Below are 72,089 nucleotides of genomic sequence, written 5' to 3' on the forward strand. Positions count from 1 at the left end.
AACAAGAATGATAAAATAATTGATAGTTTTACTATAAATTAAAACTGTTAATCAATTTAACCCTCTAAAAATTATATATTATAAATAAACTATTTTAGAGAGAAAATAATGAATATAACACTTTAAATGAATAATGAATATAGACCTTTAATAAAATATATGAAACGTTGAAATAAATTACTTAATTTAGTCAAAAAAAATTAATATATAACTAAACACTCATATATTTTGCTTTTATCACTGCGATAAGTGTTCAGTCCTCTTCTAATATTTAGAAATTAAAATATTTTTTTCCAGTATATTAAATTGGCATGAAGTTATGACTGCCTTGGATTAGTGATATTTCGAGTATACTAAAGCTCAAGATGTTTTATCTTTTATTTCAAAAGGAAACTGTTTCTGCTGTAGATGCGGAATCTCTTGTTACATGTGAAAGCGAATTGCAGATGTACACTTTTTTTTTCTTAGGATCAAAGTTAAGATTTTTCAGGGGGGGGGGAGTATTTTATTATTTTCAGAGCGCTCGCAAAATTTCAATGCTCTTTAAATAAATCATTTCAAAATAAATATTATAAAATATGAAATACTGTGATCTGTTAAATTCTGACGACAAATTTTGATTTCATTAAATAAGAATGTAAACAACATCATCTTGATAAGTCCTATTTAAATCTTTACAACTTTACAGTCTTCAGTCAGAATATGATTGTTATTTGAATAATATATTCAAATTTTTTCATGCCCTTGGTTAATTTCAGATCCATTCTTAAAAGTTCATTCGATTAAAATCAGAACATTGTAGTTACCGCTACTATCTATAAGTGTGACAAAGATGTATTAGTGTTCAAATGTATATTCAGATATTAAATAAAAGAGAGAAAAAAAGATTTTTCTTTTGTGAAACCATATAGTTGTGGTCCTGAGGTTGATTGTGTCCATCCATTAACTGTAAAACCTCTGAATTGGGCCTGCCTGAAGTAAATAACTTCTATTCATGCAGCCTTTTTCATACGTTCTAATTTTAAATTATTCTTTATATGTATACCAAAGAATAAGACGTTCGTGTTGTGTGGGACACAAGGAAAATATTATAATTAACAATGCTCTTATTAAAAATTTTAAAATTAGTGCATCATATCATTTTCAGAAACCCAGCAAGTGTCTTCTTTCATGTGAAGTTGCTGTATATGTTAGTTTAAGTTTCATTCAAATAATTATATATTGACATTTTTTAGATTTAAAAAAAAAATTAATCAAACACTTAAATATTTAAAATTTAATATTAATTTGATTTTAGCGTTAAAAATAATGTGTTATAACAAGAACATGATATTCGATGTCTAAATAATGCGATCCGTAGATATCTGGCCTTAAACATTTTATTATTCGGAAAATTTGATTTTCAAATCATAAAATGTAAAAGAATTTCGTTTATAACAGAAGAAAATCGAGGTTTTTAAGTCTTTTTATAAAGTTTAATTCAGTTTCAGTTTAATTAAATATTCTTTTGTATTTTTAGGCATTTTACAATCTCTTTTTTGAAATTTTGTTTTCCTCTTATGTTAAATCATTAATATACTCATGTCTTAAATCATTAATATACTCAAATAGTTATGCCTCCGAGATGTATCCTGATTATTTAATCATGGAGAATAAAACAATAATTGTAGCTGTGCCCGCTTTTGGCAGTAACAACTTCGGAAGCATCTGTTAACAGTCATTTCGTCAGTCTCTCCATTTTATAAGTAATATCTTCAACAAAAGTTATCAATTTTTCAGTCATAATTTGTTTACTGAATATTACAATACGTAATAACTTAGTAATTCAATGATAAATGACTACTTTTGTCCTCATTCATTCAAACACTAATACCATGTTGATAAAAACCAATTTTTAAAATGAATATTTACGCATCTTCTTAGAACGATTGTTTTATTCAGAACTTAAAAAAATATCTTAGACAGTTTTATAGACTTTTTTATATTGTTTTATAGACTATAGAATAAACTTTTTTTAGATCACTAAAGATAAATCTTTTATATCTAAAAAATATATATTTTCAAGATAGTAATCTTGAAAATATTCCAACTATATGCAGATAAAAAAAATAAAATTATACTTGATATAAATAAGTTTGATTCGAGAAATGTCTCAATTTATTATCAAGAAAATTTCTTGCTTTCATTAATAAAGTTGAAGCAGTTTCTCTTGTGGGACTAATGGTCTGACCATGGCCTTTGAAAAAGAGACGAATTGTAACCAATATAGAAATTGCAAATAATTAGGAAGTTTCTTTAATCCAAACTTTAATAAATACAAAATTAAGGCCCAGATGCCCATATACTCAATTAGTCTACCTTTTTAAATAACTGCAAATTCAACAAATCAAATTGATGGAATAAATTATTTTAAACCTTTATTGAATTTCCATTTTAAATCAATACAATCATGAAAAACATTTTCAATAAAATTTTTAAAAAATAAATCTGAAATTACTATGGCATCTTATACGTGTAGTTTCATTTCCCCATCTTGTACACATTATGGTTTTTTTTTTTTTGTATGTAGTGAATTAAAAAGTCTGTTCCAATTTCTTACGTTTTACTTGAACTTCATGGAAAAAAAATCAAAAGATAATTCCAATTTTATTCTCTGCATCTGTTTTAAATTTAACTATGACTTCATTTCTTCAGAATATTTTATTTATATAATTAGGTCTCTATGGCCTTGCTCAGCATTTACCTTGGGAATGATAATCATCCAGAATAGGGAAAAGGCAGCCCTATAAGAAATGAAAAAGGAAACATTTAAAAAGAATCACCATTCTTAAAAATATATCTCTTTCTCGTTTGTCGCTATTTAAATTTAATTTATTAAACAAATCTTAGATATTGAAATATTGTATTCTTTGGCAATGTAGCGCATGCAATGGAAAAATAGATTTTAATTGATAAAAAAGTAGCTGATCAATTAATCCTTTCAAAGCCTTCACTAAAACCCTTCGCTTACTTCATAGTATTTTTTTAACAAATATGCAAGAAAATATATATATCAGTTGATATTTCTGAAATCAACAAAAAAAATCTAAATGCTTTGTTTTTATTTATATAAATAAAAATAATTACCAATGCGTTTGAAACTCTTGTGCATTGCTCTTGTTTATTCGACATACCGCAAATTGACTGAAAAAAAGACATTTATTTTTTAGAGGATCATGGTTACTCACTACAGTTAATATATTTTTGATACTTATTAACAGTTTTACTTATTACTTATAGTAGTATTTAAAATACAATATAATAATAATTTTTTATTATTTCTCAAGAAATTTTATTCAGAAAATTGCTTCTAATAAACATTATTAATTGCATTGTCCACTGAAAAAAAGCTATTTTGAGCCATTCTTACATTTATATTTTACATATTTCTAATGGATTAGTAGTTGAATTTTCCATTCATGTTCATTCTAAAGATAGCTGGTGGATCAAAATATGCACGAATTCATCGTGATTAATATCCTTTCTGAATTCTTCTTACTATAAATATTGCCATTAAATTTATTTTAAAAACTAATTTCACTTCTTTCTCATTGTTAAACGAAACATATGTTATCAATATCAAACAGAAAAACTCATTAATTAAATCTTCTAATACAGATTAAACCTTTAAATTGTTTATTTCATAGATATTTTTTTTTTAAACTAACGGCATGTGCATTTAGAAATTAATTATTTCACGTTCATTTTTCGTCCTTAATATGCTTTAAATTCTGAAAATCACAGTTGTTAAAGGAACTGAAGATACCGTGCTTAATTGCTATTTAATAATTTGCTTGGTATAATCCTAATTATTGATACAAAAAAGTAGGATATAAGAAATCACATTCTACTTACGTTTTTGAAGGCCAAAATTCCTTTCAACGTTTGACAGAAGGCTTTTTTCTAAATATATCAAAATATATCTTATTAAAAAGTTTATAATTACTCGGGAATTCACAGAATTAAAATATTCAATAAATATGCCAATTGGTATTAAACAAATTGGGATAAAAGTTATTGAAATAATACTTTTCACATGTGCAGTAAAATTATGAAAGCAATGAATGGAAATATTGCTTTTAACCAATTATGTATATTAATTGAAAACGCTCTTTTAAAAGTTTTATGAATCTCGAAGAAAAAATAATTCCAGGAATGGGATTGATAATTGAAATTGTTGAACGATAAATTAGATTAAATCAGAATTATTAAATTAGAATTATTTTCCCCAAGCTTTTTCGCATATTCTCTAATACATTTATTAAACTCAATCCCGGCATATAAAAACATGGGCTTCGAGCAAGGCTTTGACTATCAGAGCTGATATCATTTTCTTAGAGATAAGCATTGCGTGCATCAAAGTATGGTAAAGAAATTGTATCGTGGAAGATCTTTTAGTGAAATAATCTTATAATAATATAAATAATCTTATAGTGCAAAAATTACACTGAATTGGGATAAATAAAGAAAGAAATATTCGGTAAAGAAAAAAACAGATCCATGTTGATCCTACAGTTGCACAAGTGTTTTAAATTGAAATATTGCAACTTTAATTTGATGTAAATCGAGTTTAAAGTGAAAGTGAATTAAATGAAGAATGCTAAAACTATTAATCATGAGCTCTGAGAAAAACATCAATTAAATATTTGTTACAGAATACTTACTTTTTTGTGACCTTCGTAAGTACAGTATTCTTTCACTGCCTTTGGTTCTGTTTCACTCTTGTACTCAAAGTATCCATTATCCTCAACGTATTCAAAGATATCTTGCAAGTCCTAAATGAAACAGTTGTGGACATCAAATTAGGATTTAAAAATCAGATTGATATCTTATGAAGTCTTTCCACTTTCTTAAAATTCTTAATAAACAAATCAAAATTATTTATTATATTTTTATCCCTTGGCATGCATTTCATACCCAAAAAATGACATCTATTTAAAGAATAAAGATTTTAAAATAATGCATTTTTAAATCTTTATGGATATTCAGAACACATATTTTAAGCTCACATTCCTTAATGTCTTGTGCTCATAGTTTTTGGTTGGCTAATTCTCTAATCAGAAAGTGAAAATTTTTAATCACTCTATTACTTCAATGAATATCTGATAATTTTAACTTAGGTTTCTAAAACTATAATATTTTGTTCTTTTTAATCTTTTTTTTTTAGAATTCGAAAACAGACACTTTATGATACATTACATCTTTCTGAGGACCACTAATATAATAAAAATGTAAGTCATTCTGTAAGTTTGCTCTCTTAATAACTGAAGTAACTGCTGTAGCATAAATAAATGCAAGTATATTGATGAAAAATTTAATTTTATTATAAAACAAAGAGTAATTTTCAGTGACCGCTGACATATTTCAAAGTAAATCATATAAAACAAAATTATGTGACAACGTTAGTTATATAGTATAGGCAGCTTCGAAATAATGTTTATGCGATAATAAGAAGAATCTCTTAATTTCGAATCATTATCTGATGAGAAAACCCGAAAACTAAATTTTTATTAAATTTGAACACATTTTTATACAATCCGAAAAACATTGAATTTTTATGATCTTGACCTTAACCGCCTCAAACCTCTTTATACAGAAATCATATCTGAAATGCAGCCGTCCACTAAATCTTAAAAACGAAACAAACATGGCCTGAAAAATATATTCTCCGCTATTTTATTTTAAATATAATATTATTTTTTTAAAACTGCAGCCTTCAACGATGAAAATAAATACCTGTAATGTTGCGTTCTGGAAGATGCAGTTGTGTTGTCTCTGATGATCTGGTCCATCTGAAATGAGGATAATAGATAAGATATAAATGAAATATTTACAGATGTACATGATTTAGTTACCAATCAGATTCTTCGACGGCGCTACATTATTTATTTCAAAAATAATTCAAAGCTTTAATAAGGAAAAAAAATACAAAAACCACAGCTGAGCAATAATAAAAAAAGTAATCTCTTAGTGTTAGGTATGCATTCATTATGTGAAACCTAGAACATTTCTTCAAACGTTTGTTAAAATATATTTTAACTCGTAGCAGACAAATCAAATTATATCATGTGAAAGTTGAAAATCAGAATATATCTATAACTAACATACTCTTATTTGAGTAAAATATTCAGTCACAAAATAAATTATTTGAATGTATATTATTTTATTTCATCCTTTTTCGGAAGAATAATAAAATATGTGGATTTCTTTTCAGCAACATAATGGATAAATACATAGTGGATAAAATCCTTTAGTTAAGAGAGAAATGGTTTTGCAGTCCTTATCCTGATATTATTATACCTTCTTATGGTGATTAGTAACATGAGATTTACATAATGGTGTGTATTTTGAAAAACCCTCACAAGGATTTGGAGCTAATATTTTTAGGTTTTATTCTGTTTTGTTACATTTGGAATGCATTAGAAGCTCTCATAGTGCTTGCATGAATTTATTTTTAAAATATAATGTTTAACTTCAAGGAAAATTTTATTTAATCACGAATCCTGAGATATTTTGTCATAAAGCCCATTATTTACCAATAACTAAAAATTCATGTTAAGCTAAGACTATGAATATTTTAAAATTTTTATTTCCGAATTTGGTTTTTTTATTGATTTCTCAAAATTTCGTAAAAATTCTCATTAGCTTCTTATTCTATGGTGTTGAGAATCAGAATAAATTTTTTAAAAGTAAATTTGTCATAATTCTATTTAAGCTTTACATGTATAAAAATTTCATGTTTAAAAACTAATTTTAATCTACTATTACTAATATCAATTTATTATTTTTTAGATTAATGTGAAATTTTTAATCCAATTTATTGCTTTATTATTTAACCCTTAACTGGGGAGGTGAAATTTTAGGACTTAACTGGGGAGGTGCGGTCTACGAGACCGCATTTCATTTAGACTCAAATTAAATTTTCTAATGAATGTATTAGTATGAAAAACTGCCAATATATTTTGCAGATATTTTTCTTGATATATAGATATGTTTTAGAAATTTTTCAAAATATATTGTCATTGAAAAAAGTAAATGGTTTGGAACATACATTTTCTTCTCAAATTACATGTTACAATAAATAATATTCTTGAAAAAGCATATTACTTTTTACTTTTTAAATCATATTTATTTTTACAGTATATGAAGGTATAGAGAAGACAATATAATGCAAAATGCAATAATTAGATGAAAAATAAAAAAAAATGACAATGGGTAAAATTGGCCCTTTTTATCGGCTTGTGTGACTTTCATAGCACTGTTTTCTAGGGCATTTTAAACATGCAGGTTAAGAACTAGTTTAAAAATCAACTTATAAATTCTGTATATATATCTCTTGGTATATTAATATATTTTGTAAATTTTTCAAAATACATTATCACTAGAAAAATTAATTATGTATGAACATACATATCAGAATCAGTTGAATGGGAACTTGAATCGAAAAGCTCTTCTGTACAATTATCCTTATCACTAAAATCACTTTCTGCTTCATTTAAAAGTGTCTGGAGCACTGCTTCATAATAGGATCAGTAAACTGGATGATATTTCGAGGCCCAAAATGTAGCGCCATCTGCTAAGCCTTGTTTATCACTGGGACACTAACAGGGAGATGCGGTCTTAAAGACCGCGCTCGAAGAAATAACTGAATTATTTTAAAAAGCATCCGCTGAAATCGGTTGAAAAAAGAGCACGTGTATTGAAGGTCACAAAATAGAAAGCTACAGGGCCAATCCATTCAATTGAGCTAAAAACAGAATAGGGGTGACAGAAAATCCATCGCTAGAGGTCTCACAGACCGCACGTCCCCAGTTAAGGGTTAAATTCAGTATTTTCTTGCTTTAAATATCTCTGGTGCAAGTAAAAATCCCTTTTTCCCGAAACTATAGACGATATTTCATTAAATAAAAACTGTTAATCCAGATAATCAAATTTTGCAAGCATTCTTTTTACAAGCATCATTCATACCACTATAATATAGAACGCTGAATCACATGATAAAATTACCTGTCTCGCAAGTGGCATAGTTGTAGCATTTGTAATATTTCTCAAAAGTAGCATGATCTATTGAGAGACCCTGTATTATCACTAATAAAGTGAAAACGCAAAAAATGAAAGGATAAGCTTTGGCTAGCATTTTCTATGATGGATTTACGCACAAGAAGTTAACTTTAATTCCTTTTATATTAAAGAGGATTTCGATTATGTGTTTACAAATCATAAAATGTTACAGAAATACTACCTTATTTCTAAATAAAAAATAACTTCAGAAAAAAATTCGTATTTGTACATTTTTATTGATTGTACATGTTGTTCTTTTCAGGTCTATTTAACAGGATACGTTTTTGAGATACTTATAGAAACTGACTGCGAAGTTATTTTATTAATAATTCATGACATGTTGATAAAGATGTTAAATTATTTCTCTGGAATTCATTTACCTTTAGTTATATACATTCTAAAAATATGAGAACTTATTTTTCATATTATATTAAAATATCGTTTTGTCATTATAATCCGATATCCCCCCCTCAACTGTTTTTAAAATTTTGTACTGTATAATGCTAATCCAACTATAAAGGATAAAAAAATTCCTATCAAACATTCGTTTTGATAATAAATGAATTCAACAGGAAGAAAATTGTATTGATTAATCTTTATCCTGAACTGGAAATTCAGAAAAAATGGCTAGGAACTCGGCCAAAACTCTTTTCCTCTCTTCGAAAAAGTACAATGTGCGTATAATTGAATTCTGTAAATGTGGAATTAAAATGTCTTGTTTATATGATAGTAAAATTATATTTTTTCTAAAATTACATATTTTTGTTGAAAAGGAATTCGGGTTAAAACCAGAAAAATATCAAGGGACATCAGCTGTTAACAATACCTAATCTTAGACGCACAATTGAAAATCTGAGAACGTCAAATCTTGCAAAACTGGACAAATTATTGCAAAAGGAAATATTACTATAATCTGTACTATTAGAAAAATTCAATCAACTTTCTTTATTCAATGAAAAAAAAAACATACATAGCTCAAGAATTTACTTTAAAAATGATAAAATTGCTGTCAGTTGAATCCCAAAAACTAGAAGAGCATCACTTTTATGAACGCAATTCAATCATGATAAATAAAAACAGCCTATGGGAAAACTCGTATATAATATTAAGTTGCAATGCCAGTAAAAAGAACTCTGAATAGTCTCGTTCAACTTTTGCATGCATATATTTGTAAAAGAAAAAAAAAACGCTGATCTAAGATTATATTTAAAATAGTCATTTTTCTACTTTTTTTCAAAACTCATCTATTCTCTGAGCATCAGCAAATGTAAAATGGATGGAAAACAAATTGAATAAAAGACAGATGTTCTTAGAGAACTAGGCGAATAAAAAAGATTCAAGGAGAGCAGCATGATCTCAGAATTGGAGAACCGAAAATATGTATTTTAAAGTTTACAGGATAAGAAAAAATATATATTTTCCAACTTCCACTACATTCAATTTTTTTTTTCTTGACATAGAAAAATCCAAAACTTCTCAAAAGAGTTCTGAATAGCGTTTTATTTTTGCAATGAAATGATCAAACTTACGATCAAAACAGTGTATCAAATATGTTACGATGAAACACAAACATATTTAAAATTTTACGATACCATTTCAAAAGCGGACTAAGTTTATATGCGGATAAAAAAGCTTCGAAAAATAGACTTCCATTTTTTGAATTCATTTGAGGTATCCGACTACGTCGGAACCTTATTTTATTCCCTACTAGCCGCCTTTGGCGACCAGCCGGTTCGCCAATCTAGATTTAATGCTAGTAAAAATTTTAATAATTAAATATTTTATGTAATTCCTACTTTAATAGCTTCTTCATCAAATATTTTAAAGCTTCAAATTTTGATAGTCATGTAATTCACTCATAATAATATAAAGTCCTTCAGCCATAGCATAATATGTATCTCTCTAATTTTCTGTTAGTTCCGGTAGAATTTATGCTTAAAATTAAAATGGAAATGACTAAACTGCAATTAATATAATAATATTTTTTACTGAAACAAAGCATTTTTTTTAATAATATGATTACTGATAATAGAGTCAATGAGCGTTTAAACTTTATGGGCACTAAAGAATATCTTTCCTAATTTATGTAATATCTCAAGAATTTGTCAACAAAATTTTCTCAGATTCATCATGTCAAGATCGATTCATTAACAATGTTTAATTTTAAATGCATCAAACTTTAAGAAAATAAAATGAATCGTTTAAAATAATCGGTCGAAAACAGGTTTAAAAAACTACTTAAAAAACGATGTACTTAAAAGTATAAGCATATACAAAAAATATATAACTAACATAAATACAATTTAATTACAAAAGCATGCAACTAACTTAAAAATAATTTAAATCATTGAAAACAGGTTAAAAAAATCTACTTAAAAAACGATGTACTTAAAACTATAAGCATATACAAAAAATATATAACTAACATAAATACAATTTACTTACAAAAGCATGCAACTAACCTAAAAATAATTTAAATCATTCGTTGATAACGGTTGTCATGGCAACAATCAGAATGCGCATGCGTGAATTTTCTTCTCCAGCTCCGGTAACGCAAATGCGTGAATTTTTCTACGCCAGTTGGGGCAACGCTATGCAGATTATACATCTTTAATTTCCTTTATTCTGTGTTATTTTAATTCAAAAGTACTTCCGAATGAATCTGAAACATGGATTAATTAACAATGTTTAATTTTAAATACATAAAACATTAAGAAAATAAACAGAATCGTTTGAAATAATCAGCCGAAAAATCTTAATCCTAGCCTCATTACTGTTGGGAGAAAAAAAAAATTGAAATCTTACTCATTTGGCGGTGGGGAAAATGGAAGATTTTTTTGGCGGGAAAGTTAGTTTTTAATTAATAATTAAAATTCTAATTAAAATTTCAAAAAAAGGGACCCCAGGTGCACATTCCCGACCTCTAATGTATATATGTAAAAAATTTGATAGCTGTATGTCAAATGACCTGGCCTGTAGAGCGCCAACACACACACACACACACACACACACACACATTGAGCTTTATTATAAGTACTAGCCGCCTTTGGCGACCAGCCGGTTCGCCAATCTTAATGTTTGTTAAAATTTTAATAATTAAATATTTTATGCAATTTCTACTTTAATAGCTTCTTCATCAAAATATTTTAAAACTTCAAATTTTGATTATCATATAATTTATTCATAATATTATAAAGGCCTTCAGTCATAACGTAATATGTATCTCTCTCATTTTCTGTTAGCACCCGTAGAATTTATGCTTTAAATTAAAGTGGAAAGAATTTATCTTCAATTAATATAATAATATTTTTTACTGAAACAAAGCATTTTTTTATAATCTGATTACTGAAAATAGAGTCACTCAGCGTTTAAACTTTATGGGCACTAAAGAATATCTTTTTAAATTTATGTAATATCTCAAGAGTTAGTCAACAAAATTTTCTTAGATTCATTATGAGCAGATCGATTAATTAACAATGTTTAAATTTAAATGCATCAAAACACTAAGAAAATAAAACGAATCGTTTAAAATAAACGGTTGAAAACGGTAGAATTTATGCTTTAAATTAAAGTGGAAAGAATTTATCTTCAATTAATATAATAATATTTATTACTGAAACAAAGCATTTTTTTATAATCTGATTACTGAAAATAGAGTCACTCAGCGTTTAAACTTTATGGGCACTAAAGAATATCTTTTTAAATTTATGTAATATCTCAAGAGTTGGTCAATAAAATTTTCTTAGATTCATTATGAGCAGATCGATTCATTAACAATGTTTAAATTTAAATGCATCAAACACTAAGAAAATAAAACGAATCGTTTAAAATAAACGGTTGAAAACAGGTTTTAAAAAAACTACTTAAAAAACAATGTACTTAAAACTATAAGCATATACAAAAAATATATAACTAACATAAATACAATTTACTTACAAAAGCATGCAACTAACCCAAAAATAATTTAAATCATCCATTGATAACGTTGTCATGGCAACAATCAGAACAGAATGCGCATGCGTGAATTTTCTTCGCCGGTTACGTAACGCAAATACGTGATTTTTTCTACGCCAGCTGGGGTAACGCTATGAGGATTAGACATTTTTAATTTCCTTTATTCTGTTTTATTTTAATTCAAAAGTACTTCAGAATGAATCTGAAAGATTGATTCATTAACAATGTTTAATTTTAAATGCATCAAACATTAAGAAAATAAACAGAACCGATTGAAATAATCCGCCGAAAAATCTTAACCCTAGCCTCATTACTGTTGGGAGAAAAAAAAACTGAAGCCTTTCTCGTTTGGCGCTGGGGATAATGGAAGATTTTTTTGGCGGAAAAGTTGGCGGTGGGGAAAATGGAAGATTTTTTTGGCGGGAAAGTTAGTTTTTAATTAATAATTAAAATTCTAATTAAAAATTCGAAAAAAGAAACCCCAGGTTCACATTCCCAACCTCCAAGGTATACATGTACCAAATTTGGTAGTTGTATGTCAAACGGTCTGGCCTGTAGAGCACCAACACACACACACACACACACACATTGAGCTTTATTATAAGTATAGATAGATAAAGAAACATGAAATTCGTTGAAATGTTGATATAAAAGTGGAGTCAGAAGATACCAATTTCACATCATCACAAAATAATTTCGAGCTAAACTTTTCTGATTGCTATAATTTTCCTCATATATACTATTATTATATATAAAAGCCTTTAACTTAAGAAAATGATAAGTAGTATATTAAAGAATACTTTGTAAATTGGTTTATGGAATTTTTTAAAATCAATCACTCTCTTTTAAAATAATATAGAAATATGTAATCATATATATCTTGTTCCCTATCTCACTGAGGTTAATGGCTAATTCGTCTAAAGTTTTAAAATAGTAATCAGAATTTTTTTTCAGCATATGGGATTAAATTTAAACTGTGGGGATGAAACTGCACTGTCTTGAATATTTTGAGTGGAAATTTTAAGCTTATTAGAACGCAAATTGCTTTAACCAATTATATCAAAAAAGCATCGAAAAAAATATTTTATTTATTTATTTATTTATTTTTTGCATGGTAACAGATGAAATTTAATAAATTTTTTGCTCTAACTGAACAACCAATTTTTTATATAAAATGTAAGCAATTCTTATTAAATTATTTTTATAATAAAGTTATTTAATCTGATACCGCATATTGGTTATTTAATATTGTTTAAATACTGCTTGCATTGTTAAAGAAAAAAGCTTTGATATTTTAATTTCACTTGTAAGCAAGATGTATACTGATTTCAAACAAAAGTGGTGTCAAAATACCAAAATGATTTGCACAACTTTGGAATAAATTTTAAAAAATAAATTATTAATTGCATTTTGTAATTTATTATCTTGTTATATAATGATTTGCGTTATTTTGAACTTATCACTTAACACAAAAGGATTTAATATAGATTAAAAGAAACTTCAAAATGATAATATAATTCAATTTTGTTTACAAAAATTTAATATTTTACCATCATAAAAATTATTAGAAATCAAAATAATTTCTTCATTAATCTGCAAAATACAAACTGCACAGAAACATATAAAAAGAAAAATGCTAACAATATGTTATTTTTGTTTCATTTTCATAGCAAATTCTTTTATATTATCGTCATTTAGTCTTATATAATTCCGATGCATACTTATTATAGAACTTAAGTAATTTCTTTTCATTATTTTCATTCTTTAAAAAACGAGATTTTACAACAGATAGGAGTGCAGAAATTGTGATATAAATGTAGGAATCGCTTTTCGGTTCAGAAAGAAATATTTATTAAATTTTATGTAAACAAACAAAAACAGTTGTTATAGCAGCTAAGCATTTGTATTAATTCAGGTAACAAACGTTATTAGTATTTCTTCTATGTCCAAGTTTATGTGCCGTCGTCCTTGCATAGGAGTTGCGCCCCGTGATCTGGGCATTCGGATCCCGGTTCAGGTATAGTTGTTCTTCATCTGTGTTCTATCTCTGATGTGTGTATGTGCCCCCCTGTAAAAAGGGGTTGTGCAAGCGAATGTGTGAGTTTCATCTTAATATGAGCTGGATGTCAGACTTCTGCCCTCGCGCGGTCAGGGGTCTTTACCCTCAGAAGCTACTGCACCCCCTTTCCGTGGTAACGCGGACACGCCATCATCCAAATTTTTGCAGGCTTGGGAATACAGGAAATAAAGTTGGCGCAGTTTTTATACTCTTGTTCTTATTTTTGATCTACCCATATTGTAACTCTTGAAAGATGTCACCAGACTCCTGGCATTCATATGAGACAAACTCTGTTTTGTCTTGGAAACAAACCTTATCTTAGACATGCTTTCATCAAGAATGCCGAAGTTGTAGCATCTCCAATAAAGAAAACTAAATACTTCCTTTTTTTTTGTCGTTTAATGTTGTTTTTTTTACCAAAGTATTCTTTTAGGTTTTTTTAAGTATTTTTTACTCTATTTTTTCTATCATTTTACTTTTCCAAAATTATTTTAATATTAAATAGAACTTTAATTTTAATTGGGTAGAGAGAATGAGATACAAATGAAATTTTCGTTCTAAAGCAATATGTTTTTTAATATTAAAGTATCTTATTTATTTATAGTTTAATTATAAAGCTACACTCTCTAGATTAGCTTGAATTAAATAGTGTCACAAGCTTAAAAAAAGTTTTTTTTTCTTTTATGAATAATATTGACGCATATTTTTTAATGTGACTAATTTGATCATTGTATTTGAAGAAAGATATATATGGAATGTTGTCAATAATCAGAAAACTTCTTTCATCCATACGTTGAAAAGTAAAAAATAGATGCCCAGACATTCTGTGCAATCAGTTACCCGATCTGATGTGTACAACATCAATAATTGAGACTGATGAAATGAACATCTTTAAAATTTGGTCGAAGTTTTATCCTTAAAACAATTTAATCGTACATAAACATATTCGGTAACATTAAAAATCATTAATATTTTTTGACATTGAATAAGCGAAAGTTTCATTTTACCATTCTGTACATCTTGTGGTTTTATTTTTGTATGTACGGACGACAAAGAAAAAAAAGTTTTCAGCATCAAATTTATTCAATTCTTTTGCATGTTTAACAAGAATACAAAAGACAGTTGATATGCTTCCTGACATTTTTTTCTTAAATTCTAGGAGAAATTACAACTGCACTCGAACAGAAAACTTATTAATAATTTACAATAATAATGTAAATGTATGTCATTAGTTTAATACATGAATAAAAATCAAATCCGTATCATTATTAGTTCGAAAAATAATCGTATGATGTTGCTCAGCATTTGCCTTTGGCATGAAGATCCTTCAAAATAGGGAAGAAGCAGTTCTATAAGAATAAAGTAGAACATTTTAGCAATCAAATAAACAAAAAATATAAAAGTATTTATTAAAGACTGAAAGCAAAATCATATAAAAAATTTGAAGCATTGATTTTATTAATTTAAAGCCACATAACTAAAGAAACTGTCAAAATCCTTTATTTTAGTTCAAAAAATGAAATGATATTTGATATATGATTTAAAAAAAAGCCAATTAGTGAAAAAGGGATTTAATAAAAAATCTGTTTTCAAAGCAGCAAAACCGAAATGCTGGAAAGTTTATTAATACGATAATGTATGCTAACTAGACACTTTCTGAAATTAGAGTGATATATCCATCGACATGTAATATGATGAAATCAGACAAAATAATCAACTACACCTTTCACGAATTAGTAGAATTATCTACAGTTGTTATTCTAGAATCATCAGTTGTTATTCTAAAATCTTCACTGATTAACAAGAAACCATTACTGATACCTGCAATGCTATGATTCAACTTTATAAAGAAGTGATGAAATTTTCAAAAAGGCATGGTTTCAGACCAAAACTTATAGATATAGTTATCTACAATATGAACTTGTTATTTTTTATATATCAGAAGGAGTAATGCTAAATTATCTCTCCAAAATATTTATATCTGTAAAATTCAATATTATTAATATAATTCGATTTTATACGTTTTTAAAAACATGCATAATATTGCTCATCCAAAATTTTACATGAAAATATTATATGTTTTAAAAGAGCTCATTCATTTGCGTATGCGTTAGTTTTCCATGGTGTAAAATTATTTCACATATTTTTATATCTTTCTGTCAAACTACATTTATATCACACGCTCAATCACAGCTGAATTAACGTGATATCAATAGCTTACGTCATTTTATAAGTGTATGAAATTCTGCGAATTAATGTGATAATGATAAGAAATGTAAGTGAATATTTAGGGAAAATTATATACAAATTCATGCAATAAATCAAATACTTAGTTAATGTTTTATTAAGATAAGGCATAAAAAATATTTTCATCCAGATAAACATCAGATGTATCAGATAGTCAATATAAAAAAAGCATAAATAAGTTAATAATTATCGAATCTATTCCTAATCTTTAAATTTATATATATATATATATATATATATATATATGTGTGTGTGTGTGTGTACATTACATAAAAGAATTCGAACAAAGGCCAATTTTACAATGGGTGATATATCATAATAAATAATAATAAATAAAAAATTGAACAGAAAGGATAAGAAATTTATCAACTGATGACAGGTTTTAAAATGTTAAAAAATTATCCATATAGTTGTTATACCTTAAAAAAAGATTAAATTTTTTTTTCTGATGGCAATATTTTTTTGTTTTATTATTGTGATAATTTCAATTGGCTCAGATAATATCAACAAAAATCTAAAACTTTTGAGGGAAGGAATAAAAGAATAATTGTCAACATCCCAGAGAATGTTCTAAGACATAATTAGGATCATTAACTAAATCAAATCGAAATAAACACGAAGATATTCTTTTATCACTTATCGGAATAATAAATGTTTGCTAGTTATTAATTGTTGATTTAGGTAAGCAAATTCACAGTTTTTCAAAAGATATTCACATTAAGCATGTTTATCTAAAAATGGAATATTTTTAATTGAGTTAGAAATTAAAAAAGTGTACATTTTTGAATTAGATAATTCCAGAGTGCTATCAGAAATTTAAAAAATAAATGCTTTTAAAATTAATGCAACATTGGAAAAGCCCAGAATTGTATGTATTTCCATTCAGGAGAAGTTGAAAAAAAATTTAACAAAGAGATTTCAGGAAAATTTATTCTAAGTTCCAGAATATTTTTTTCTTATAAAAAGAATTATATTTTAGCATATCAAATGGGCTTGAGTATTATTCATAATTAATTGATGATATCAATAAGTAATTGAATCAGCACTGTTCGAGATGAATGCATTTAAATAACTGTAACCTAAACTTCAATAAAACCACTTTTATTCTTAGGTATAAAATATTTAAAGTGCTTATGACAATATTTTGAAGATTTCATAACAAAAAAAGGTATTTATAGCAAAGTGTTAAGTTCTCTCATATCAGATCTGCATATTAAATATATATTAAGATATTTGTAAAGTAAAATATTTGTTTTAAATAAATTATTATAAAAATAAAATAATTTCTTCATTCGTAAAACGTTTTGTATTAAAAATACAAAATTCTATTACATAAAAAAAATTAATAACTACAAGCTTCTTGAAAAATTAACTTCCCCCAAAAATAAAAGCCAAGAGAGTTTTTTTTTCATAAATAAATAATAATTTTTAAATAAAAATACATAGAATAATTATGTTTTGAAAATGCTATACAAAAATATATTTACAGCTTGGAATATGAACATACTCATTTTTTTTTAATTTAAATTTTCATCATCTTAAAAATTAAGATTATAGTTTAGAATTAATTTTTAAGTAACGGGGAATTTTTAAAACATTTATGGTTTAAAGAGACATTTATAGTGCCATTAAGGTAACAGAGATCATTTATTAAATCTCAGTGTCTTTCTTTCTCGTATTTTCACTATTTTGAATTCAATTTACTAAACAAAGCTCTGACATCGCTGTGTTGCTTGTTTTCCCAATGCTATGCATGCGGACTTAATTTTAATTCCATTAAAACTATCCGTAAGTTTCATAGTATTTTTCACTAAATATTGATGAAAATCTGTTTTGTAGCTTGGATTTCTAAAGTGTGCAAAATTCCAGACATATATTATAATTATTTTATATTATATATTATAACATATTCAACATATAACATGTATATTATAACATATACAACATGTATTTTTATTTTTTATTTATAAAAGTAAAAACAATTACCAATGCTTTATGGAGTCTGTTGCACTCATCTTGCTTATTCAACATACCGCAAATTGACTGAAAAATTTAAAAAATAACATTATCAAGAAAGTCATGAGGAATTCACTTCTATTAACGTTATTATCATACTTAATATTACTGTTACATACTACTTGTGTTGTTATTTAAAATATAATATGAATTCTTTTATCTGTTCTTAAAGAATCATATCCAAAACGATTTTTCGATTCAACTTTGCTAATTGCATCTTCCACTGAAAAAGAACTATTTTGAGTCTGTCTGACATTTATTTCTTTAGTATTTTTTAAATATTTCTAAGGATTTAGAAACTGTCTAATAATTGAATCATTGCATTTTTCCATTTCTGCAGATTTTGAAAATAGATAACATATCAGTATACGCACTGATTCCTTGTAATTAATATTCGTTCAGAGTTCAAGGCTATTATAATTTTAATGACTATTATTTTACTATTATAATTTTGATTAATTAAGAAATTTATATAAATTAAGAAAAGGTCTAATTTCATTATCATCTGTTCTCTTTGCATTGTTAGATGAGACCGTTCTGTTCAGTGCCCATCGAAAAAAAGTCATTGCTTAAGTTTTTCATATGGCTTCCATTATTTCACAACAACAACAAAGAGAAACTATCTCTTTTACATAGCTATTAGTTCCTAAAACTAATGGCATGAGCATTTAAAAATTAATATTTTTTTTATGTTTTAGTATGTTTTTTACTTTAATATGTTTTAAATTTTGAAGATGATAATAATTAAAAAAAGTTGAAGGCACCATGTTATGGTTGACTAAGAACTTACGAAGGACGAATGCATTGCGATCGAATATTCGCGTACTCTATATCTTGGTGCTTAAACCGAATATTTTTATTTCAAACGTTGTAGTACTACTCTATATCTTGGGACTTTAACCGAATATTTTTTTTACTTCAAACGTTGTAGTACTACGTAGTAGTACTCTATGTCTTGTTGCTTTAACCGAATATTTTTATTTCTAACGTTGTAGTACTACGTAGTGCTACTCTATATCTTGGGGCTTTAACCGAATATTTTTTTATTTTAATCGTTGTAGTACTAAGTAGTACTACTCTATATCTTGGTGCTTAAACCGAATATTTTTATTTCAAACATTGTAGTACTATATAGTACTACTCTCTGTTGGTTATAGGGCTTCAGGATTCAAGGTTACAACGAGCAACCCCAAGGATAATGGTGAGTAAACTCAGTATGGTCTCTGTGCATAAGCGATTCGAAGCATCATTCAAGTCTAAAAGATTGATGAAGAATGTTCATTGATTATTTCTCTAGTTCCATACCAAATTTCATTTCAGCATGTTTGTTCCTCTATTAAGTAGATAATGTAACCATAAATCATTACCGTACACATGATCATAAAAAAGTTAGTATTCTGATATCAGTATCTATTTTTTTAAGCAGGATCATCCTTTTGTTTACAGTTTACAGAATCTTTTGACATAATATTTATATGTAATACTTATTCACATTAATCATTTAATTAATTTCTCAGTTATTTTCGATGCATTGTTTGATATAATCTGAATCACTGATCAAAAAATAATATATAAAAAATAGCTTTCTACTTACGTTAGTGCCATCCATAATTCCTTTCAAGGTTTGGTCGAAGGCTTTTCTCTGTCAAATAAAATATATCTTATGAAAAAACTATCTGCCAGCTCGAGAATTTAAAGCTTTAGTATATTCATAAATCTATTTATTGATACTGAAAAAGGTAAGATAAAATTCATTTAAATGCAATTTTTATTTGACTAACAAACTTATAAAAGCAATTGTTGGAAATGTTAATTTCAAAAGAATTGGATACATTTCTTGAAAAAGAATTTTTAAACATTTTATAAAAACCGAAGCAAAAAAAATTCAGTGTAGATGAGGAAGTACATGCAAATATTTTTTTTTCATTTAATAGTTTTTTTTAATATGTATTTGAAATAGAATTTAGTAGCTAGAGATTCCTGAAGCTGTCGTTAGAAACTCTCAATTAGAAAAAAAGAAATCTTAATTAGTAACATGTTAGAGGAAAAGTTAATTTTGAATAATTTATAAACACTTTCGATCGCATACATTTAAAATTAATTTTTCATTACAGCTTATAAGTTACCTTGATTGAATGTATGTCAGAAAATCAAGTGTAATGTCGTCACATGCTCTATTTTACTCTATTCTCCAATAGTTGCTTCAATTATACTCAAAGAAAAGTTTTCATTTTTTGTCAATAAAGTAAGCATATATATATATTATTTTTATATAAAAAGTATAAACATTGCTACACAAAAAAATAGAAGCATAGTACAATTCTGCTATAATTTAATGAATTAATTGCTATGAGTGTGATGAGAAAAGCACAAGAATGCTGATATTACAATAGACTATTAATTACACATTTCTTTCCAACTTATTTTGTAAGTAATTTATTACAAAGAGTTAATTATTACAATTAATAGGTTAGATAGATTAATTATCAATTTGATTATCTAATTTAGTCTGTCTATCTCTCTATTAATTATAATTAATAGATAGATAGACTAATTGCAATTGAATTATAAAAAGAATTGTAAGTAATTTAAATATTCATAAATTCTTATAGCGATTTAAATAGTATTAGTTTAGATACAACCGTTTGTTGTTTGTTATAGCATAATAAAAATACAAACCATTTTAGATAAAAAAAAATTCATACGAGATTCTCATTTAAGTATATTAAGAGGCTCATTTGAACAATTCAATAAATTTACTAAAAGAAATATTTAAAATTAATTGATTAAGTCCCTTTCGCTTGGCTATTATTTTTTTTATTCAATAAATTGTGCAATGTATATGAAGTAAGCTAATACATAAAATCTACCTCATAGTAACCGTTTTATTCCATGAAAATATACCTCACAGCAATCCGTTTTATTCCATGAATTGCAGACCGTATATGAGGTAAGCTAATACATAAAATCTACCTCGTAGTAATCCGTTTTATTCCATGAATTATACAATGTATATAAAGTAAGCTAATACATAAAATCTACTTCATAGCAATCCGGAATCTAGAAATAGGTTGTATTCGAAGAAAAAGGTAATTAGTTTGTATATGTGGACTGCGCTCATAACCATCATTATTCAAATCTGATAGACCGATATGCGATTAAACAATGAATAATTGCTATAACCAGCCCAATCTGGAAGTTGAGAATTTCCATGCTTTTACTTAATTCGATATAAAAATACAAGCCAGGTGCTGTTAAAGAATACAGAAAGTCATAATCCTTAGAATTGCTACATCGCTTTGACCAACACAAAAGTCACATTTTTCTATTGCTGGAATCTTTGAATGAGAAATGGATTAGGTATTCTTATATATATGATATTAAAATCGCCACAGAAATATTGAGTTAATAAAAAACATTAGTTCTTATGATTAAAATGGTGTAGTTGTCTTCTTATGAGTATGATAGATTTTTTAATGGACTCAAATTCTATCAATTTTTATTGACAATGGAGACGAAGATTAATTCATTGCAAAAATATTCATAGATCGGAAGAGTCCATGTGGACGAGGGAAGTCACCCATGAAAATGAAATCAGAATCAGTTGTATATCCTGAAAAAGTAAAGTATGCAATCCAAGATCGCATCCCTGTTCCTGGTAGCTATATCAGAACTTTTATCGCAGACGCAACACTCTCTAACAGAATGAGTACTCAGACCACGATGATCAAGTTGTGGTCATCTTTTGGTTTCTCTAGGGATTTCTATATTAAATGCTAAATTTGTGAGTCACTGACTCTCTCCACATAAGTCCGCTTGCAGATTATGTTCATAGAGAATAAAAGTAGTAATGCTAAACTGCGATGTACTGATAAGTATAAGGGTTCAACATAGATCCACACACTAATTGAAATCTTCGAAATTCTAATTTCATGTAAATCGGGTTTAAGAGAAACGGGGAAATTTCACAGTCTCAAAGTTAAACTTTAATGGTCAGGAACTTCATTCGTATGATGTTAAAAGTTGCAGTATTTGAAAAAGAACAGTTTTGTGAAGATAAATAAAATATATTAGAACTAAAATCTTTTCATGTATCTATATGAATCCCGTCTGTCTTTAGTTTTCGATTATTTAAGTGTCATCTCCTCTTAGCTGGGTTTTTCGGCTCGTAAGGGTTAAAAATATAAAAAAAAATATTAAAAACAGTGCATTAACTATTCGCAGCATCTGAAAAATATATGTAAATGAAAAATATATGATGAAAAATGTATGTTAAATATTTGTGACAGAATACTTACTTGATGGTGTTGATGATAATTACAGTATTCTTTCACTGCCTCTGGTTGTGTTTTACTCTTATAGTGGAAATATCCATTATTTTGAATGAATTCATAGAGATCTGTCAAGTCCTAAATTAAATAGTTATGAACATCAACATTTAGTGTTATAAATCAAATTAATAACAAATGAGGTTTTTCGCTTTCGAAATACTTCTCATTAAACATATTATAATTATTTATCAGTGTTCATTTTGGAACAAGTGCGCACATCTTGTTCCGAAACAAATTACCTCTACATAAAGTATTGTTTTAAAAAAAAAATATAATTATTAATATTCTAGATTAATAATATTTAGTGTTCAAGCTATATGGCCCCTTAATATTATGTAGTCATTGTTTTTGGTGAGGAAATACTCCTATAAAAAATGAAAATACTTAACTATAACAATCCAACAAGAGTGTTTTTTGCTTCATTCAAGTTGTTGCTCGTAATTTTAGTTCAGGATATCAAAATTAAATTATTTTCTGCTATTTATAAATTTCAAATTTTAAAAAACTGTATCTTTGAGATTTATTGCACTATTTCGAGCAATACCAATATTATGAAACCACCGGCACTTTTGTGCGTCTCCCTCCTTAATGAATGAAATTACATATTCCATTATCAATAAATGTAAGTACATTTATAAAAAAAATCCCAACCAGCACTTAGTTTTTTTCAAATAATAAAATGTTTTTGAGGGATCTTTGAAACTAATTTACATATTTTCAAGGAAGTTTTAAAGAAAATAGAATGCTGTTTAGTCACATAATATTATATTTAAAATAATTATTAAATAATAGATTAAATCTGACGGTACATTTTATATTTTAAATTATTTTATTCTATTCGGTCTTTTGTCTTATAAACGCAAAATACATGATAATTCATCCGGTCCTCTTGGTAATCTTGACCTTCTTTATTAACTTTATCTATAGCCAAAGTACATTATTGATTTATTTCTGTTCATTACAGGCCTTTCTATGTAGAAATAATTACTAATGTTCTTCCTTTTTTTCATGCGATTTCAAGAATAACTAGTTAAAAATAAAATATTTAAAACTTTAAAGAATAATTCTTTAAAGTTTTAAATGTTTTATAACCTGGTTTCAATAAACCAGAGTAAGTGTAGCTGATGGAGTAGAATCAGCTTTCCTATTGAAATCAGTATACCGAAGATAATCAAACTGAGTTTTATAAAATTTTAAAGTCAAATAAAATATTTTTTTGTCTCCTAACGTTATTATTATAACATAATGCTCATGTTTCACAATTTGAAAACATACTACACTTTCATAGAGATGTCTTTGTTTAAAAGAGATATTAGTTGACATTTTTTTCATTCACTACGTTCTTATCATCATTGGAATCAATGAAAAAAGGAATAATTCATAAAATTGTGTCTGCTATCTCACAAACACAAAAATATGAATATTTCATTCCCTGGTGATCTTTTAAATATCCAACCGTTTTTATATTCACACAATTTATTCGTTGATATTCGTAAACTTAATTTTCTCTATGAATAAAGCCATATTATAAAATTTGTTTTTTTCATTCATCGCATAACTTTTTATGAACTATTTCAGTTAAATTCTCATGAACTTTTTGTACACGATTCTAGAAATAACTAGTTTATTGAAATTTTAATTTTTTTATTAATTTAATACCACAAAATCTGCATGTATAACAATAAAATCTGCTGTTATACATACAATCACAAACAAAAAAAAGTGAACCTTCGTTTAAAAATTATTAGAAGCCAAACGAAAGCACTTTTGTTCCCCAATGATTTCATTAAAATAAAGGGCTTACATTTTACTATTTCATAACATTTTACTTTTTCTGCATTTTAATAATTAGAGGTTAAGTAATACAAATTGATTCTTAGAGGAAAAAAATTCATTATGAAGATTCTTTGCTGCTCTCCTTTTCTCCTTTTTCCTGTATAAAAATATGCTTAGCTATTCCAAATGCCTGTATTAATTTAAATTTTTTATGAAAGCCTGAATTAAAAAAATCAATATAATTAGAGGTAAGTAATAAAAATTTAATTTTCTACTAAAGCAATTCATTATGAAATTTCACCTGTAATGTTGCGTTCTGGAAGATGCAGTTGTGTTGTCTTTGATGATCTGGTCCAGCTGTAATGAGGATAATAGTTAAATTATTAACTGAAATATTTACAGTCGTAAAGGATTTAGTTGCCAATTATGTTCCCAGATGCAGATGCATTGTATAATCTAAAGAAAAAATAACAGTGCTTTAGTAAGATGGAATTAAGTCTTACTGCTATGCAGAAATAGAGCTGACATTGCGGTGTTTTGTATATATTTACAAATTATGAAATGTAAATACTTTTGGGAAAAAATTACGGTTTCAATTAAAACTCTTCTTGGATTTTTAGATGAATTCTATTTATTTTATCGTGAACATAAAATTTTGCCATTTTGAGTTTTGATGTTTTTTGGGAACAAGTAAGTAAGATGACAGAAAAGGACGAATGCTTGATTAATTTGCTGAAGTTTATTATTTAAGTTTATAACATCTCGTTACGTTAAAGAACTTTTCTCAAAATATTTATTGAAAAAAAAATTTTAATTAATAACAGGTGAAACAAATTATATCATGCGACAGTTGAAAATCATATTATATTGATAGTTATCATCTTCTTATTGCATCAATAATTACTTCCAAATTAAATAATTTAAATTTTGAGGATTTTATATTACTTTATTTTATTCTTTTTTTTTGATGTCAGAGTATGGGGATTAGAAATAAGATTCTTAATTCGGTTTATCTTGCCATTAGCATAATGATTTGTTTTACTTCTGAAGTCTTTTCGGGAAACCTGGATTAGCAAAACTAATTTGCTTAATTTTACTAGTTTAAATTCATATTTACTCTTTACTTAAAGCCATAAACTTTTTTTTAATCATTTGCTAAAAAATATTTTTACTTTCAACTGACAAACAAATTGCAACATGCATAAGTTATATTGTATATTATTATCCTTTTTTGATAAAACTATGTGTATTTAAGGATATTAAGATATTTACACATATAAAGCATGATTTATCAATGACCAATAAATTAAGAATGGTAAAATTTTGAAATATTTTTAAACTGAAAAGCAATTAATATTTTGATTAAAAGCCTTTTTTAATGATGTTGCATAATTTTGTGCAAATTATCAAAAGTTATTTAATGGTTTTAAGCAACAATTTATCAAAATTCCATCTAAATTTTACATGGCTTTTAAACACAAAAAATTTAAATATGAGCTCTAATAATTTCTTGTTTACAAATTAATCAATCTATTCTTAGTAATAATGTACTTTTATAATTTAATTGAAAATTTTCAAGTGTAAAAATATCTTTAAATACTTTTTTTTTTGCAAAATTACGAATTATTCCTTATTGATTCAGAATTTTTAATCAAGTTAAAGGACGAAATAAAGCTAGGGATTCAATTGAAAAAATTTTCATTGATCTATAAGTTAAATCCTTGAAATACATAAAAATCTTACTTGTTTGGCAAGTAGCGTAGTTATAGCACTTGTAATATATATCTAAACTTTCAGGATCCGTTGATTGACCCTGTATAATCACTAACAAAGTGAAAATACAGAAAATGAAAGGACAAGCTTTGGCTATCATTTTCTATGACGCATTCCGACACAAGAAGTCGATTTAAAGAACAATTCAAACTCCTTTTATATTATACAGGATACTGATCAAATAATTTGTGATTCATAAATCCCAAAATGTCACTGTTCACTCATCTGGTGAGATGAAAACGCGCCGCAAGAAAATGACATAGCTTATAATTCGTCCCAGTCTTTAATATTTTAAAATCCAAAGCTGTAATTCTTAGTAATCTTCGTTACATTAAATGCTTCAAATAATTTTGAGGTCTGCGTTCTTTGCGTCCATTTTAAATTAATTTTCGGAATGAGGTGAGTAAATTTAAATTATTTCTTTGTCGTTACTTCTACAGTCACAGAAATACTGCTTTATTTCTATCATGAAAAATATATATATATATATAAAACTTCAGAATGAATCATATATTTTTTTATTGGTTAAGCTTTTAAGTTCATGGCTTCAATTTAATTTTAATATTATTTATCCACATTTATTTTTTGTCTGTAAAAGTGCAAAAATAAACCTAAAAGGCTGTTGCTTTTCTCGGGAAAAAGCAACAATGCTTCTTGAACTGAGTAATAAGTAAATATATAGCCAAATATTGCTTACTAAATATATTGTACGCATTTTATCTTTTTATTTTCTTTCATCAGTTAGGTTAAATACTATAATACCAATCCGCATTTAATAAATTATCCACATTTAATACTATTTATCCACATTTATTTTCTGTCTGTAAAAGTGTAAAAGTAAACCTAAAATGCCGTTGCTTTTCTCATCTCGAACTGAATAATAACAAATATATCGGCCAAATATCGCTTACTAAGTGTATAGCACGCATTTAATCCTTTTCTTATCTTTCATGAACTAGATATGTCTGGAATTTTTATACTTATTACAATTGAAGCGGCATCGCAATATCATTTAATATCTTTTACATTCTCGGGTTCTTTATTGTACATGAAGATGGAAAATAAATTCTTAAGTAAAATTGTAATGGTGGATATAATGCGCGTAGTGCGAATAAAAATATTTTAAATAAAAAAATTAAGACATGAAGTGTCTTAAGCATAAATCAAATGCTTGACAATATATAGAATGTCACAAAACGTTAACGGGATTAAAAGGAATGACGAAACCCTCAGAAAATAGAAAAGACTGAAAAACATTAAAAGAACATAATATGTGAAAATGTGGGGAATATTTAATTAAGCGAATTTAACAGTGGAGTAAATATCGTTTGCTCTATTCAGTGGCATGAATGTGGATATGGATGCCAAATAGGCAACTGAATATTTTCTAAATATTGGAGAATCCATGCTCAGGTTTACATTCCTGACATAAGTAGATCTTTGAACATCTGTTTCTTTTTTCCCCCTTTCATTACAATTCTATTTATGTTTCTGTGAGCAAATATGATTCATATCACACTGTTCCACATTACACTCATAAATTACATGGAGCAGCCGGTGTCCTGGTATAGGGGTAGCGCGTCTTCCCCGTGATCTGGGCGTCCCGGGTTCGAGTCCCGGTTTGGACATGGTTGTTCTTCCGTTGTTCTGTCTATGAGATGCGTGAATGTGCCCTCCTGTAAAAAGGGGTTGTGAAAGCAAATGAGTGATGCGTGAGTAACTAAGTCGTACTCTTGTCCCTAGTTGGCGCTACTATAAACACAAGAGACGCTCCCTCTCAGGCTTAAATCGGCTGTCTTTGAACAGCGGGCTTGTCCGTGGCAAGTGCCATAAGAAAACCACAAAGTTACATGGAGTCATATTACGTATTGTATAGTGAAACATGGACTGCATCTGTTGACTCATAGTCATAGAAATACAGAATATTAATAAAACTTGCAAAATGATTATGATATTTTTCTTGCTTCTATACATTTTGATTTAATTTATAGTATCCTGTTTTCCTGCCACATTTGATTCATTAGCCCATTTACCGTGCATGAATTGTATATGATGGTTCATTCAATTAAGATTTGTAAGTCTGCAGCAAGTGTCTACATGTATATGAGAGATTTAAGGAAAGGAAATTTTTCTCAAGACATTTAACAGAAATCGTAGTTCTCAAACCCAACCTTCTACATAAAGGCTTTGTGCACACTATAACTCCCGTAAAATATCGTACATAATAGTATTTGGATGCCTTTTTTCAGGAAATCAATATCAATAAATGTTTTAAAAGTATTATTTTTCACAATAGTAATATTACTTTCAATTTATCGTTTTCATTCTATTCTTTCTTCCTTACTTCTATTCTTACCTCCTTATTATTACCGTTTTGGATTTTTACTAGTATTTTTCTGACCATCTTTATTGTTCTTTGGGCTAGGCATCGTATTAACTTCTTTCGAAGAGTTTTTCTAAAAGAACGAATCTGTCTTTTCCTGAAGTGCATAAGATCTGGCAATGTTTGAAGTTCCTTGAGACCCTGAGATTAAGCTTTCGTTTCTCTTTGTGATAATCTTATTTGGTCCTTGATATTGACATACTTTTCTATTTGAGATCATGTTCTTTCCCTAATCTTTCTTTGCTTCTTAAAGATTTCACTAAACTTACAAGAAGTCAAATAAGTTTATCCGTGTTCCTTTTTTAAACACAAGAAAGTTATAATTATCCTTGTGAAATCATTTTAAGATATCCATTTAGTATTTTATAAGCTCTTGAAAAATGAAAGTGAAACAGTATAATATTGTTCATCTTAAACTAATGCCATTTATATTTCTATCTAAGAAAAAATGGCTTACAGACTTCAGCGAATTCCAAATTTTTATCGATGGTATAAAAACTGACTGGAAAATCCGGATATTTGTGTAAATATTTGTGAATTAATTCATCCTAAATGAAGATCAGATTGGATGATGATAGGGCGAACCATGAGCTAATTATCACGGGAGTCTCGGATAACTCGCTGAAAGATTTGTATGAACATAAAAAAAAAACATTTCGACTCATACAGATCGTACCTACAAGCTGTTACAGTTCAAAAATCGATTTCAACTGGTAAATTCTGCAGAACTGCAGTTCTTCAAAATATCGGAGTTTGTAGGTGTTCCAGATAACAAAGGTGAGACTTTTTATAGACGCTTATTTATATTACTATTGCCGACAATAAGATCAATTTTCTTAATCACATTTCTAGAAAAACCTTTAAAAAACTTTTTCTCCGTTCAATGACGTCCACAAATACAGATCGAGCATCTCTAAATCCGGCTATTCATCTGTGCATCAAAAAAACATGAAAGCCTTAAAGTCAATTTCCACATTTTATCACGTGGGAACATGATGTTGTTTGGGTTTGAGGTTTTTGAAGCCTCAAAATGCGTTGACAACAAATTGGCGATGTATCGGTTTTGAGGCATTAATTTTTTTCCTTTAGGGTTATTAGAAAATAGTACAGAAGGTTTTGGCATTTGGAGATTTATCGCCAACTAAAGTTACAATTTGATTTCCAAATTATTCATTCTCAGAATTCTTACGAAATGTCTTAATTAATTTAAGTCATTTTTTCCCATCTCAAAATCGGTCGAGTTCCAAAACTTTATTTGCCAGATAGAAAAATTGAAAAAAATGAAATTTGAAAAAAATTATATATATATATATATAAAGAGAGAGAGAGACCGATAGAGAAGTCTCGTAATTGTTTCAAACTGGTTAATGACTTAAATTAATTAAGACAAATAACGACTTAAAAAATAATAATGTTCTCACATGATAACGTGAAATTTGCGATCGCAGATTTCATTTTCTATTTTTAATTTCTTTTATTTGTGTTCTACAATTGACGTGCCTGTAGAAACATAGCATTCCGTACCTACGTAATTGATTGTCCTTCGGTGATTAGGATTAATTAATTAATTAATTAATTCACATGATTGCACATTTTTATCATATAATATTCTATCTTACACAGACATTCTTAATCAGTCTCTTTAAATTAATACCATGCTATATTCTGAGTCCGTTCAAAAGTTTGTAAATAACTTATAGAAAACAAAAGAATGAAAAAAAAATGGCGTATGAGTTTTGATTCCACAATTCCTCTTCTCTGGCACATATTTTTCTTTCCATAGTCATAATATGCTTTGTAGGCATAACAAGGAAATCGTGTTAACAAAGGCATTAGATAATACCGTAACTAATTCATTTAAATACATCAGTAATTCGATGTTTTGAAAACTGTTTATGCGTATCAATGTGTATAAAAAAATTGTAGATTTTGATCTGTATTAAAATTAAAATTCGAGGCAAAGAACATAATGGCATCCTTTATCCATTTGGATGCGCCAGTGATCGAAATTTTTTTGTCTTAATGACTCATTAAAATTTAGATTTATTCCCCGACAAAATTATTAATTGCTAATATCAAAAGCCCTACATTGACTAGTAGGAGATTTATCTGTCAGTAAAAGCAATTATTTTGCAAAAAATTTTAACTCATCTTTAGAAAAAAAGAGAGAGAAAAAGACAGGTTAAGGCGGTAGAAGAAAGAAAGAACTTGTTGAAAAGTTCCAGCATTTACCTTCCCAGTGTCAGATATTTCTAGCTTCACTTCTTCAGATTTCCTGAAACAAAATCTAAGGAATTTCTGAAGTCCTTCTCCAAATATTGAAGTTGCTAGTTTGATCTAATTTTTTTTTACTTGTATAGAAATTGATTAAATTAATTTTGATGCAAGCAGAAAATAGTTAGATGTCTTTCATCGACTCTCTTCTTTCAATGCCAGGTCAACAAATTTACAGTTGTAAAGAATCTGTAATATTATTTATCTACCATGTAAGTTAGAAGGACAGATTTAGAAATATTCTTAATGGATGCTGAATAGATAGATCATTGACCTTCAGCCCTTAGCAACATATTTGGCAATTAATCCGCGATGAATTTCGTTAAACAATTGAAGGTTCTCTAAAATGCAAGAATTTTGACACTATCTCAAACAGAAAATATGATCTGAAGAATCTTCTGTAAAATGTCAAGTGCCATCGCTATCTGTCTGAAAAACTTATATATGCTCGAGAGCAGAAGTAATGAATTAATTCTCCCTTTGGAGAACTAATTATTACCTTTTAAAAAGGTGATTTGCTACCTGCTTGTATTGTTAGTGTTATCAAACGTTACTCTTTGTTTCTATCCTATTTGTACTTTTGGTACCTGTACTCTGTTTCCTGAAGTATCAGGGAATAAAGCGTCGTTTACCATTACCAACTTGTTGAATTTGATTTACCAATACTTAACAATAACCCGTATGAGTATATGTGTGAATGTCTCACTATAGAATTATGCCAAACGCTTTTCTATCGTATGTCATAGAAGTAGTTTTATGAAATTGTATAATCACAGTTAAAACTTAGTTTATTTAAACCGAAATGCTGTTCAAATAATTTGATCTTTATTTTAATACATTTGTTTGGTTTAGTTATATTAACGTCCCGTTTGAAGCAACACTTGGGCTATTTTGGGACGGACCTCGTAATTTTGAACCGCGTCAGATGACGAGAACGACACCTGAGCTGGCACCCCCCTCTCCACACCACACCAGCGGGAGAACGTTTGGTCAGGACGGATTTAACGTGCAACAGACCCCCTTACACGACAGTTCTTCGGTGGAATCGCGTCTCGAACTTGAAACCCTCCGGTTCCAAAGCCGGAGACCTTACCACCAGGCCAGCGCGGCTCTTTAATAAATTTGTGTAGCATATAAAATTGGAGTAATGGTGCACTTCTTTGGCTTTTGTCATATTATTTCACGTTGTCGTTCAATATAGTTACTTAGAAGATATGCTGTACCTTTTTTGTCGTAGAATTTAAGCAATCTTTCAACATATTTAAAAATTTTCTCTATACCTTTCTTAGAAATGTTCTTAATTTCTTAGAAAATAAAGAACATAAAGTTATCCTAAAGTCAAATTATTGTGGCTCATTTAATGCCCATGACATGTATAAAAAGGCATTAATTAAATTAATTTAATAACATTCATGGTAATGGATGATGTTGCAAATCAAATATTTGTCATTATAAAGAATGCCTCTAAAATCAGTGTGGTACATGTGGATACGGTTACTAAATAAATAATTGAATATTTTCAAAAAGACGGAAATTTCACGATCTGATTGGAATCTTTCGGTTGGTCAGTTTCTTGAACATTGGTTTATTTTACCTCTTGTTCATTATATTTCTACTTATGTAAAATATGTTTCGTATCAATATTATCAACCATATACTCTTTAGAAGTTCTTGACATTACATGACATTATATTTCATGAGTCATAAGACATGCAGTGTAATGAAAATAATCTGAATCTGTGAACTGATAGTCATAGCAATATTTAATACGGATGGTACACGCAGAGAGCCGTTTTGCTTGTTCTTATTAATTGAGATTTTACTAATAATATTTTGATATCGTGTCAACTCAAATCCGGCTTCAACAGTAAGTATAATAAGGAATTATAACTCGAAAATTTTATATTTGCTTCAAATATTTATGTGATGTATTACCCTCAATTGACGTGCAGGCCAGCTCTCAATGTTTTTGCATAGTTTGTGCAATTCAATTTTGCAGACTTAGAATATCGGAAATAAAATTTGGAATGATTTTTATAATTTTGTAATGGTTTCTTATCAACTCGTAGGATAACTTGGTGAAAGGTGTCATTACAACTCCAAGAATAGGCCTAATTATATGATCTTAGGGACACTTTATATTGTCTTGGAAACTACATTCATATTCGACAAGTTAAATACAGTTTTAATTATGAATGTTGAAGCTATAAAATCAGCTACACTCCCTAATAAAGGATTTTAAATATATATATTTTTAAATTTTCAAAGCTCTCTTTCTTTGCTTGCTTTCAAGGCCTTCTTTTGTCCTTAGTTTAATTCAGCTTCAAAAATATCCAAGAAATTCTTTTTCATTTTTAAATATTTATCCTATCTTTTTTTTTTTTCATCTTGACTTTTAAGATTCTTTACATCAGTATTATCACCCCCCCCCCCTCACATCAGGATATAACTCCATGACTTTATTCTGAAAATGTCATTGCAGCTGTATCTTTATGCCTCTATAACTGTGACACTTTCGTAAGTTTTTTTTTTCCTATTCTGTACACCATGTGGTTTTAACTCTATGTATTTAACAAATAAAGAAAAATAGCATTCTGATCAAATTTATTCCATTTTACTACAAATTTCAATTAGAATTCTAAAGATGACCGACATTTTTTTTTTTACATTTTTTCCTTAGTCTCAAAGTAACATCTGCATCTTATAAGAACATCTTATTTATAAATTACAATAATAATAATATGAGGCTATTTCGTCTGTATGAAACATGAGTGAAAATTCAGTTTATTTCATCATTTGCTTGAAAAGTCTCACGACCTTGCTCAGCATTTACCTTGGGAGTGATAATCATCCAGAATAGGGAAAATGCAGCTCTGTAAGAGAAGAAAAAGGAAACATTTCAGCTAACAAATAAAATAATATCATAAAAAAATTTAAAGACTGAAAGCAAAGGGAATGAAAGATTTATTTCAAACATAAATTTTATTAATTTAAACTATAATTACATAATTGATAAAAATACCAAAAACTTTTTTTAGCTCAATAAATGTATAATATGCATAAATATATTCAACATGATTTGTAAAAAGACCAATTCATGAATAAAGGGCATAATAAAGTTCTTTTTAAAGCAGCAAGATTGGAACGAAGAAAAAGTTATCCATATGATAATGTATATCATACAGATACTGCCTGTAAATATCGTGAATTGTCTTTCGATGATAAAATAAAAAACAATTTTAAGATTAATGCTTAAAAACAATGTGAAAACATTCTTCACCTTTATCATTGCTCAGTGTCCATTCTGTTTTAAATGAAATCTACTCAGTGGACTCATCGATAGTTTATTTGATCTCTACTTGATAACGAAGATTTTTGTAAAATAGGATTACTAATTACTTTTTCAATAGTTCATAGAGTATGGTCAAACTGACTAAATTTGCAAACGCATAAAAAAACGTTATTTGGTAAATCTGAACGACTGGTCAGCGTAAATATTAGCATCGATATTTTTGGTCTGTTTAATTAATTGCAACAGAAATCGTGAATTTAGGGTTAGATCTTTATGTTGGAATCGATAGTTTGTCGTCGGTTCTAATTCTACTTCCAAGTAAGAAAGTATTTTGTGGGGTTTTTTTTATGTACATAAATAAAAAGTTCCTTTCATTTGCTGAAAACCTTCCACAACTGAAATTTAGGATATAAATCGCCATATTTATAAATATCATCACTAAACTGGGGTAACACAAAGTCCAAAATCCTTCCATTTGATTACTTTGAGCCTATATTCAAGTTGCGGTGTTCGTTTACGATAGAAATGAAGACATAAAAGTTACATTAATGATTACATAGATATGAGGAGATAGTAGTATGATAGATATGAGGAGATACTCTCTAAAAATGTAATTCTAAAAAAGGCATTCTGAAAAATGTACATTCTTCTTTCAAAGAGACTTTCACTATCATTGCTGTAACCACAGAGAAGCGTTAAGTCAGGTCGTACAATTACTTGCAGTATCTTATCTCTCCCTAATCCAGACAACCTTGGCATATTGTAAATGCGTTTGTAGCGAATTGCGATGAGTGAGGATAGAACCCGGGACCTTGTGGTTCCACTGCCCAGTAACATGACCACGATACAAAAGCAATTGCTTGGGTAGCGTAGCTGTTAACCGGCTTATAAGTTTTCATCACAGACTCTCCCTCCAGTGAGACGAACGATATGGCTGTTGAGTGGTGATGTATTAGCTGTTGATTCTAATGCGTCTGTACCCATTTGAGAAGCGCCAAGCGTTATGACGAGCGTATGTAGGTGAGTGGTTGCTGATGCTGTTGCTGCGTCAAGTGAGTCTGACGACTTTGGTTGCGGGTAGATGGCGCCACAACAGCTGTACGAAGGTTAAAATTTCATTGTCCGAGGTCACCAATGTAGCGAATTTCGATCAGTGAGGATAAAACCTGGGACCTTGTGGTTCGCTGTCCAGTAACATGACCACAATACAAAAGCAATTGCTCGGGTAGCGTAGCTGTTAACTGACTTATAAGCTTTCACCACAAGTTATAGCAATATTTTGCACGTTCAAAGGAATTTTCAGCCATCACAGACAGTTGATTTAAATCCCCAAATTCACAGTTTTACAACCGATATTCGTATTATGTTCGTATATTCGTATTTCAGCCAGGATTATAAAGATAGTCATTCTGAGCAGTGACTTTAAATTTTCATAAATATTAAAATCAAAAAGATAAAATTTAGAATCAGATTTTAAATTTACAGGGAACTTTAAAATAATTTTCAGTTGAAATCGACTTTTTTTAGAGAAAATGAGTTTAAAGGATAATTTTAAATATTTCTTTTTCCACATTTTGACTAGTTAACTAAACAAAGGCGCTGTCATGTTGTTTGCTTCCACAATGCTGAGTATGTTAAATGCAAATATAGTTTTTAGTTGATAAAAAAAACAGCTGTTTAATTAATTCACACAAAACCTTCATTTGTTTTTTTTATGCTTCATAGTATTATTAAACCAAATATTGATACAAGTACGTATTATAGTTCAATTTTCTAAAAGGAACAAAAATCTAGAATGTGCTTTTATTTAAGTAAATAAAAATAATTACCAATCCTTTTGAAACTCTGTTGCATTCATCTTGCTTATCAGACTTGCTGCAAATTGACTAAAAAACAAAAATTTATGAATTATAAAAACATGAGGAATTTACTCCAATTAATATTATTTATATTTAATATTACTTTTACATATTATTTACATTTGTATTTAAAAGATAATAAAATAATAATTTTTTAAATTAATTTTCTAAGAATTATATTCAGAAAGGTTGGGATGAGTTTTTTCTAATTTTATCTTCCACTGAGAAAAACTATTCTGAATCACAAAGTAAAAGATTTGCTTTAAATAAATTATTACTAAAAAATAAAAGCTCTCTATCATCTGCAATTTTTTTAATATTAAAAAGGAGAAAATATGTAATATAATGAATTTTTATTACGAAAATCTTCTAGAGAAATTAAATTCTGTCCAACAAGTTTTGAAATTTGACAAATTTGATTTTTTCCAACATATAATGTGATATTTTTTTCAATATATAATTGAATTTTTTCCAACATATAATTTGATTTTTTCAATATTTTTCAACATTTAAATTTCAATATCTTTTCGTGTTACATATTTTAGACATTTCTAAAGACTTAGTAGTTGAGAAAACTGTTCATGTTGTCTTAAAATGTGGTACATTATAATACGCAATAATTCATTTTGAGTAATATTTATTCTGAGTTCAAGATTACTTTAATTACTGACATTAAATTAATTTTCAAATACTAATTTCATTACATTCAGTTCCGTTTGTATTGTTAAAGGAGACTATTCTTATTAGGGTCCATCGAAAAAAACAATAATTAAATCTTTAAGATTTTTTAAACGGTTTTAATATTTCAATTATTTAATTTTTCATATGTGATAGTTCTTAAAACTTATGACAGGTACATTTGGAATCTGACTATTTCAGGAGCATATTTCGTCCATAATATGTTTTAAATTTTGAACATTGACTTAAGAATGTTGAACTTTCCATACTGTTGCCAAGGAATTTTAAAAGAACGGAAGCATAGCGATTCTTCGCCTATCCAATATTTTGCTGCTGAGACTCAAAATTTTTCTCTCAAATGTTGTGGCAATTCGTAGTACTTTTTCTTTATTGGCGTTATGACTTGGAATAAGAATTTGCACTGAGTAATAAGACGAAGTTCTGAAAGATGGATAGAGAATGTTCATTGATTCTGTCTCTAGTTTAACTCAAGTTGGACTAACGCATGTTAACTTTAAAAGGAAGAATGATGCGTGAAGAATTCTTCGCATATCTTATTTCTTAATTCTGTGAAGAAAAAATTTTCTTTAAATATTTCGGAATTCTAAAAGAGCGATGAAGAATGTTCATTGATTCTTTAACTTAGTTTAGTGTTTATTCCTCTTTTTTGTCAGTAATGTCAACATAAACTACTGTATTTAATTCATGAAAATTCTAGCATAATAACTCTTGATATTAGCACAGTCATATAACATACATTGTCTTTTATCAGGGTTATGCTTTCGTATGCAGTATACAGAATCTTTTGATTTGCATGTATATAATGTTTATAAGACGTAATCTTGACCGTACTTAGCGCTACTAAAACAAGAGATGCTCCCTTGGCTTAAAATTGCTAACTTTGTCAGCGAGCTTCTCCGTGGTAAGTGCCATTATAAACAACAACAATAACAATAATGCTTATACCCATAAACAGTTTACATTATTTCTCAATTATTATTCAGTGCATTTACTGGTAAAATCTGAATCATTAATGCAAAAAATGCGATATAAGAAATAACATTTCACTTACATTTTTGAAGGCAAAAACTCCTTTTAATGTTTGGTCGAAGGCTTTTTTCTATCAAATAAAATACATTTTATCAAAAACTCTAAATAATAGAAAAAATATTCAAAGAATCAATTCAGTGGTATCAAATAAATTAGGATACAAATAATTTAAATACACTTTAACTCCCAATAAATTTATAAAAGCAACTATTGAAAACATTAATTTCAAAAAAAAATTAAACACATTAACTGAAAATAATTTTTAAGCATTTAAAAAAATCGAAGCAAAAAAAAATTAAGTGTTGGAAAAAGGGTACATATGCTATCTTCTTTAAATAGATTTCTTTACATGCAACTGAAATCGTTTTCAGCAGATAAAAATTACTGAAGATGTCAATGGAAAGGTTGAATTAAAAAAAGCAGAAAACTTAATTGGCTATATGTGAGAAGAAAATTTAATTTTGAATATTTTATAAAACTTTTGGATGAATGCGCTTTAAACTAATTTTTGATTATAGCCTTATTGATTGGATGTATACAAGAAGGAGAAGGGGACAATCGTCACAGGCCTTATTTTTTCCCATTCTCAAAGCATTTTGTCCATTATACTCAAAGAAAAATGTATCGTTCTTTTTCGAAGCTGGTAGCTTTTTTTTCAATAAAATGAGTATATAAAACCGTGCTGTACATATTTTATACATATAAACATTACTAGATTGCAACTAATATAAACATTACCAGAATTATACTCTGTATATAATCTTGTTTACACATAATATAATTCTGCTATGATTGAATGAATTATTTATTGTGACTGTGATAGCAAAAGCACGAATATTTTGATGGTGTAGTAGTCTATTAATTATAATTTTCCCCTACTTATTTTATACTTAATATATATCCAATCATTCTTAATATTAACAAATATAAATAAGCAAAAAGAATTGATTCTTGTGTTAAGATAATTCTATTTTAGACATTATTAAGTGAGATGATGTCTCTTCTAAAATTTTAATACAAGTATACAAGATTGGACAAATATTCATTTAAGCATATTGGAACAACATAATAATTTTATAAAAAGAAAAAATTTTTAAAAAATCATTAAGTTTTATTTTCATGGCTGTCAGTTTCTTTATTTTTATAGACATATTCAATAATTGTTCAGAAATATTTTAATTTATATAAAGTAAAATGATCTATCTAGATAATTAAAATATCTTAATAATAATTAGCAGTTTAGCAGCATTAGGAACTAGAAGGAGATTATTGGTTAAAATATCTTAATAATAATTAGGAATCTAGCAATATTGTGAACTAAAAAAAGATCATTGGCTAAAATATCTTACTAATAATTAGCAATCTATCAATATCATGAACTAGAAAAAGATCATTGGTTAAAATATCTTAATAATAATTAGCAATCTAGCAATATCATGAACTAGAAAAAGATCATTGGTTTGAATTCACAAGTTGCAATCTTAATAGTAATATTCAAACTTTGATAGATCGATATGTGGTTTAACGAAGAATAAATAGCTCCTTCCTGTCATTTTGGATATTGGATATTTTGATGCTTTTTCCCAATTCGAAATGCAAATGCAAGCCAGGCTCTGTTAAAGATCGCCAGAGAATCATACTCTAGATTTTCGGAATTTCTTAGTTCAATACAGATGTCACACATTCTTATTATCTGAATCCTTGAATGTTAAATGACTAAGCATTCTTGACGAAGCGAAATTAAAGTCATTATAAAAATAGAATTAATAAAATGCATTGCTTATTACTGTTATGATAAGTTGTATTTTCTTAACTCAATCCTGCATTTTTTTAAATAGATTTATGTTTGGAAAACTCTTTTACCAATGTGCCCGATGGATAAACGTTAAAAAAAATTTGTAAACTAGAAGAGGGGCTCATGTGAACGAGGGCAAGCGTCCAAGATTGCATCCCCATTCCTCATAGTTGTATGAGAATCTTTATAACAGACGCAGCAGACACTGAAACAGTGCTTCCACAATGGCCCTCTCCCGACTTTTACAGTGGTTTTTATTCAGTTGTTGGAATTTGTGGGTCCCTTATTCTTCCTGGATAAGTTCGCTTGCAAATTAAATTAAATTCGCTTGCAAATAAAAACGCTAGGCTGAACTGCGATACGTTGGCAAACACAACGGGCCAACACAGACAACAAAACTCACAATTGTCCAAGCGTTTCCAACTTGAATTGGAACTCTAATTTCATGTAAATCTAAGTTTAAAAAAACTAAAAGTATCAAAATTAAAGCTTAATAGTTAAAGAGTCATTAAGGTATGATGTAAAATGTTGTGATATTGGATGAAGAATTATATAATACTGACAAATAAATCAAAAAATTAATTATTTTAATGTCGCTATATTGAACCCTTTAATTCTTTATGGCTTATATGATATTAATCCAACAGAAACATTAAAAATACTATGATCAAACTTATGGTTATGAGATGAGATTATAGTTAGATCAAGCTTATGGTTATGAGATGAGATTATAGTTAGATCAAGCTTATGGGTTATGAGATGAGATTATAGTTAGATCAAGCTTATGGTTATGAGATGAGATTATAGTTAGATCAAACTTATGGTTATGAGATGAGATTATAGTTAGATCAAGCTTATGGTTATGAGATGAGATTATAGTTAGATCAAGCTTATGGTTATGAGATGAGATTATAGTTAGATCAAGCTTATGGTTATGAGATGAGATTATAGTTAGATCAAGCTTATGGTTATGAGATGAGATTATAGTTAGATCAGACTTATGGTTATGAGATGAGATTATAGTTAGATCAAGCTTATGGGTTATGAGAAATATAGCAATTAAATATTTGTGACAGAATGCTTACTTGTTTGTGACCTTGATAAGTACAATATTCTTTCACTGCTTCTGGTTCTGTTTTACTCTTATACTGGAAGTATCCATTATCCTCAACGTATTCAAAGAGATCTTGCAAGTCCTAAATGAAACAATTACGAATATCAACATGTTGCTTCATAAAGCAAATTAATATCATATGAGACTCTATAAATATTTCTGATTTAGTATATCATAATTATTTAGTAGTATTCTTTCAATGACATACTTCACGTTCCAAAACAAATCCCATATACTTAAAATATTGTTTTAAAAAGAATGTATAATGAATAATATTCTAATTTAATAATATTCAATGCCCATGCTGTAAGTTCAAGTCCCTCAATGTCGTGTTCTTATTGTTTTTGGTGTGCAATACTCTGATAAAAATTCCAGGAGTGTAATATTTGATCAACAGATATTATATCATCAATTGATTATTATTTTAATATTTTAAGATTCCGAAACTTAATTATTTTATATCATTTAATATTTTTTTAACTCAAAATCTGTGACTTTGAGATTTATTACACCATTTCGAGAAACACTTATGTTATGAAAATCTCAAGCCTTTTGTGAGTTTGTTTCATTAAGGAATAAAAATGAATTTTCCACTATCAATAAAGGTAAATATATTGATGAAAAACCAACGTTTAGTTTGTTTCAAATATAATAAAAGTTTATTTTGTTTGACCACTGAAATTATTTTGCATTTTTCAGTCAAGATTTAAAGAGAATAGAGCACTATTTACCTACATCATGTTCTTGTACTTTTTTAAAATTAATTATTAAATAAAAATTGAAGGCTTAAAATTATTTTTTATAAATTCAGATTTTTTTATTCAATGATAATGTTTCAGTCTGTTTAAACACAAAAACACTGTCATAAACACAAAAAGCATAAATAATTCATGTGGATAGATAACTATTTTTAAGTCCAAACAAATTATCCTTTGTTATTCGTCTATTTTATTTTCTCTATGATCAAGTTTATGTTATAATATTGTTCATTTTTATTTTTCACGTGTCTTTTTATGTAGGAACACCTTCCCTTTTTTTCAAAGAATAATTAGGTACAAAGTTTTAAATATTTTATAAATTATCCCCGCTAATTGATTGAAAGTACAGCTGATGTGGTAAAATCGATTTTCATTTTTGAAATCTGTACCAAAAATATTCAAACTGAAATTTGAAAATTTATTTAGGAACAAACAAAAAAAATATTTCTCAATGTTTACATTATTATTGTAATATGGAATTTTGTTTTACTACTTCAAAACACGGATGTCTTTTATTTCTGTTTATAGCTTAGCTCTAATGAAATATCTTAGCATTTGATTTTTAGCATTCATATTCGTTTCTTTATTATTTTTTTTATTTTATAGTATTATTAGATAGAAAGAAAAGGAGAATAATTGAAGAAAATTTCTTTATGAATAATAAATCATAAATACCCCATTTAAAAGCTTTAAACTTTAGGAAACGTATATCCATAAGACTGGTGGATAAACAGTTTTCCATTTTTCCTTATGTGCATTTCCTTCAATAAATTTCAAATAGGCAAACCCAAACTATTTATATTCGGAATGCCGGATTACAAAAATTTTTAACAGATGATCACACAGAATAAAAATTCCAGTCAGGATTCCAATTCATTTTTAAAATCGCGCAGGGCGTGGGGAAAGTTTCTCAATCTTATTCGAAATAACATTCTTAATTTAGTATCTTCAGCTATTGTTCGTGTAGCTGAACAAACAGAATAAGATAATTTCCTCTGCTATCTAAAAGACGATTGAGTAATCATTAACACTTTCGCTGCCACGACTCACACCCAATATTCGGGTCCTCCATCTAGTTAGATGACCCCTTCTTTGCTATCTCCTGACTGTAGTAGAGAAGGGTTCATCTAATAACATAGATGGTTTGGTACAATTACATATTATCTGTAACGCACTGGCGCGTCATGCGGCAGTCAATGTGTTAAATCAAATACTGCACTTCAAAATATATATTTTGGATGGATATAACGTTGATTCAACATTTTGAATGCAGACTTGCGGTCATCACTTTTTATGATTTTATACACGACGGTTTATACATTATAAGGAAAGGGATCAATCTTGATTAAATGAATTGGTGACTAAAATTCCGGTATTTTCACCACAAATTCTGCAGTTTACACTTTTAACTTCCCGTTCCGAAGGAAGTCGTGCGTTTTAATAAGATGTACCTCCCTATTTTCAAACATTATTAGATGTCACGAAAATCTCCCGAAATCAACAGCCTGCGTCTAAACTTACCAAATTACACAATCGGAAAAATATTAGAGCTAGATAGCATCGATAAAGATAAGCATCTCAATAACATCTTTATCCGCATCACACTTCTATATATTGTATTCGAAACTCAGACCCACCACTCTTTAAGTCCCAAAGCCAAGACTGTAACAGCAGACTGCCATGAGCGTTTGGACCTATCGGATTATTCACACTAAAATCGACTGTGTAAGTTTCATAGATTTGCAATTTGCCAGTTATATGGATTTTGGTAATTAGTTGTGTGCTATTAAGTATTTTTTAAGTATTATTTCATTCGATTAAGTGTACAGTAATTGCTCTCCTTTTCCTGTATAAAAATATGTTTAGCTATTCCAAATGCCTGTATTAATTTAATTTTTTTATAGAATCCTGAATTAAAAAATCAATATAATTAGAGGTTAAGTAATAAAAATTTAAATTTCTACGAAGGCAATTCATTATAACATTTCACCTGTAATGTTGCGTTCTGGAAGATGCAGTTATGTTGTCTTTGATGATCTGGTCCATCTGTAATGAGGATAATAGTTATATTTTTAAAGGAAATATTCAGATCTAAAAAGTATTTTGCTACTAATTATGTTCCCAAATAGAGATTGTATAATTCAAAGAAAAAAAATAACAGTGCTTTAGTTAAACAGCGTTAAAAATTTTACTGCCATGAAGAAATACAGCTGACATCGTTCTGCTTTGTATATGATTATCACTTATGAAATATAAAAACTCTTTATAAATTGGGGGTTCATTTAAGATTTTTTTTTTACTTTTACAGATGATTTTGTTTGCCTAAACGTAAGCGCAGTGGCCTTTTTGCTTTTGAAATTTTTTGGGGGGGAGGTAGAGACTTAAAGTAAAGAACAATGATATAATTATTTGATAAAAGATTATTAGTTCATCTTCACCATACGTTGTTAAAGGACACTAGAGATTTTATTAAAATGTTTTCTGGAAAATATTTTAATTCAGAATTAACGAATCATTTTATATAACATGTATAAGGCGAAAATTAAATTATAATGGTAATTATCATCCTCTTATACTAAAAAAAAAATGCTGATTTCCGAAGTAAAATATTTCGATTTAAAACCTTCATTCTAATGATATTTTTTCATTCAATTCCGGAAACCAATTAGAGTAAGCGTATTGGTTGGTAGCTGTTTAGTAATGTAATGTCTATTGGTTAATATGGGGATGGTTCCATGATTTTTTTATACCGATGTATAAATATATATCTAAATAGATCTTAGCACACATTCAAAGAAATTGACTTTTTTGGTGTGTAATTTACAGAAATTTCATTTACTGCATGCAACTGGCCATTCAATTTTTCCGTATTGTTTTTATTAAGATTGAAATATTTTTAATAATTACATGAGAACATTGAAAAAGCAATTTTTATAATGTTTAACATCTAACAAAATTCAGTATAATTACGAATTTTAAGATATTAGGCCACAAAATACATTATTTACATATTACCAAACTAAATATTAAAGTTTTAAAAATATTTGTTTAATACCATTTCATTGAAAACTAAGACTTTTGTTGATTAAAAAAATTTTTATTTATGCTGCATAATTACGTAAAAAATTTCAATATTTATTTTATGGTGTTAAATAGCAGAACTAATTTTCAAAAAGGAATTTTTTCATAATTCCATTTGAGCTTTACATAGATTCAAAATGTAATAAATTTATTACTATTTATAAACATTTAATATTTAGAACCTAATCTTAATCTACTTTAATAATATTATTTTTTTATTTTTTAACTTAATGCAAAAATTCAAAAGTTTAAAAATACAAAAATGCTTAATGCAAAAAATCAATTTTTTTTCCTTTTTGAAAAATTAAAAAATATTTTTTTTAATTAATTCAGAATTTTTAATCATATCAAAGAACAAAATTTTACAAACGATTCTCTTCAAACATTTTTTCATTCCGCCATAAATTAGAATCTCGAATTACATGGCAATCTTACCTGTTTCGCAGGTAGCGTAGTTATAGCATTTGAAATACGTCTGCAAAGTTTGATCATCAAACGACTGGGCCTGTATAATCACTAATAGAGTGAAAATACAGAAAAGGAAAGGACAAGCTTTGGCTAGCATTTTCTATGATGAATTCCGACACAAGAAGCCGCCCTAAAGAACATTTCAAATGCCTTTTTATATTAAGCAGATTTATGATTAAATGTTTATGAATCATAAAATGCTACAGAAATATTACTTATTTTGAGTATGAGAAAAAAGGAGCATAAAATTTCAGAAAGCAGTTCCTTTTATTGGTGAAGAATTTTACTACGTTGATTCAATATAATTTTAATACGATTTATCCACACTTATTTTCAGTCTATAAAAACAATAAAATAAAACTAAAGGGGATTTTGTTTCCTCAGTAAAACAACAACGCATTTCTAGCAACTAAATATCCAATACGATTTTTTATCATGTCTTTTATCAATTAGGGGCATATGGAAGCCGTAGTCTAAGTATTAATTTAGTTAATTATTTGACGATGCAGTCACGAGATGATATTGTTACGAATCTGTGATGCGCCTTCCCAGCATAGTTAGTTCCATAGGAGGTCCCAAAGCTTGGCGACAAACTTAACGACCATTTGGCGACTTGGCGACGAATTTGGCGACCTTGGCGCCAAAATAGATTATACCCGAAACAGCGAGAATTTTCCCGATCCGTCCATTAGGAGCCGAGATACGCCTCGAACGTTCCTGATTGGTTGAGAGGTTTCTTGCCCCGCCTCCTGAGACCTATAAAAGGAGCTGCAGCTGCCGGGGAGTGGTGGTGAATTGAGTAGTCGAAGAGTAGTCGGAAGCCACAGAAAAGAGTGGTCGTGAACCAGACAGTAATCGTGAAGAGAGTAGTCGGAATCAACGGTAAAGAACTGGCCTTCCAGAGATAAGCGGAGCAGCGACGGAATGAAGCTAGTGTTGAACTAAGCTGTGCGCTACTGTCTACAGTAGAGTCATGTTATATGCTGCCGTGTATGCTGTTGTATGCTGCACGTCTCGGCTGAAGATAATCGTCTTCTGTGCTGTATATAGTTGTCATCTTTGTGCTGTCATGTATGTCTTCGTGTAAATAAACGTCGTTGTTTTATTTTCTACTGCCGCCCGGTGATTGAGCGTTCTTCACACCATATAACTTCAACTATCCAAATGAACCCCGGAAATTTCGTAACAATATGAACTCCAAGCCATCTAACATTTTTTAAAATATTTAATAGCGTATCCTCTTTATTTTATTAGAAAATGCAAAAGGATTTCCGAAATTAAGTTGTAACTACACTTTTATTGAGCGGCATATGAATACCAATTTATTGGCTTTAAGTAATTAAGACATGAAAGAATTGTTTATAGTTGTCTAACCAAGTGTCTATCATTAAACAGAATGTGTCAAAATTCCATATAAAATTTTAATATGACCCATTTTTAAGCTCTAAAGAAGGTTCAAAGCCCTCAGAATATAGAAAAGATAGAAAGACATTAAAAGAATACAAAATATGAAGGTATGGGGAGTGTTTAATGAAGCGAACTTACAGTAAAAAAGTTGATTGATGTGTAATATGTATGTTGATATCGCTTCATACTATTTGTAGAGATGCATGCTTCTTATTGTTGTAAAATGTCGTCCATTAGATGCATTATGAATTTAGTACAACAAATGGTGTAACAGTAAGAATCAGAAAGGTTATTCCAAGATGAAAAAAAATATAAGTTGGAAACACTCAATCGAAGAATAAACAAAGAACAACATTTATAAATGCTGACAACACAAGCAGGCAGCAGATCGTTCATTTAGAAACAGAGAAAACTCGTTTTTATACGTTTTTCTTGATAGCAATCGAATTTTCGAGAAGAATCCCCATGTCTCTGTTTAGCATAAAAATAGAACCTTGTACCTTTCTAATCCTTCAGTTTTATTACCAAAGTTGCCAAATAATCACCACTTTTGTCGAATAAATCGGAGGTCATTGACATGACATACATTAATCATCAATTAAAAATCTTTTTTCTTTCTATAACATTAAATTGGAAGATAACGATATCACAGAATGCCAGAAGTTTTCCTTGTAAGATATGCAGTTATTGCAATAATCATATACTTCAGTATTTGATTTTTTTCAGTTTGTCTCCTTCATAAGACATTTTTGTCCATGCATCTGTGTGCAAATGTAGTTCATTTCGATATATTCAACCTTGTATTTTTTACATGAAAAATCGAGCTGAATCTATTAGCTGATAAGCTTGGAAATACTGAATACTAGCATTACATACAGAATGGCTTTGGCATTTTACATGTTTCCATTCATTTTGATTTAACTAATAATATCTTATTTCCTGCTAGCAGAAATTTGATTTCTGTGTCAAGAATTATCAGGACTTTCCAACTCGGTATACTTGTTGCATTTCTTTATGTGTTGCATAAACATCATTGGATGTATTGTCACATTTGCCATGAATGTATTTTGTGTATTGTTTCTTCAATTAAATTTTTATAGGTCTGAAGTAAGGATAAGTTCGTATGTGTGAGAATCTAAAGAAGAAGTTTTTTTTCAATATACTTAACTCTGAAAACATAATTTCTATATCCAATGCTATACACAAAGTTTCTGTAGGCTTCTGTACAAGCGGTACATCTTATGAAATTGCATCTTTAATTATATCGTGCATTTATTATGCACGATATAATTAAAGATGCAATTTCATAAGATTCTAGTATGCCTTTTTTCAGAAAATTAATGCATATTAATACTTTAAGGTGTTATTGCTAATAAATGTAATATTACTTTCATACAACCATCTTCATCCTATCTCTTATTCCTTATTATTTTTTTTCGTCTCATATTTATATGACCATCTTAATTTTTTAGTTATGTTTAGCATAATATCCACTTCCTCAAAGATTTTTATTAATGGACACACCCTTATTATTTTTAAAGTGCATTAGATCTGGTAGCATTTTAGGTTTCACGTGCCTCTTAAGATTGTGCTTTCCTTTATTTATTTGAGATATTTATATTTTATCCTCTTTATTGAGATGTTTTTTTTTTGTTTAATTGCACTACAGTTTCTTAATATTGCTTTGATTTTAGAGAATTTATGTGTCCAACAAGTTTGTGAATGTTTCTTTTTTTTAAAAAAAAAACAACGACAGTTCTTATCAACAAATTTCAAGATGCAATTTGAGTACTTAATAAGATTTTGGGCAAGCTAGATGAAATTTACCACTCAGTATCGTTCATCTTACGCATGATGGCCCTGATATCTCTCCGGAGAAAAAACGTTGTACAGACTTTAATGAATTCTTAATTTTTTACCGATGATACTTACCCTGAGATGGAACCAACTTCGGACATACGAATTTTTCACCTGAGTTAATTCATCCTAATTGAAAATAAAAATAGATTATGACAGTGTGTGCCCTTTGCTAGTCATCACACGGCTTTCTGGAGAAATTTTCAATGTATATATTCTCTGAAAAGTATGTACGTGCAAGTTATTGTAATTCAACAGGGAAATCCAATTTATATAGAACTCAATAAGATAAAGCAATTTTTGATATCTCAGAGAACAAGATTGGGATCATTTATCCTGTGAGGTTATTTATATTATGTCTGCTGAGATCAATTTTCTTAAATAATTTTTCAAACAAAATCTTCCGTTGAAAAAAAAATACTTTTCGATTTGTATATCAATACAAAAAACAATCATTGCATCAATCCATGGAATTGTTTACGTCAGCTTCCACGGGTTTGGCTTTCGTTTCCACATTCAAGTTGTCACATGGAATACACTGTCATTGTGTTCCAAATCATTTTATAACTTCTTATTCTTTGATAAAAGCTTTTAATATCGTAAAACATTTTAGACGTAATAATACTTATTACGAGATTTTGGAGATTATGTGCAATTTAAACAATTTTTGACAACTTATTGAGGATTCGAAATGAAAGAAGAATGGAAGTCATAGATTAAAAAAAAACCAAAAGTCATGCTCTTAAGCTACATAAGAATAATACAATAGAAAATGTGTGGATATGAGTAAAATTCCAGTTTTATGTATCTTAAAATAATTCGCGTAAATTATTCGTGAAATTCGTAAATTATTCATCGTGTAAATTATTCGTAATTATCCGTAAAAAAATTCTAAATTATTCGTAAAGAAAACTTGATTAATAAAAATTATAAATTATTCTTAAATATTATAGTAATTACATAAAAATTATAAATTATTCGTCATGTAATTCGTGTAATAATTAATAAAACATGTTAACGGATTCTTATTAATACGCCATAACCGATTCATTTAAAAGCATATTGTTCAGAAATGTGGATCTGAGCGAAATTCCAGTTTTATGTATCATAAAATAATTCCTCAAAACTTGTCATATTTTAATAAATTTGGTTATAAATATACTGCTAAAAACCGAAACTATTCTTTAAATAATTGTCTTCAAAATATTACTAATACTCACATTAGCTTATGTAATTATTAGCAACTGTCAAAAAACTTATTTTCATATTAAAATGCATATCATAATCGTAGACGTTGATTTGTATAAAATTTGAAATTCAAGACGAAGAACACGTTAGCTTCTCTTTTTCCCCGAGTGTGCTAATGACTGAAACATTTTTTTTTTTTTTTTACTCTTAATAACTCTTAAAAGTTTAATGTTATTTCCCAATAAAAATATTAAGGGATAACATCAAAATAAATAAATTGATCCATTAGTGATTTATTTGTCAGTAAAAACAAGTATTTCATAAAATCTTAGCTCATCCTCCAATAAAAATTTATTGCAATTTTTTGAAGAAATTGCTTTGATACAAAGGCAAATGAACGAGGAATGAAAGAGTAGTTGCCCCAAAATTATTGCCTCTTCTACCTGTCTGGAAATTACCTGTGTAAAATTAGCTGGTTTGTTCCAAATTTTTCTCTCTTATGAAATTAACTGTAATAAATTCTGAATTACAAATCTGTTATGTCACTTTCCAATCATGTAAGAATATCGTCGGAAGGAAATATTTACTATTGCTCTAAGATTTTCGCTTGAGAATTTAGCTACAAAAATCAAGATCTTTAAAATACAAGAAATTTGGCCCTATCTTTATTAAGAACTGAGATTTTGAATATTCTTCTGGAAAATTCCAAGTGACTTTATGACCTCTGATGAACCTGAATTATCTCGTGGAATGAAACGATGGATTGTTTCTCCCTTGAAACGTTGATTGCAAAGTAGCTCTCCATTTGCTAGAATTATTGCTTTTTATTTAGCTATTTATTGTACGCTTACAATTGTTATTGTATGTTATTAAAAGCTGTTCTTTGTTTTAACTATCATTTTATGTCCTTCATTTTTTAAAGAACCATGGAATTAAGCATCGTTTATCATTATTTAACATGTTAAATTTTATTCACCAGCACACAGCTGATGACATACCGCTGCATGGTGTGTAGCCAAAGACTTCCATATTCAAGATTGATTATAAAAATTCTGTCGTGTATGGCGATTTAGTGCACGTAAAATTCTAAATCGAGAGGCACACGTCCTTCGAATGTCATCCAGAACGTCGTGTAGCGAAAATCTTAAATAGTGCATCTGGACAATGCAAAACAAGTTGCTTATATGACAAATGATACGATCTCTCACAGTTTTATCCATTGCCACATATTTTGAAGCAAATACATATTTATGTAGGTATGTATAATATAATTTTGCAGAAGCAAAGCAAAAAAGTAGTCGAATTTGAAATGAACCGATTAATTTTGCCACAGAAGGGAACGATTTATTCATGGGAAGAAACAATAAAAGCTTCAGTTTACACTAATACTGTACTGTTTACTCTCTGTATATATAATACAGAAGCGAAAACGTGTGGAAATTTTCCCTTAGTGCTTTTACTGAAAGATTCTTTAAGGATTTCTTTGACATGTGTCCATTTAGCAAAGAAAATGTTAGGTATCCATAGAAGATATGTCGGCGTTAAGAATTTTTATCCTTTGCTAGAGAACTTAAATACCAATAATCTTTTAGAGCACGTGTTAGAAATAATAAAATAAAGAGTAGGGACAAAAATCTGGATCAAGAAATAGAGAAAATTAATAAGGCTTTAGATTAAATTAATAGTATCATAGTGTGCCACAAGTTATGCAGCAGCGTCTAATGTTTACAAATTCAGATAGAACACGTTAAAACGAATATTTTGATGTATAACTTCACAGGGTCCTCGAATATAGCGTCATGGTCTGTTTAGACTGTTACATACGCCTCAGAAGGCCAGGATAGCCTGGTTGGTAGGGCGTTCGATTAGCGTCCCGTGGGTTGCATGTTTGAACCCCGCCGACCGAAGACTCCCTGCGTGTGAAGTGGCTGGCGCGAGTATGAATCTGTCGTGGTCACAAAGACCTCCATGTAGAGAGTAATACCACTGGGGGTATTGGATCAGGGGTGATCGTTCTCTAATTCAGGGCTAAATTACGATCTGTGGCTGAGTGAATGAAATGCATGAATGTAGGGTTGTGACATCTGTGTATCTAAGTCGTACTCTTGGCCCTAATTGGCGCTACTGAAAAACAAGAGACTTACCCTTGGCTTAAAATCACTGACTTCTAAAGGCAGAGGGCTTGTCTATAACAATTGCCATTAGAAACAACAACAACATATACATCAAAATACTCGTCTTGACGTGTTATATCCAAATTTATAAATATTAAACGCTGCATATCTTGTGGGACACAATGTATTTATGTATGTGTATATGAATATCTCATGACAAATGGTGCTTTAAAATAATTTTGAAACAGCAGCTTTATCTTATAATCATCTTATGGAAAACAAATTTCATTCCGACAGTATTTAAACTTGATATTTTCTGAATTATGAACTCTACTGACTTTATGATATATTATTTTAATATTGATTCAGTACCGTACGATAGCTGTTTACTTGGTTTCACAACTATTTTAATTTGTAGAGGATGACATTTATTAAATAATTTTCATCAAAAAATAAATTATATAACTTTTTAAGATGTCTGTTTACCGCAAAATATTATGGTCCATAAACAGGAAAATGCTGGATTACACATATACTTTCACTATATATCTTCAGAAAGAACCATCTTAATAATTCTTCTTGACACATAATTTTTCTTATACAAATATTTATCTTCCAGCTTTCAATTTTTCTTTCCTACCTATAAATACATGTTTTAAAAAGGCTTCTTAAATACTTATTTGATATCAGGAGCCAATAAGTGCATTTGTAAGTTAGTGTTAAAATGGTTAAAAGACTGCTCCATTAGAATTTTTTTTTATAAAAATGAATTTAATATCAGTAATAAAAGAAAAGATAATATAAGTGTCCCTGCAATTCGGAAAACAGATTTTCAATGTAAGATAAATCTAGTAAGTTTTACTAATCTTTAATGAGTCGCATTCGTAAGAATTGGCCTTTAAATTATATTTTATTACTTTACACTTTTACTGCTTTATTTTCTAACTAAAATACTTATTTTAGAAATTCTTGTTACATAATATTATTTATTTATCTTAATTGACAATAGAAAGAGTAATGCTGTTTAGCCAAAAACTTCATTCTGATTTTTATAAGTAAAAAAAAATAATAATTTCTTATTAATTATCCTAATGTACATCCGGTCAAATTAAAAAGCATAATCAATTCGAATTTCATTATCTCTTATTCCAATGTTCAGCCTTGCCACAATTACTTTCTAAATACTTCATAATTTTTGTGTTGAGATTTGGTACCATTTTTTTTTTTACGGCAAGAAAAACAGTAGCACATACACATAGTTATGGGTTTAACTTTGGCTTATAGTTCTTTCTACACTTATATTCAAGCTTAAGTCCTTATGTCCGTTGCACGAGCTGCACAGCAACCAAGAAACATTGTTTGCTGTGCAGTTCGTACTTCTGGAACCACGTACGTTAAATAGTGCAATTCTGTCACAGAGGTGCTGCAAATAATGCAACATGTTGTCACATGAAGTTACAGCACGATGCCTTTATGAGTAATGCAAGGTGTTTTTAAGGGCCATGCGATCTTAAGGAATAACATCATTATAAGAGAACGCGAATTCCACAGCAGAGTTCTAATTCGAATCACTGACACGCTTCAAGAAGTGTACTCGTACTTCTAAAGTACATTCTAAAAATGGTAACAGCACTGCGAACGTTGAAGTAAAGTGAAAGAAAACTATTATTCTAATGACGTCTTTATTTACTACCTTTTAAATAAATAGTTTCTTGACAGTAGAAAATTTTCATACATCTTCGTAATCGAGGTTTTATTCATGTAATGAAACGAAATAATAACACTTATTTCTCTAATATTTGGTATTATAACCAAAAATAGAGCATATTAGAGAGAAAAAAAATTGATAAGCGATTCGATTTTTTTTTTCAAATTTTCAAAGATTTGGAGAATAACTTCTTATATTACTTCTGTCCCCAACGACAAATTGGATCTCAATCATTTTAACTATCTGTAGTTAAAATGAGTAATGCTAAACTGTATTGTGCGATCCCCTTAAAAAGTGAAATTATGCAAATTTCAATTTTTTTGAAGAAACAAAAGAAATCAATAATAAATGAACGCGAATTATAGAGTACAATACTATAGAAAAACTGCGAAATAATCCTTTTCAATCCTTATAATTTAAAATGATTGATGGGTTATTTAGATATTTTGATATAAAGACCTCTGCAATTTTTAATAAAATGATCTTGTATGAAGTTATTTTTATGGCATTTATGCCAAATTTAATTTGTTACAATTTCAAAAGATTGCATGTAAAGTCGATTTACAACTCTAAAAATAAAGAAATCTTGATACAAAATTAAAACTTTTTTAAGTAAATTTGTAGCATTCTATTTGAATCTTTGACTATTAAACTAAATAATGAATTACTTTTATTACAACAGAAAGAAAATATTTCCCTTCATGATATCAAAAAACAAATTCTATTAAGTAAATGATGAAAATATTCCTCTCTTTAAAATTTTATTTTCAACATAATATAATGTTTTCCCTTTGTAGTCTATGCACACCTTCATATATTCCGTCAATTATAATGTGTAATCACAGATTATTTCATATTTACCTTAAGAAACCCTTCATCCTCGACTGCCATACTAAACTCTTCCTAAAAATTATTTTTTATAAACTATCTTGGCTTTAATTTTTAATTTTTCCAGTGGTAAGTTCTGAAAACACCATTTGAAGAATGTAATACTGATTTTCTTGATGTAAAAAAGAATGTAAGTAATTTTATTCAAGATAATACATAAATGTAATTAATATTTTTAGAACGGATGGGCAATACTCATATCGATATAATAATACTAAAATTGGAAATAATATTTTAGAATTGTAGGCATAAATATTCGAAGAATCAGATCAAATTAAGATAAGCAACAGCTGGATTTATTTCGCTGCTGCTGAGTTGGTTTCTGTGCCTTTTTTTTATTTATTTTCTAGTAGATCTCTTTGACAACTGATATTTTTTAATCATTTTTATTTTTATTATTTTTTTTCTATTGAAAAAAAATTATGTTTGATTTTACTTCCAATTCAAACTTTAAAAAAGGTAACAAATTGCAATTCCCTAAATGTTCTTTTCCCTTTAGTTTGCATTATTTTCAAATTTTTTTTCGCTCCGAGATTGAAAACAGATAAGAAACGTATGTGGGGGAGGGGGAGAGGGGGGGTAAAAAATCACACTGAGCTACTTTACAGAAAACCATGGCGAATAATTAATATTGTTCCCAATTTGGTTCAGTCTCTCCTGCAGCCGGACCTGATCAGTATAGTTTTAGTTTAATTACAATAACTTTCTGTAAACAGAAAGATGTTTCAGGAGATGAGGCTCTAAATATTGAATAGAATCATCAGAAAAGTATCGGAAAAATAAAGTCATTAAAGAATCGGGGAAAATTAAATATTAAATTTCAAGTGCTTTATTCTTTGTTTTGTTTTGTATCCTCATGAAAATATTTTTTTGAATCCTTCTGACAAAGCATATATAATCAAAGCAATTTCAATTACAACTTTAAATAAAGGGTTCCATGAATATGTGTAATTAACCTATTATAAAAAAACGAAAATATTTCTGCATTTAAATTTTCTGTAATAATAATGATAAGGAATTCTGTAATAATAATTATATGGAAAAGCAGGATTTAATAATGCTTTTTTTTATATCTTAAAGAAGGAGTTGAATCTTACTAGCCTATCTTAAATAAGTCAGCAAATGCAGAAAAAACGTCGTTGTACTTTTGTTTAAAAGATTAAAAAAGATTAATGAACTACTAAAAACATTATGTGCAAAGGTAAAAACTAAATAAAACGTTACAAATATTTGAATCTACTTAAAATTTCTCCAGTTATTCTCTCTCTCTTTAAAAGTACTCTATGGTTATAATTCAATTGGACTAGTTACATTATACTATTAGATTTCAAAATCAGATGTACTATCTTTATCATAGGAACCTGTCAAAGAACTAAGTATTTTTTAAAAACAATTTTTCAGCCTCTTTGGAATTCTTTTAATTTATGATAATGAAGTTTTACTTATATTATTAGATTTATAAGTGAGATTTATGTTTTTTGTCAAATATTTATGTAAAATCAATGGTTATTATGGTTATGTAAAATATGGAATGATGGAATGATGAATGAATGAATTATGGAATGATGTAAAATCAATGATTATTTATTTTCTTTTTACATAAAATTATTTCAAGTCATGTTTTTGTTGTTGAATTTCTGTTTTAAATTTAATCTTATCTATTTGAAAAATTATGAAAATATGGAAGATTTATTTTCATTTTGTAAATATGATATCGTTTGAATTGATTGCAATGAATTGATGTGTTTCTTAAACATTAATTTACGCTCGGTATATAATTGACATAATAATATTGCTTAGAAGATAAAGAAATAAAATATGAAATACAAATTTCAAAATACAACTGAAGATATTTTTATTGATATAATAGTTCTAATTTTTTTAAAAAAATATATAAAATGTTATGCATTTAAAATATATCTTACGTGAAACAAGGTACTATTACTTAAAACTAAAACATATCCTCTTTTTTTACATCATATGGTGGATATGCATCTATTGTTAATAACTTATAGTGCATTTATTCTGTTCACTCAGTTCATCCAGATAATGGAAGATACAGCCCTGTAAATAAGAATTTAAAGAACTTATAAAGTAAAGTAAAAGCAACAAAATTTAAATAAATTTTTGTTTCAGAAAAAAAAATTCAGCAAAAAATAATTGTCATTCCATAGTTATTAAAGAAAAATAGATTTTTCAAGTTGAAATCAGACTACCGTAAACAAATAAAACATATTCATTTTTTAAAAATGTGATAATGTATTAAATTAATAAAGATAGCTATAGATAATTAATTATAGATAATATAATAAACCTCAAATCAAACGGAGCGTTCATTGAATTTACAAATGATGATATCATCCATAAATGGTGTACTTCAAGGTTTTAACCTTGACAGTTCGTGAGCCGAGATCTGAATTTTATTTTCTTCCTTTATAATAACTATAACTTGAACGACTCAATTTTCTAAGATCCAGTTAGAGTAAATATTTACTATTTACTCTACTTTCTTCTAATATATATTGTGCATCAAAGAGAAATGAATACGTTTGATATCCAGCAACATTTGAGGTTTTTGACAGTATTTCATGTAATTAAACAGCTTTCGATAGAGTTTTATTGCGCAGTGTATAGGTTATTGATGAAAAGGTTTCTGTTCAAATACAATAATACTTTTAAATGTGATATAATCCAACTCAGGTTTATTTTATAAGGCTTTGTGTTGCACCATATACTTTTTCCTTAATGTCAACTTCAGATTGTCGCTGAGTATAATTTCTTAACATAGAAATTTATGTATTTATAAAAATTTTAATATATAAAATAAATAAGAAATTGAAAATTGCGGAGTCATTTAAATAAGGCAGAATGTTTTTAAAATCGTTGTCACTTTTAATAACTATTATTAAAAGTCTAAGTTTCGCAACTCTTATTGGCTTATACAAGAGTCGTAATCTGTCGTCAGTTAAAAGTGTTTGAAATGCTGCAATTTATTGCAAGATACTACTACTGGGAGCATTATACTGGATTCACTTATTTTGCTTAATTTTCAACTATAAATACATTTCAACTATGTTTAATCTATTTATACTTATAGAAATCTGTCTGGAGGATATCTGATGAATGTGGTTCAGTTTTAATGCTACTTCTCGATTCTAAACGTCAGTTCATCAAAATTTCGTCAAGAAGCATTCACTTCTTTAAAATGAATATGCTTCATCTGGCATATTTGAATGCATGGTATAAAATATTCCTTTTTTCTAAAGTAAGGTAAGTAAATGAGGTCAATGAGATTATTTTGGCGAAAGCAGTAATTCATTTCCATGTTTGTTTACACATATCCAAAAAAAAATTCTATTAATGTAATTGCTGATTAATATCATAGACATTCTATTATCGAATAAGTATTGACTGAAAATGATAACAAATAAGGGAACCATTACTTAAGAAAAATATTTTTTCTGAATAAATTATAAAAAAAATTTAATATCAATTAATCTGAATTATGTAACATGTAAAGTTTAACGAAATAATGTTTATTAATATGTAGCATCTATTAATTTGAGTTATTAAGCTAATTATGGTGTTAATTGGTTATATAATACTGTTCAAAATGATAGTGTATTTTTTGATGCCCTGTTTGAAAAATGATAGTTTCTGTGATAAAAATTTCATGTTATTCAATTCTGTAATTTAAAAAAAAATTCATATTATTGTAATAATGACAGAGCATTGAATTCTATACGCATGATATTTGTAATTTTTATTACATTTATTATTTAATTTGTTATTAAAACAGCGATATGATATTATACTGCACTCTTATCAAAATGACACCAATAATTGAAAAGGTAATAGGAATTAGTTGGAATTATAATATTTATTTCATCCAACTTCAAACATGTTGTAGTTATTTTTAAAGTATAAATACTATTTTCAGTTTTTGCTCTCTTTTTCTAATTACTTTAAAAACATTTGTAACTCAGAGCAGATAAATTGTCAGCTCTTCATCAGTTCCTTCAGTAATCAAAGAGCTGCCGCTCACAAATTCCCCAAACAATTTTCATATCTGCTTACTGATGAGTTATTTATATTCAAATTCTATTTATTTATCGATCTTAAATTGATATCGATTAAAAAAGTTATATGCATTCAGTTATTTAAAATATAAGAAGTTTTTTAATTTATTTTAAGAGAGATTTGTATTTTAAATAAATCACTTTCACAATTATAATTTCATTATTGATATACATTTCTACTAAACACATTGTTATTATCTCAAATTTGGGATTCTTTCTGGTCTATGTAGAATTAAAATGAATCTGTTTTCTTGGACAGCATTATACTTTACTTTTGCACTCTCCATCGATTTATTTTTAAATTAAAATAACAGCATTCTTCTCTTACAGTAATTAGTGGAATTTTAACATCAAATTCGAAACATATATTTTCTTGCACTCATGTGCCTTCTTTTATGCATATTTTCTTACGTGACTGTGGTTGATTGCAATTTCGAGTTCAATTTTTAAGCAAAGACATTTTCAATTAGTCATTATATTCCATTCAAAGTTCAAAAAATGTTATTTTACTTGAATTTGATTCCATTTGTAGTTATATTTATTATAGACTTTTTAGTAGATTGTTTACATTTAGCTCTCAAAGAAATTTATTACATTTTGATTGAGAATACCAGCTGTTAATATTGATTAATCTATAATTATCATTAAAATAATTTCATATTTATGAAATATTTTTTATGTTCTTTCAAATAGAAGTTTCTTAAATTTTGAATCTATTGATTACAATTTTTCAATTTAATTAAAAACAAAAGCATAGATATATTATGAATGACACATCTTGCACGAAGCAAATTGCAGTGGAAACCATTGCTTTTTATCCACAACTTCAGTGCTTATACTAATGAATAATTATTTATATAGTTTCCAAATCACTTACGAAAGACTGATGTAGTCTCGCACATTCATCTTGTTTATCTGGCATACTGCAAATATGCTGTAACATACAAAAAGTAAATAAATTACCATTATCACTAATGCCGTTTTAATTAAAACAGTATGTAAATGTTTTATAATTATTGGATACATATAGGTAAAAATAATTTAACATGCAATAAAAACATCTATCTCTTTGGTGTACCTAAAGCTATGGAAACTAACCCTTTAGGTACCAACAAATAATTGCGAGTGCAGCGATAATGACAAAAAATATTAATTGGTGTTTTGCTGCTGGTGACATCAAAGTGTTTTTTATCAAAATAAAATGGTGGTAATTTTAACTAAATAAGATTAAGGTTCATAAATTGATTCATCATAAAGAGAATTGTTGAAAACTTTGTTGATCAACACGAGCTTAGAGCATTTAGATTAAACATAAAGAATGCTCAATGTGTTATAACCCGTAAGCATATGGAATTATAACAACATATGGTTCAGGTACATGAGTTTGTGATAAAGATAATTATTGGATCATCGGTTCATCTTTTGTTCTGCATAAACACTCGTTTGGGCTGAAAAATCGTATTGTCATGAATAGTAACACTTGAATTGCGACCATTTGTAAAATGGGATCGCCAGCTCATTTTTCATCACCGCTCGAAAGAAATCATTAGAGATGCGTCACTACAACCAGACTGCCAATACTGACTTTTTACAAGGAAGTCTTAGTTACTCGACGAGGCTTAGTTACTCGACGATTTCTCATTATCATTTCTTGATAGTTCTCTAAGGCAGAAATATCTAGATTGGTAAGAAAATTTTCAAAGCAGCTGGGCGTTACAATTAAGGGTTTTATAAGGAAAAATGGATAAACCAAAATTTAGTCTTCACGATGGGAACGTAATCTTTCTTTAGAAACAAAGAGATAATTTTTGTCTATGCAAAGCAAAGTTACAATGCGGTATGAGCGCTGATTCGCAATATTTCTCCGACCTATACTTCAAGCTAATTATGTCCTTAGAATCTAAAGGCATTATTCATACAAATAGACAATAAAACAAAAGGAATGCACTCGCGTGTTAGATTAATTAGTATAGGTTTGTTTGGTTCAGACAATTATTTGGTTGTTATAATTGGAAATAGTAATTAAAATGCTTCCCATAATAGCTTGTAATTCCCTTATAAAAATTAAAATGAATGCAATAAAATGAATTAATATCTGTGCTTAAAATATCTGAAAATGTATTTCATGTGAAAGTATTCTTTCAAAAATCGCAAAAAATCACATTTATAAACTACATTATAAAAATATTCATGGATACTTTTTAAATTCTGAATCACTAAAGTGATCGAAAAGATTTCCAGATCAATGGTAAGCGAAAAATTATATTTAAAAAATTGAATGAAATGAAAACTTTCATAAAAAGGGGGAGTAAAATCATATTTACTTCATTAGTGGCTTTTTGTTTTCAGGTTCCTACACAGTATAAAACTAAACAAAAATATCAATGGAAAATTAGAGATGGTTAAAAAATACGGAACTTCTTATTACAAATTTGAAGCAATGTTCTTATTTATTTAAAATACGAGAAATATCATATAAAGTATATGCACGCGCATTTTTTTAACTATACATTTTTTTTTTTAATTTTGTGACATATTTCAAAGGAATAAGAGAAATACAAAGATATTCTATTGAAGCAATAAATTGCAAAAAATGTAAAGAATAATAATATAAATAAGAATTATACTAAAATAGAATATAATTATATTTGTCTTCCATTACTCACCTTGCGAAAGTACAGGCCACCTCCCCAAGTTTTTACAAAAACTTTTTTCTGTCAAATTAGAAAAAAAAAATACATTTAAATTTATTTCTTGCTTTGTGTACAAAGAATATAAAATTAATTATGGAATAATATATTGCAAAAAAATTCAGTATAAGTAAGAATTACACTAAAATGTTTGTCATTGTTGTTTAATTTATATAAAGAAAATATTATGATTAATTTCCAAAGAGTAAATGATATAAAAATATTTTAACAATATCTCGTTCCTAAACGAAGACAAATAATTTTTTAAGAAATTAATAAGGTTGCAATATTCTGATATTCAATTGCTTACTTGGAATATTATCAAAAGAATTCATTAAAAAAATTCTTAATTTATAGGATCTTTACACATGGATATACTAAAGAATCAAGTAAACTTTTAAAAAAATTTTAACCGATAAATTTTCTTAATTATTTGCAAAAATCCTTATTGGAATATTAAGTTACTTTTTTTTCGGACTTACCCAATAATACTGTTTATATGTTAAGAATACCTTTAAGTTGCAGGAAGAATTTTGTATCATATATTAACAACAAAACAAAAAGTATATATTTCATCCGTCAAAACAGTCAACAGTATATATTTCATCTAAAATTAATACGCTTATATATCTATAATGATAAAGATTTCGCATGTTGTAGAAAATTGCTTTAAGAATTTCGAATCGATTTTTCAATTTATGCTCAAATAGAAATAATCAAAATAGTTAAAATTTTTACTTCTCCATTACCTCTCCATTTTTTATTCTTCATATCTTTTCCCTTAATTTTTTTTTAATCCTTAAGTTAAAAATTGTAATGTTAATACGCTACTTTCATCCATATATTCGAAATAAAAAAAAGTGAAATTCAATCATTATAAGCAAATAAAATTAATAATCTGCTGTTTTCAGAAGAATAAAGTTTAACAAACCGTGTATTGAAAATAAAAGCTGCTTGCCACAATTCTTTAGAATTAACCAAATAAATACCAAAAAAATGACAACTAGGATTTACGCAGTTATTTAAATACAGTCCAATAATTTAGTTTGATATTTAGTTGTCTTAATTGTTTTTAGTTTAAATTAATTTTTTATACTAACCACATTTTTTCCCTTTATTCATTCATTTTAAAAATATCTATAAGTGAATATTCCTGAATTATGTTATTATGATAGAAATGTCTTCTTTTGGAGTGAAAATCATTCTGTATGTATACATTTCCTCTAGAAATTTGGTTTTATTAATTCTTTATGAACGAAACGTTTATAAATAAAGTCTCTGTTAAAATTTTATGGATTTTTTTAAAGCAGAGTTGAGCTAAAATATTTCACTTAGAAATGTTGAGCTAACACTGTAATTAAAATTAACACTTTAAACACTAAAATAGAATTTCTTAGGACACAAATAAAGTTTTATGCTTCAACTGATATTTTCCAGCCAAGAAATCCATGAATAGATTTCAAATTCATTATTAAAAGCATAATTAAGTTGTTACAATTTGTGATCAGAAATCACACACAGACAAAAATTATTACGTAGCAAACTACTTAAAATGCAACCATTAATTTTGAGAAAATGCAACATTATAACTTGTTTGTTTGTTTGTTTTTCATTTTTTCGGAAACAGTGATATCTCGCAATATAGTTCAGTTCCTCTATGCTCTGCTATACATAAAATAGTTGTAAATAATAATAAAGGAAAGAAATAATTTTTATTCACGTTTAATGTTGTTGTTGTTTATGGCCCTTGTCATACACAAGCCCGCTGACTAAGTCAGCGATTTTAAGCCAAGTTTTAGAGTCTCTTGTTTCAGTAGCGCCATCTAAGGCCAAGAGTATGACTTAGCTACTCATTCCCTAACTCACAGCTCTTTTCAAAGGTGGACTTCATTCATACATTTCATTCACTCATCTACAGATCGTTTTTGGCTGCAGATTGACTACAGATTGGGCTGTGAATCAGAAAACAATCACCTCTTATCCAGTACCCCCAGTGGTATTGTCTCGATTTGGAGGATTTTGTGGCGACGACAGATTTATACGTGCACCGGGCACCGAGTGCACGGAAAGTCTTTGGCTGGTGGTGTTCGAGTTCACAACTCAAGGGAGTCTAATCCAACGCCCTACCAAACAGGCTATCCTGGCCCATTCAGTTTTAATAAAACTGTTTAAGAAAAGTATAATATAAAATCATTTACAAAGAAATAGTTTTCTGAATGTTTCAGAAATATTTATTTTTACACAATTTTAGCATCGCAAAATTTTAAAGAAACACCGTCAAGTAGAGTTTTGTATGCAAGAGATGAGAGCGAAGAATTCGAACTAAAAACAAATTGGATGGTGAATTCTCTCGTAAACGATTTTTATTACGAGAGAAGATGAAGAACTCAAACTGGCATTAAGAAATGCTAGTAAATATAAAAACACCATGACTAAATTTTTTAGAATTTCCTAATTCTGATAACTGCTGGTAAAACAATAGGAAAGAAGAGCAAATGAAACAGGATATCAAAGAGTTGCCAGGAATTGAATTTTTCAGATGAACATATTAAAGAGAATCATAGTCGATAATCAAAAGTATAACATTTTACAATGAATTAAAGATTTCTAAAATGACTTGATAACTTCATGCTTAGGGAGCTCTGTGTTCTCTGAATTTTTATAAATACTATTTTAGGACTTTTTATTTAAAAATTTATATTACGGAAGCAATAAAAAAGAATAGCTTTTCGAAAATAATGCTCAAATTAAAAATCAAGGAAGTGTTTTTATTATTATTATATGCAAATCAGGGTACTAGTAAAATGCATTATATTTTGGAGGAGATCAATCAAATTATCAAATTTCTATAAAAATGATTAATATGTCAATTATCAAGGAATGAATGTAGTCTTCAGATAGATTACTCATCAATATCTTTAGAAAAAGTATATTCAAACGGAAAAATATTTTTCATTTTAAGCATATATATGTTTAAAATAATATAATAAATATAGGGTATTGTAAATATAACATTAGTGCAATATTCAGACATGAAATGTTTGGTATAAATAAAATAAACTTACTCTTTTTTCTTCCTTATAAGTACAGTATTCTTCGAACATTTGTTCCACAGTTTGTGATTTATATTTGAAGAAATTACGGTTAACATACTTTATGGAATCTTCAAATTCCTATAATAAAAGAAATAGCAAAAAACAAATCAGTATTATATATTTTAATTAAACTAACATATCATACAAAATCTTACAGATTCTTATTCTATAAAACACAGTTCATAGAATAAAGATAATCAGTATGAAATATGAAAATGATGTAAGTGTCAACGAAAATTTCTATGAAGAATGGATTTTTTCTTAGATGTCCATTGAGAAGATAGCAAATATTAATGTGGGAACAAATTAGCATGTACGAACTGTAACTTTAATTTTATTCAACATGTATATATCTAATCATTTGTGGTTAATCTTTTTACAAAATGACTTAATTATAATTCTTAATTTAATTATATGACTTAATTATCTTTATCTTAATTTCTTCGCTACAACAACGTTTAAGCAACCATGATATAGAATATTTCCCAAAGTTTTCTCTTGTAAGCCTTTGATTTTTTTTTAAGAAGAAAAGAAATTTAAATAGAAAATAGAATTGTGGCATGCTGCCTTGCTATAGCTCTTATCTGTATTCCAAATATTCGGTCTTGCTTCTCTCTTCCTCATATGCAAATACACATCTCATAACTGTAACCATTTGCGTGCTTCCGCATATATCCTTTGTATGTATATCTTAGTTGGTGTGTTGGTTTTTGTAATAATCTTTTGTTAAAATAATATTATTATATCTTCAATATGTGTTGGCTATTACTCATCAAAGGCACCTAATATATTAATACAGAAAAAGGAAAAATCTCTATTCAGGAAATTCTTTACAGACTTATGAAGATAAATTTTTAAATTGTGCTGTTTTGCCTTTCCACCACGACTCAAACTTGTCTGTAAATTTCTTCGTTCTCTAGAAAAAGAGAATGTTCTATGCCACTCTAATTCCTAATCTTATTCTTTTTTTCTCTTCTCCATTCTATATGCTTAATCATGACAAAGCACGATTTTTGTTGAAGGAATTTGCCTTTTGCCGACTGTTCTAGATTATTTTTTCAAAATTTAAGTTTTAAATTATGGTTGACAATTATTCAGTTATAATAAACGAATCTTACTTCTAACTTAAGTCATTATGTGGCATCAGCCCTAGGTAAAATACAACCACCACCATGCGCTCCAATATAAATCTATTTTTAAAAATTTATTAGGCGTTTCAATAACCAGTTGTTAGACTAAAATCTTTATATTCAAAATAATTGGCAAAATCAAATATCCAGATACCTAGCCATAACCTTTGGGAAGATTTCGTCATGTTTTTTTATTTCATACGAAAGTTAATGACACTCATATATGTTATTAATAGTCCCCTTGGCCTGTCCATTTCAATGTTCTGTCTGACATCATGTAGATGCATGGTGGCACTCTTTCATATCTAGGGACTTTTGTTAGTATTTGCTTACGTAACACTTTGGAGATACGTTATCCGTCAAAGTCACGTGGTTTAGCTCTAATGAATTTATATCTATAAGAAGGCCCTAAATCTGAAATGTACATTTCCCTTTTCTCTGTTTTGTTTATTATATTTTCATACACAAATATCGCTTTGCATGTCTGTTTAATAAACTAACTGTCCCATGCAAAGTCATATATCTGACCCAAATATGCACACCAAAATATTTTCATGTAATTGCCGCTTAATTAATAATGATTTAACTCGTGTGAAATAATTAATTATAGAAAATGAAATAAAGGAAAGCTAAGTATAGCAAAAAGAAAGTTTTTTTTTCCTTCGCAAATATATTAAATTTAAATAATTACAATATCACAAATAAATGAAATTATTATTTTATTAATTGAAAATAGCTTTGCATGATTAAATAATCGTCGCTCATTGCAAGTTCAATGTATTATTGAAGCTAAATAATGATGGGAAAAAACAAAACAATATTTTCGAAATAAATTTAAGGAGTTTTATTCAGTTACATTAACGTCCAGCTTTAAAGCCACGTTGGACGTACTGGTCAGATGATGAGGACAACCCTTAAGCTGACAACTCCTCCCCCCCCCCTTTCCAAACCTCACCAGTAAGATGACATTTGGTCTCGACGGATTTGGCATGCATCAGATACACTTATACGTCGGTTATTCGGCAGAATCGGGTCTAAAATCTGAAACCTTATCATCAAGCCAACCTACCCTACAACTGTAAGGAATGCTACATCTAATGTTACAATGATCGAATCACCATTGGTCTTTCGTTATCTTTATAAAAATCAGTAGACTTTCTTCATGGTTAGCTATGCCCACGAATTAGTTTCATTTACTCTAACTTAGAAGCAAATCAAAGATTTACTGATAAAGCACGTTTAATTATATAAGACAGAAAAAAGAATACTTGACAGTGATATCATAGTATGTTTAATAACAACCAAATGAAAAAAAATATATTGTTATTTTTTATTATTTTCAGTTTTTATTATTGATAAAAATGTGAGTCTAGAAAGGTGAAGAGACTTTAAAAAATAATCTGACCTTTTCTGGCAACACGCTGATACAGTTTTCGAATTTTTTAAATCCTGGTTCACCTGAAACAACAGTATTTCAGCTCTCAATTACCAACACATACTTTTTCCCTCCATGTTGAGTAACTTTTTTCATATATATATAATAACATATAAAATAAAAATAGAACAACTCGAATGATATTTTTATTGCTAGTGAATAGCTAAAGATAGTAAAGGTATTTTATAGGTTAATAATCAATGTTAATAATACTACACATAATAGATCAGTAATTTAATAACAGAAGTGAATTTATACGATTTCGAAAAATATACATATTATTTTAGTTAGATAATTTTAATAACTTTTTTAATCATGGCAATAAATTAATATAATTTAATATAATATAAATGAATATATTCGAATGAATTTTTTTTAAATTCGAAATAGGAAATATCTGTTGACTGTCTCATGTAGCATAGATTTTCAAGAGGAATGCATTAAAATAAACTCAGCTTTAAAAAATCTGTTAAAATTCAAAAAATTGAATAAATATTTACTTTAAAAATGCATCTGAATAGGACTTACGAACAAAATAATGTTTCAAGCCTTCGATAAAAAAAAAGTTCTAATCTTGAATTGACTGTTTGCATAACTTAAAGAGGACAGTCTTTTCTATGACAAGCAAGAAATCAAAATTAGCATAAAAAATCTGAACGATTTTTCTTAATTAACAAGTACTTTCATCAGAACAAGGTTCGAGCCGACATCTTTTAACTTTTAAAAGAAATATTAGAAAATTCTGAAAACTATAAAAATATTATACCAACAGAAACAAAGGAAAAAAAAAGTATTTTTGTAACAGCACATTTAAAAAAGGACAATAAATATCTTTAAATAATAATAAAAGACAGCAATTTTAATAAATAGCTAATTATCAATCTCATAATTTCAGAAATTAAATTGATATTTCAAATCTTACAAAACTGATAATATTCATTATATTATCAATAGCAATATGTAAGATATTAGTACATGAAAACATCTTTTATCTTATTGTTTCTAATTATATATTTCGTTATTCGTTTTTTGTACAGGGTAGTCGATCCAATCCTGACACAGCACGTTCAAGAGATATAAAATTAGGATGAGTTATTCTTCAAGTACTAATTGACACAGAAAAAATCCGGGTAAAACTTATTTTTTAAAAAAATAAACATATTACTAATTTTTTTCTTATAATTTCAATTACTTCTCAAACGAAGCAAACAATAAATAAATGAAATTATTTCCCACTTTTTCCTACTTTTAGGCAACGAATGCTTAATTTCTGTTTAATTATTTGAGTCCTGATTCTTCTGGAGCGAATTATGTTCGATTTATAAAATTAATAAACATTATAAATTCATTTTACACTAAGCGTGAGTTTCTCTTATTAAAATATATACTGCAATTTTAATCAAATCAAGCACTAGTCGTATGGAAGAAAGTAGAATTTTCTAGGAAACAGTTTTACATATTAATTTGAAAGTGAAGCAAAGATCTGCAAATTCACTGTTTTCATCATACGTAAGAGTATTTTTTGATATTTTTAAATTATATTCTCTTGGCTTTTACATCATAAGTCATATGCATTATACCATGGCATTTTAAATTGTGAGCAGCGCCCAAGTAGTGTTATCTATCTACCTTACCCGTATTAACATAAAATGATGGTCTTAATTTTAGCTTCGTATTCGTAATACAATTATGAGATTTTGGAATATTTGAGATTTGGATATTATGAGATTTGGATATTTTTATTTTCCCGACTGAATCCTAATTTGATTCATGCTTTCAGTGAGAATCAAAAAAAGTAAAAACTAATTGTTTTGTACTTTGCACATATATCACAAATATATTATTGAACTTTAAGATAAAGTAACACTGGATAATAATTATTAATAAAGAGTTCAACATCCTGTAAATCTTAAACAATTTATTATTAGAAAAAATCATTCATTTAGTAAATTATACGCCAACTTTTTTACGTTAGAGAAACGAAACAGATGAAAAACATTTTCAGTTTGTTTCAATCATAATATTTTATAACGAATAAAATTCCAATTATTTTAAAATAATCTAGCAGAATAGTTTTCTTTCTGACTTGCATAACATGACGAATTCTATACTCAGTTTCGTGAATAGGTGAAAAAATTGAATATGAACTGTGGACATTTTTCTTTCGCTTCTAAACCACAGAGGGCACACATGCTTTCAGAAGGTGGTTGATCCTCGTCATACTGGTGGGTACAGAAATGGTGTGGGGTCAACTACTCCCTACCGATGATGGATCATGCTTCTTACGGGAAGGGTCGTATCGCGACCAGTAATGGCCTTAATACTCAACCTTCGTTCCTGCCAATACTAGAGTAGCGTCTGATCATTCAGATTTCTCCACGTGCCTTCAGGTAAATCGGAGTAGCTGTCTATGTTTCCTTTTACATCTAAGATTTTAGCAAATCTATTATTTTAAAATCAAGACGGCATTCCAAAATTCTTTTCTCCAATTTTTTGCGGTATTGGGTTATGTAGTTTTGAAGCACATGAACAATTGTCAGGTTATCCGCTAACAGATTTAATCTAAAACTGGGTAATGATCTACAATATTGAATAAATATTATGAATTAATTTTTAGAAAAGTTCTATGTCCTCCTGTTCACATGTGTATACAAGTTTTCTGCAAAATGAATACTTCGACAGATTAAATTCAAAATTAGACACGCATCTATAATTCTAATAATAAAATCATGTGCAAAATTATTTCTATGTAGCTTGTGCGGTATTTATTTAACTTGTTAAGAGATGTATAGATACACAGAGTGTAGGACAATGCGATCAAAATTTAAAGGAAACCTAAACTTTTCGCTAGAAAAAAAACACATACTGAATTTTATTACCCTAGTTGTTTATTAAGTTTTTGAATATTTACAGGTAGACAAATAGATAAAATTCTTAAAATAATTTTTCTTAAGTAAATGAAAACTAAATTACAGAGTAACACGGAAATGTCAGGTCGAACTTGCCTACGGTTCTATTGCTTCCTATTTATATATTTATATGGAAGAAAGTAAAAGCAGCGCATAAATTATGTAATCAGGTGAAATTAATTCACATTAGTGACGTCGCCTTTCATTTACTAATTAAATTAAAAAATTTTGGATATAGTTTCTAACAAACGACTTATCTAGTAACAAAAATTTTTGAAACTGATTAAACCTGGATAATTTTATCAGTTAGGTAGCAAAATTAACTTCTTTCTTACCTAAGACACAATTAACATATGTCCAGCAATCATAATACTTAGCCACATCTTCTGGTTCTGGTAAAACGTACTCACCAGAAACAAGCAAATAAAACAAACACAGTATCGCAACGCTAAATGCGATTCTCATTTTGTAACTGGAATTCGATCGAATAGAACGTTCGGAACATTCAACGCTTTTGAATCATATAAACCAAGTTCAACTTTTATTCATCATAAAAACAGTTTTATGTGTATTTTTTATTAAACAAAAGACAAGTACACATGAATATACAGGAATAACATTTTTTTTCCGCATGAACGTTAATAAGGAATTCGCGAGGCTCTATATCAGCTTTAACTAAATTCATTCAAACGTAAGTGATTCCACAAACTAATGCTATAATAACATAAAGATCTTTGTTACTTCTATCTTTTATTTCACAGTTCAAAGAATGTAAAAAACAACTAGTAGATTATGCGTTTTGGGTGCGAGATTTTATTCTTCCCCAATTAAAGGTAGAGGTGATACGACTCAAGGTTTTATGTTATCTGTTTTTTGTTGTCCGTTCTGTCTATAATAATCTCGATGAATTCAATTAATATGGCGTCCCAGTGGTATGGCAAACGCCTCATTATATCTACACCATTTAATATGAATGTGCTCATAATTGGCAATGGATATATCTTTTGCTACGGAAATGCTTTCTATTTAAATATAGCAAATTATAAAAAGCATGCGGAGTTATAAAAATCTCAACAACTTGATTTACAAAGTTCACAAAATTCAAAGGAAAAGTTTTACATCTACTTTAAATTGAGTAAAGAATTCGTTTTACGCATTAAGATTTTTCCAACTCTATTCATATTTACTATATCGTTATGAAACTATATATATTTATAGCTATATATCTGAGTATCATATTTTGAAATAGAACTTCAAAATAGGGAAACTTCATGAGAAATAAAATTCAATAAACTGATTTTTTTAGTAGGTTCCTTTTTACTTCTTAAATAAAGTAATTTTTTCTTCTTTAAAATTACTATTTTAGAAAAAAAGAAAAAAAATTTGAAGGCTTTGTTAAGACAAAGTAGCAGAAGACAATATAATAAACATTACTTAGATTAACTTATCCCAAAAATCAGTTATAATGCATTAAGAAATGTGTAATATCCTATTTTATCTTGCTTTTAATCTGTGCATCTGAAAAGCCCAAAACTTGAATCTGTCATTTTAAAAAGGAATCATCTCCAATTTTTTTCACCAATTCCATTTTTAGCGGTTACGTTTTTTTTTTTTTTTTTTGTTTTTTTTAGCATCAGCTAATATATTGCATATGAAAATGGAATATTTCATTCGTTTACCTTTTTCTAGACGCATTTCGTTCAAGAGTTTATTCTGAAAAATTTACTTCATCCTCAAATCTCTTCCGTCACGCATGCGCTGACTGTCTAAATTTGATAGAATCATTTACAAATACATATAAATTCAAAGTCACACATCGAGTTATAGATGATACTAAAATTTGATGGCTAAACTTACTTGAAAAATTGATAGCATTTGCAATTGATCATTATATGCTTATTAGATGGTGCTACCATCTATCGGTAGATTTTCAAATCATTTTTACTTTCTTGCATATGCATCATTGCAAGTATATAAAAACAAAGTATTTCTATCGACAAAAATATTTATAAAATATTTATGAAAATTCATAATATATTTTCGAACTCGATTCTTTTACAAATCTACTTGCTCCGAAAAATACATTTTTCAGATTTGTCTGTCTATGAATAAGATAAATCATAGATGCGTTGAGCTAGACAAACAAAATTTTATACACAGACTTTAAACCATGTTTGTAAATTTCTATCAAATTTTGAACGAAATCATTAGGGTCTGTCTGTCTGTCCTACTTCCCCTAAGGATTTCGACTTATTCGTACAAACTTGTAATATTTTGACTTGTACAAGTCAGTAATCATACAAGTCAGCAAGATAATTACAATACATAAAATTGATTCATATTGAATTTTGAACCAAAACTGTCAAAGGGTTGACCATTTGTCCTCAGTATTTACACGTGCATTTAATAGTGATAGCTCGAAAATGCAAATAAAGAAATTTTTTGACGAATTTTTTTGACTATAATTATAATTCTATGTCAAATTTTTTGTTTCATTTGGTCAGGAAAAAACATTCAAAATACAAATTCGATTTTCGGGAACTTGTGTATGAAGAGCATGCCAAATACTAATTTTAAAAAA

The 72,089-nt window shown here is 28.0% G+C and overlaps 4 protein-coding genes across 5 annotated transcripts; all 4 read right to left on the bottom strand.

Moving 5' to 3' along the window:
- Positions 1 to 2,594: 2,594 nt before the first annotated feature.
- Positions 2,595 to 8,162, bottom strand: LOC129969519 (uncharacterized). Of its 2 annotated transcripts, none has more exons than XR_008784525.1 (6): positions 8,047 to 8,162; positions 5,776 to 5,831; positions 4,704 to 4,814; positions 3,895 to 3,942; positions 3,127 to 3,183; positions 2,595 to 2,783 (listed from the first exon to the last, which is right to left on the bottom strand). XR_008784525.1 is itself a non-coding variant. In XM_056084126.1 (6 exons), the coding sequence occupies exons 1-6, from the start codon at positions 7,532 to 7,534 to the stop codon at positions 2,733 to 2,735; spliced, it is 408 nt and encodes a 135-aa protein (XP_055940101.1). In that variant the 5' UTR covers positions 7,535 to 7,563; the 3' UTR covers positions 2,595 to 2,732. The 2 variants fall into 2 exon arrangements, 1 of the variants encoding a protein (XP_055940101.1); XM_056084126.1 differs by lacking the exon at positions 8,047 to 8,162 and adding an exon at positions 7,450 to 7,563.
- A 7,058-nt stretch (positions 8,163 to 15,220) lies between these two features.
- Positions 15,221 to 26,370, bottom strand: LOC129969518 (uncharacterized). The gene is made up of 6 exons (XM_056084125.1): positions 26,227 to 26,370; positions 24,785 to 24,840; positions 22,675 to 22,785; positions 19,971 to 20,018; positions 18,347 to 18,403; positions 15,221 to 15,462 (listed from the first exon to the last, which is right to left on the bottom strand). The coding sequence occupies exons 1-6, from the start codon at positions 26,354 to 26,356 to the stop codon at positions 15,412 to 15,414; spliced, it is 453 nt and encodes a 150-aa protein (XP_055940100.1). The 5' UTR covers positions 26,357 to 26,370; the 3' UTR covers positions 15,221 to 15,411.
- Positions 26,371 to 33,500: 7,130 nt separating this feature from the next.
- Positions 33,501 to 45,156, bottom strand: LOC129969517 (uncharacterized). Its single transcript, XM_056084124.1, has 6 exons — positions 44,976 to 45,156; positions 43,450 to 43,505; positions 40,673 to 40,783; positions 37,815 to 37,862; positions 36,035 to 36,091; positions 33,501 to 33,786 (listed from the first exon to the last, which is right to left on the bottom strand). The coding sequence occupies exons 1-6, from the start codon at positions 45,103 to 45,105 to the stop codon at positions 33,736 to 33,738; spliced, it is 453 nt and encodes a 150-aa protein (XP_055940099.1). The 5' UTR covers positions 45,106 to 45,156; the 3' UTR covers positions 33,501 to 33,735.
- Positions 45,157 to 56,060: 10,904 nt separating this feature from the next.
- On the bottom strand, positions 56,061 to 70,001 carry LOC129969516 (uncharacterized). Its single transcript, XM_056084122.1, has 6 exons — positions 69,844 to 70,001; positions 66,570 to 66,622; positions 64,005 to 64,112; positions 60,916 to 60,963; positions 59,127 to 59,183; positions 56,061 to 56,234 (listed from the first exon to the last, which is right to left on the bottom strand). Exons 1-6 carry the CDS (start codon positions 69,971 to 69,973, stop codon positions 56,172 to 56,174), a joined length of 459 nt encoding a protein of 152 aa, XP_055940097.1. The 5' UTR covers positions 69,974 to 70,001; the 3' UTR covers positions 56,061 to 56,171.
- Positions 70,002 to 72,089: the final 2,088 nt, after the last annotated feature.

The sequence above is a fragment of the Argiope bruennichi genome, chromosome 5, assembly GCF_947563725.1.
Source record: "Argiope bruennichi chromosome 5, qqArgBrue1.1, whole genome shotgun sequence".
Lineage (NCBI taxonomy): Eukaryota > Metazoa > Arthropoda > Arachnida > Araneae > Araneidae > Argiope > Argiope bruennichi.

What these genes read in the sequence shown, in the direction of transcription:
- LOC129969518 (XM_056084125.1), bottom strand. Translation starts at nt 26,356, where the DNA reads ATGATAGCCAAAGCTTGTCCTTTCATTTTCTGTATTTTCACTTTGTTA. An exon ending in CTACGCTACTTGCCAAACAA is followed by an intron (nt 24,841 to 26,226) that starts GTAAGATTTTTA and finishes TCCTCATTACAG; the next exon opens with CTGGACCAGATCATCAAAGA. An exon ending in ATTATCATCAACACCATCAA is followed by an intron (nt 20,019 to 22,674) that starts GTAAGTATTCTG and finishes TTTATTTGACAG; the next exon opens with AGAAAAGCCTTCGACCAAAC.
- LOC129969516 (XM_056084122.1), bottom strand. Translation starts at nt 69,973, where the DNA reads ATGAGAATCGCATTTAGCGTTGCGATACTGTGTTTGTTTTATTTGCTT. An exon ending in CTTATAAGGAAGAAAAAAGA is followed by an intron (nt 60,964 to 64,004) that starts GTAAGTTTATTT and finishes CTAATTTGACAG; the next exon opens with AAAAAAGTTTTTGTAAAAAC. An exon ending in CGAGACTACATCAGTCTTTC is followed by an intron (nt 56,235 to 59,126) that starts GTAAGTGATTTG and finishes TCTTATTTACAG; the next exon opens with GGCTGTATCTTCCATTATCT.
- LOC129969517 (XM_056084124.1), bottom strand. Translation starts at nt 45,105, where the DNA reads ATGCTAGCCAAAGCTTGTCCTTTCCTTTTCTGTATTTTCACTCTATTA. An exon ending in TCCAGAACGCAACATTACAG is followed by an intron (nt 40,784 to 43,449) that starts GTGAAATGTTAT and finishes TGTTTCATTTAG; the next exon opens with GACTTGCAAGATCTCTTTGA. An exon ending in CTTATCAAGGTCACAAACAA is followed by an intron (nt 37,863 to 40,672) that starts GTAAGCATTCTG and finishes TTTATTTGATAG; the next exon opens with AAAAAAGCCTTCGACCAAAC.
- LOC129969519 (XM_056084126.1), bottom strand. Translation starts at nt 7,534, where the DNA reads ATGAAGCAGAAAGTGATTTTAGTGATAAGGATAATTGTACAGAAGAGC. An exon ending in CATTCAACTGATTCTGATAT is followed by an intron (nt 5,832 to 7,449) that starts GTATGTTCATAC and finishes TCCTCATTTCAG; the next exon opens with ATGGACCAGATCATCAGAGA. An exon ending in CTTACGAAGGTCACAAAAAA is followed by an intron (nt 3,943 to 4,703) that starts GTAAGTATTCTG and finishes TGATATATTTAG; the next exon opens with AAAAAAGCCTTCTGTCAAAC.